A 72,089-nucleotide genomic window follows, 5' to 3' on the forward strand; every position below is an offset into this window, starting at 1 on the left:
TCTCTCTAATGGGCTGAACCAAGCACCTCCAAGTTCAGATTCAGATCTTCTCTTTGAGGCCTCAGGGCTATACCTATAAATGGATGCTTCCTTCACCATCTTCCATCATACATTTGAATATATTTCTGGCTCCTTTTCTGCAGCAGAACATATGGAACATACTTCCAGAAAGACCAGCAAACATGACAGATGTGTTTTGTCTAAAATTATATCCTGTACTATACCCCTGAGCGCCCCTCGACTGGCTGCCTGACTGGAATACGCATACTGTCGGTTACTTTTATTAAATGGATTAGACACTCCAGTGTTAATGTCCCATATGCGATGCCAGAGCAAATGCCATCTGCTGTTGAGTTCTTCCCTAGAAAGGAAAATATGGCCACTTACATTCAATGTGAGCCAAACAATTAGCATGCCAGTTTCATAGCTGAAAAACTGAGTTATCTTACAACAGCAGTAGGAATATCTTGCAACAGGGAGTGAGTGATTCTCAAAGACAGACTTTTAGGATTGGCAGAACACAGCGAGGGTTTGGCCAAACCAAACACCAAGTGGGGAAACACTGTTCAGCCAGTTCAATGTAATCCCAGACCCACTCCTGTCTACGCCCATATGTAACAAGCTTTATTTTAAAAATTAATGTGCAGACAAAACAAGGCTGCACATCCAGTTCACGGTCAATGCTCCTGCCAGGCAGAATGTAAGAATGAGTAACAGGCAACAGATTTGTGAATGGTTCCAATAAGAGAAGCAGTGGTCATTAGTGGATTGAGCATGGGACTGGAATCCTAAAGCTTCTGAGTTCTAGTCCTAGCTTTGCCATTGAATCAGTGTATGGCCCTTTGGCAAGCCAGCACTGTATCTCCATATTACCTGATCCAGCTACAGCAGCTGACTGCATAGGCCAGTGTGGGGATGAGAGAAAGAAATAGATAAATGCTAGCTGGCTGAGACTTAAACTGGAAAAGACTCAGATGTCATAGGATGGTTGAGGGAAACAGCCAAAAGAGATGATGAACATAAATCCATTACAGAAAAGTGCAAAGTACTACACTTCAGAAGGAAAAAAATCAAATACACAAATCCAAAAATGGGGAATAATTGGCTTGGCATTAGTATGGCTGAAAGTGAACTGGGGGTTATAGTGAATCACAAACTAAATCAATCAACAATGTGATGCAGTTGTGATAAGGTTAATATCATTCTGGGGTAAATTAAGAGGAGTGTTTTATGTAAAACACGGGAGGTAATTGTCCTGCTCTGATGAGGTCTCAGTTGGCATGTTGTGTCCAGTTTTGGGTGGCCTACTTTAAGAAAGATGTGGACACACTGGAGAGAGACCAGAGGAGAGCCACAAAAATGATAAAAGGCTTAGCCAACATGACCAATGAGGATAGATTAAAAAAACAAGGTATGTTTAGTCTTGAGAAAAGAAGACTGAAGAGGGATCTGATAATAGTCTTCAAATATGTTAAGGACTGTTATAAAGGGAAAGTGATCAATTATTCTCTATGTCCACTGAAGGTAGGACAAGTAATTGTCTTAATCTATGGCAATGGAAATTGAAATTAACTATTAGGAAAAGCTTTCTAACTATAAGGATAGTTTAGTACTGGAATAGATAACCAAAGGAGATTGTGGAATTCCTGTCACTGGAAGTTTTTAAGAACAGGTCAGACAAACAGCCATCAGGGATGGTCTAAACTTGGCTCTCCCTCAGCATCGGGGGGTGAAGGGGCTGCACTAGATAACCTCTTGAGTCCCTTCCAGCCTTGATTTCTATGATTCCATAATATTGCCCTCTCTGTCTGAGTGGATGCTCTTGTCATTTGTGCAACAGGTGCAGAATCTAGCAGTGTGATTGGACTCCCAGTTGCTAATAGAAAAACAGCTAGCAGCTGCAGCCAGATCAGTCTTTTTTCTTTTAGTTACAGCCAGGAAGTTACACCAAGTGCTTTCAGATGCAGCACTTGCAGCTGTTATCATCCATGCCTTTGTCACTTCCATGACAACAATGGGGGAATATCTTACCTCAATCTGCAAACTGAAGCTTGTGAAGAATTCAGCTTTTCATTTGTTACAGTGTACGTCTTTCCAGGATGATTTCTGGATCTCCACTACTTTTCTAAAAGTACAGGGTAGAATTTAGGGTGTTGGTTTTCACCTATAAAGCCTGGAATAGCCTGGAATCTACTTATGTCCCCCCGGCTGAACTGCCACTGGTGACATCAGGGGATGACCCTGAAACCTATTCCAGTGGGGAGGGAGGACAGAGCATTCTCCATGAGGCCTTCTCAGCTTTAGACATCATTCTTTCCCTCGGCCGGAAATAGCCTTACTTTGCTGCCCTTCAGGGCACACAGCTAGACATATTTGTTTTCCTGAACTGAAAGAGACTAAGAGGACTATGGGGGATCTTAAAGACTGTATGTGAATATATCTTCTTGGTTAAGATTTATGTTAATTATTGGATGAAGGTGTAGCCTTTGATAGGAAATGCAATGAAATAAGTCACAAATAATAGGTTCTTTTTACTCAGCTGGCTATCTAATACATTTTATTGAGTTTGAAACTGGTGAGATACACATAGAAACCTGAAAGCTTTTTATTGAAACACCAAGCCATCCAAAAATAAAGAATAATGAGAAATACATAGATACAAAGTACAAAGCAACCACTGAAGCTGATATACTCACAACTTCATGGAGAGTGGGGGAACAAAGATGAAGGACCAGTCAGTGGGACCATCATCAGTGAAAGTGACACATGAGCTGCCACCTGTTTATCACTCCGATGATCCCACTTGTGAATATACATAATCAGTTTTTATACCCCTTTGTTTAGACATCTACACATATTTGTCAATATTTTCCAATGTGTCAATGGGATGAGCCTCAATGGTACAAGTTACCAAAAAGAAAACCCTAAAATTCCATTAGGCTTATCCTCCTGCAGTTAACTTGTTTATTACAAAGCATTTATTACCACATCTTATAACCCTAGGTCACTTACTTATGCTAACTGTTATACTGATCTCTACCAGGCCTCACTAATCCCCAGGTTATTGCAAGCTTAATATTAATATTCTAAGGATATAACCAGAAGCAATGGGTTTAAACTGCAGCAAGGGAGGTCTAGGTTGGACATTAGGAAAAAGTTCCTAACTGTCAGGGTGGTTAAACACTGGAATAAATTGCCTAGGGAGGTTGTGGAATCTCCATCTCTGGAGATATTTAAGAGTACGTTAGATAAATGTCTATCAGGGATGGTCTAGACAGTATTTGGTCCTGCCATGCGGGCAGGGGACTGGACTGGATGACCTCTCGAGGTCCCTTCCAGTCCTAGAATCTATGAATCTATGAATCTATAAACATCAACAGCTCCCATTAACTTCATTCTCCTGTCTTCATTGACTGAATGGGAGCAGTGGGTTCTCATCATCATCATCATCATGGCAGATCCCAAAGGGGTGTGGCCTCATTGCAAACTGCACACCCACCTGACTTGTTCTCTGGCAAGGTGCTGAAGATGGTCTGATTGTATATTCAGTTTATGTCCATCACTGGCAATCTTGTCACGCCACCGAAGCTTTTGGCACCCCCCATGATTGCTGGTGGTGTAGTAGCATTCCTTGGCACACACACTTCGGAATTCATTGGTCTTTCCTGCCCTGTCATCTTAGGACTTCAGTGCCCTACCTGGTTTGAGCCAGACTCGCTAGCCTGCTGCAAACCCAGACCCAAGTCTGAATCACGTCCCGTAACAGCTGTAGGCTTACCTGAAAGCAGCTAACAGAAGTGTTCTTGTCTTTAACACTCAGATGCCCAACTCCCAATGGGGTCTAAACCCAAATAAATCCGTTTTACCCTGTATAAAGCTTACACAGGGTAAACTCATGAATTGTTCACCCTCTATAACACTGATAGAGAGATACGCACAGCTGTTTGCCCCACCCCCAGGTATTAATACATACTCTGGGTTAATTAATAAGTAAAAAGTGTTTTTTATTAAATACAGAAAGTAGGATTTAAGTGGTTCCAAGTAGTAACAAACAGAACAAAGTAAGTCACCAAGCAAAATAAAATAAAGCATGCAAATCTATGTCTAATCAAACTGAATACAGATAATCTCACCCTTAGAGATGCTTCAGTAAGTTTTTTCCTCAGACTGGACACCTTCCAGGCCTGGGCACAATTCTTTCCCCTGGTACAGTTCTTGTTCCAGCTCAGTTAGCTAGGGGATTCTTCATGATGGCTCTCCCCTTTGTTTTCTTCCATCCACTTATATATCTTTTGCATAAGGTGGGAATCCTTTGCACCTCTGGATCCTCCCCCCTTCCTCTCAATGGAAAAGCACTAGGTTAAAGATGGATTTCAATTCAGGTGACATGATCACATGTCACTGTAAGACTTCATTACACCTTGCCAGGAATAGAACCCAGGCCTCCTTTATAGAATTAACAGAAGAAACCTGATAAAACTTATATTCTGTAAATCTTCCTCCCATCCCCTCTCCCTTTCCTGATGTCACCGTTCCCTGTGTCATAATGTCTAATCTAGACGGTAAACTCCCCAGGGCAGGGACAATCTATTTGTCTGTAAAGTGCCATGCGTACCTGTGAACTGTATACATGATAATAATAAAAGAAGATAGTCATCATTTGAGCTCGAGGAAATATTAATCACAAAAAAACAACATTTTCCTAAATCTGTATCATTTAATAGAGAGAGAAATGTACAAGAGAAGCTAAATTAGATTATTTGGGAAAGGGATTAAGTCTAGACTCTCTTTGGTACTTTCCTCTGAAATGATTCTGGTTCCATGGTCAAGGACAGCTGATCAGGAGGAACTTCAACACCTCAACACATGGACAAGAAGCTCTGTAAAAAGGAGGGGGTTGAAATTGATAAGATACTAGAGAAATATATTGGCAAGGGACACAGCCTTTACTGAAGGGATGGTGTTCCACCTTAAGTCAATGTAATCAGCTGATACAGAAACCAGGCCGCGTGCAGCCTGCTTACTCTCATAAGACCAGTCCATTCCATGGAGTAGAGCAGTGAAGGGGGAGAGATCTAATCCTCCTTTCTGCCTTTAGAGTGCTCCAAAGGAGCAATCCCTGCACTCTGCAGAGCAAGGACACTGCACTTGTGACGAGCTCTTGCTTATATAGCATAAGGGGCTTCACAAACAAACCCTTCTTTTTTTAAAGGCCACTAACTGGGTTCTCTGTATATCACAAACCCTAGGAAAGAAGGAGATGTTTTAATTTTTTCTAGGATTTAGAATTTTTTGAATATAGGAAAGTTCCATGCCAATCCTCACACTAATATTCTGCAGAAAGGGATATTAGCTGATGGCTTCCTGATGAAATGTATATCTACCTTCTTTGTTTGCTGCTCTTGGCTGTTATTCTGCCATCAGTGGAGAGCCAAATGCATTAGACACAGACACTCTGTGTCTACCTTTGGTGGCTGGTTTCCATAACATCTCCAACCACTGGGTTTCTACTACAGTAAGGGAGGCCAAGTTGCACACCCTCAGACTCATCATGCCAGTTACACGAGTGAAGAACCTACAGGTATTTGGGGGTTTTGGGCTAAGCACTGCCCAGCCATTCCACTTCCCAGATAAAAGTTCCCTGTGCACATTTCATGATACATTTCAGTAAGAGATGGTTAGTGCGATGCTTACATTTCTACTTATGTATGTAGAGAAGTGCAGGTGTTTGGAATATTCCCAAAGTTCAGTGTTTTTACTCTGCAAAGAGAAGCAGTGAGTCTTACTGGCCTTCTTTTTTTCCGTTAGCTGACTTCACCTAATTCAAGGGTTTGGTCCCCGTGAGGAACATAGCAAGAGTCTGATAACTTGTTTCTAGTGCAGTTATGTGGTAAGTATGTGTATGAGCTCCCCAAGCCCAGTGTCCTTCCCTGCGGCATGGGTGAGTGAGGCATGAACCCACCTGGCCCCAACTCTGGCTCCAGGCCGCCCCACAGTGGGGCCCGCTCATGGCCTGGAGGCAGTTCCTGCAGTACAGGTATTGCTTCCCCAAACACCTCATATTAGCTTCCCCTGGACTAGCGGATTCAGGGGCTCGGGCCTTAGTGCCAGGGTGCTGGATGAGCAGAGCCTAGGGCCACTCAGAGCCTAGGGCCACTCAGAGGCCAGGCCATGCCCCTCCTATGTCACAGAAGAGCTTTCTCTACAGTTTTACTCCTGGAGGGGGAATTCTGCGCCACTGCGCATGTGCAGAATTCACACACCCCCAACACCACCAGATTTTTTTCCCCCAAAAGAAATACATTCTGCCAGGGAGGTGCTGCAGTTACATCTTTTGCCCATCCCGGGGAGGGGTGGCTGAGTGATGTGTAGGGACACATGGGTATGAGAGGAGGGGTGGCTGGGGAGTGCAGGGATACATGGGGCTGGGGGGTAGCTGAGGTGGGTTCAGGGTCACACAGGGATGAGAGGTGACTGAGGGGGTCCAAGAATACATGGGGATGGGAGGAGGGGTGGCTGGGGGGTACAGGGATACATGGGGATGGGGGGCAGCAGATGGGGGGTGCAGGAACACATGGGGAGGAGGGATGGCTGAGGGGGTGCAGAGACACATGGGGATGGGGGAGGAGGGGTGGTTGAGTGAGGGTGCAGGGACACATGGGGGAGGGAAGATGCAGGGACACATGGGGGCAGGGACAAGTGTGCCTGACTGAATGGGAGAGGCTAGGGGTCAGCCAGGGTCTGCATGAGGGAGGCTCCCCAATTGCCTAACAATCCCCCCAAAAAATGTTTCCTTACTTCTCCCACCCACACTCAACAACTGTCCAAGTTCACTCCCAGGCTTCTTCCCAGCAATTACTTCCCTCTCCCTCAGTCACTCCATTATCCCTGACTCCCACAAGCCTTTGCACTGCTTCTGAGGGGTTGGGAAATACATTTCTGAATTACAGTTTAAATAATTATTACTCAAAGTTCTGTATTAATATGTAGACAAAAAAGCTAACAGAATGTTGGGAATCATTAAGAAACGGATAGATAATAAGACAGAAGATACCATATTGCCGCTATATAAATCTATGATATGCCCACATCTTGAATACTGCCTGCAGATCTGGTTGCCCCATCTCAAAAAAGATATATCGGAATTGAAAAAAGTGCAGAAATGGGCAACAAAAATGATTAGGTATGAAACAGCTTCAGGAGAGATTAATAAGACTGGGACTTTTCAGCTTGGAAAAGAGACAACTAAGGGGGGATATGATAGAGGTCTATAAAATCATGTCTGGTGTGGAGAAAGTAAATAGGGAAGTGTTATTTACTCCTTCTCATAACACAAGAACTAAGTATTTCTGTACACAACACACAGTCAACCTGTGGAACTCTTTGCCAGAGGATGTTGTGAAGGCCAAGACTATAACAGGGTTCAAAAAAGAACTAGATAAGTTCATGAAGAATAGGTCCATCAATGGCTATTAGCCAGGATGGACAGGGATCATGTCCCTAGCCTCTGTTTGCCAGAAGCTGGAAATGGGTGACAGGGGATGGATCACTTGATGATTACCTGTTCTGTTCATTCCCTCTGAAGAACTTGGCATTGGCCACTGTCAGAAGACAGGATACTGGGCTAGATGGACCTTTGATTTGACCCAGTATGGGGTGTGTATGTGTTTTAATAAGACCAATAAAGAGAGACACTGCGCTGTGAATTTGGTTTGGGCAAGACATTTTTTCTGTATGTTTCTCTGATTCATGCTAAAACGATATCTAGATAAAAACAGTGATCTACACATTGACTTCCAAATTAATGATTAATGCTAAGATTAGAATCAAATCAATCTCAACCCTTTTATACAGTATGTCACAGTCCCTGGGCCGGCTGCCCCTCCTGAGAGTCTTTTCCAGTCTCTGGAGTGGACCCCTTTCAAGTAGCATGCCCATGCCTCCACTGCTTTTGGGGGTGGGACGCCGCAATCCAACCACTCCGATTTGGTCTCCAGGTTACACTCCCTTGTTGCCAATCAGGTTACCAATGGGCCTGGCAGTTGCAAGAGGAGATGGGGGTTGTAGTTTAGGTACTTCATGTCCCCAGTGAGGAACCATGCAGCTCAGACAGAGGCAGGTTAATCTTAAATCCACCTGAAATGAAATGTTTCCATTTGGGAATGATGACATGGTTTGTTTCAATCAAAAATATCAAAACAAAGCCTGAGAGAGACAAGGTGGGTGAGGTAATATCTTTTACTGGACCAATTTCTGTTGGTGAGAGACACAAATTTTGTGGATTGTTGTAATAGCCATAAAATCTGTAGTCCTACGACTGCAGAGGTGTTAATAGGCCACTCTACCTTGAATGGTCCCTTAGAATATGAGCTAACTATTTATGCTAAACTCTCTGTCCAACCTTAGCTGTGACGCATGAAGTACCTTTCCCAGATCTCTGTGTGGCCCAAAAGCTTGTCTCTCTCACCAACAGAAATTGGTCCAATAAAAGATATTACCTCACCCACCTTGTCTCTCTAATATCCTCAGACCGACATGAATACCACTACACTGCATAAAACAAAGTGCTGTCATTTCTAAATTGAATTTTTTCAAAACTTCTCATTTCATGTAATTTTTTAATATTTTGACATTTTATCCAAATTAAGAACAAATGTTCAAATGTTGGAATTTCCCATGGAACAGAAATCCTGATTTTTTTCATCATTTCTGGCAACCACATAATCTTAGGGCATGTAAAACATTGCAAAGACACAGATGCAGCTCTGCCACCGTAGCACTTTAATGAAGACACTCTAAGCCAGGGGTTCCCAAATTTGGTTGCGGGCCGCAAGATGCTTTGTTTACCTGAGCATCCACAGGTACGGCTGCTCGCAGCTCCCATTGGCCGCAGTTCACTGTTCCCGGCCAATGGGAGCTGCGGGAAGTGACGCGGGCCGGGCCACTGCTTCTCGCAGCTCTCATTGGCTGGGAATGGTGAACTGGGAGCTGCAAGCAGCCATACCTGTGGATGCTCAGGTAAACAAAGCATCTCATGACCCACCAGGGGCTTACCTTGAACAAGCCGAGAACCAAGTTTGGGAACCCCTGCTCTAAGCCGATGGGATAGAGCATTCCATTGGTTAGTTAACCACCTCCCTGAGAGGTGCTAGCTATGTTGGCAGGAGAAGCTCTCATTGACCTACATGGGGGGGTGAGGTCGGTATAACTACGTCACTCATGGGTGTGGATTTTTCACACCCGTGGACGACATAGTTATACCGTAAAAGCTTGGTTATCTGGCATGTTGGGGGAATATAAAATATTCTGGTTAATTGAGAGTTCTTCCAATGGAATATCAATTTTCAAAGAATTAGAATACAATAAAATTAATAAAGTATAAAATAGAGTAGTACAGTATAGAGGTATTCACCAATCCAGTAGTAGAACTGCACTGCAGAGTGGCTGGTTTCTTGAAGCACTTAGGTGTATACAGTAAAGTTTTCTATATAGTAGGTTATCTTATGACACTATATATCACTATGGGCAGTGCATGGCGTACACCCTAATCACTAAAAATACACTTAACACTAAAACTATACTGAACATAATTTAATCTTTCTTTGATGATTCAGAAGGCACATCAGGATCTTGCAGTGCCTCAGAGTCATCATTATCAATGTCAATTATCACTGAAGATGTAGAAGGTGTCGGTGATTGGGCAGAATCTATAATGACCCTATGACGCACCCTGGATGCTCCTTTTTTTAATAAATCTCTGATATCAGCTTGCTTACTTGCCTTCTGCCTCTTTTGCATAAAAGTAGAGTACAGAATGTGAAAATGCATAACCTCCTGGGCAGAATACTAGTCCCGGTTACTAGATTGAAGATTTGTATTGGAGGATATTTGAAATGCCAGCTAATAGAGCTTTCCAGTGGATAAAGTGCCGGATAACACAGCTTTTACTGTACCAATATAGGTCTGTAGTGTAGACCAGACCTTATTTATGTTACCCATCTTTCCTGCCCACACTTCTGCTTAGTATTCTTGATACCCTCCTTATGTCAAGGTCTAATTTAGAATTTGATTGCGCAAGGCCCAGAGCTCTCTCTCTCTCTCTCTCTCAGAAGTCTTCTGAAAACTCCGTGGGAGGACTCATGTATTTCCAGGTAAGTATGTGTTAAATGCTTTGCTGGATCACTGCTAGAGTACTCAGCACCATATAGGATCAAGCCATTAGCTTTTAGACTGGGACACAAAGTATCTTCTTCTTTTTTTTAAGAGAAGCACTGAGCAGTTTTGAGCACTGATAGATGTGATAACGATATGGGTTGTCTCTAAAGAAAATTTCATAGTAGTAAATTGTGATGAAGGAAGAAGAAACAGACGAGAACTGGTTAAACGTAAGAGGTTTGTGCATAGCTGGGAGATTAAGAAAATAGACTTTTAAAATCCATGGTTTTGCTAGAAAATAATTGTATGTCAAAGTTTGCTGTGTGGGCTGACATTTCAAGTGACATTAATTTAAATGTGTAATGCCAAACTAAACTGGCAATAGATCTGTTTTTATTTTTTAAAAAGACAAATGAAAAAGCCTCTGTTTTAATACCATGTGATTTTAAAAGTGGTGGTACAAAGTAAGACAAGAGAATATGTATTTGATAATTACGTGGTTTATTTATTTACTCACTAATGGCAAAATCTTGTCCCACCGAAGTCAATAGCAAAACTCTCATAACAATTAAATGGAATCCGGGTTTAGATCTAAGACAATATTTTGAGTGGACGATGAAGCAAATGTTTTCTTCATGGAGTGCTAACAGACTTTCCAGCACTCTACACAGATGCACTAAAATAGGTTAAAAGTAAGGCCCTTGGTTTTCAGGTTTTGATTTTTTGTGTGTGTGCTTTTTTAATTTCATGGGAATGTACCAGGTTTTATTTAAAAATTTGAAAAATTGGAGAAAAATCTGTAAAAGCAGAAAACAAAAGGCATTAGGCGAGGGGGAGGGGTGCCAGATATTCACAGAGGGTGTGGGAGGGAGGCACAGAGGAGTGCCTGGTACTCAGAAGGTATGGTGGGAAGCTGGTTACTCACCATGTGACAGTTGAGGAAGTCTGCTCCTTGCAGCAGTTGCATGGGCACAGCTCCTTGCCCTTCTCGCTCCCAAGGCCCCTGCACAGAGGAAATGGACAGGCCACACTGAAGGGCTGGGGTCAGGAGAGGAGCAGAAGGCTGCACCCAGGGAGTACTGTCTCCCCTGCTGGACCGAGTCCCCCTCTTGACCCCAGCCCTTCAGTACAGTCCTGTCCACCCTGCACAGGCCCTGTTCAGCAGGAGATGCACATGGGGCTCTGTGTGCTAGAGCCAGCTGCTGCAGCTGCACAGTTAGGGACTGAAACAGGCAGGGAACCTGGTCCCAGCAGCTGAGACAGAGCCCTGACGCTTCTGCTGCCAGACACAGCCCCTCCCTGAGCCCCATCCTTCAACATGGCCCCATCCACTCCCACACTGAAGGGGGCCAGTACTCACAGAAAGCAGCCTTCTGCTCCCTGCGGAGCCTGGGGCTGCAGTGGTCAGGCGGTCTCGGCTGCTGCGACCCAGCTCCCTGCTCATCTAGATCCCCCACTGTGCAGAGAAAGCAAACAGGGCTGTGTTGAAAGGCTGGGGTCAGGAGGGGAGTAGAAGGTGGCAACCCATGAGTGCTGGCACCCCTGCCGGACAGGTGTCCTCCTCACACTGCCAGCCCTTCAGGGTGGCTCCATCCACTTCCCCTGCAAAAAATTCCCGCGTCCAAAAAAAGGGCAAAATTCCCCTGAAAAAAATTGGTAAAACCCCAATACTGGCTTTTTCAAAAACCTGGTTTATTTTTCAGGAAAACTAGTAAATACCGATAACGAAGGGCCTTAGTTAAAAGACATCTCAAAACATGGTTGGCTGCAACACTGAGTTGGCAATTCATGTACAGTGCCTTGTACCTATACATTACTGCCCCATGCTTATTTTACAAATGTTAGTTTTGCCAGTGAGTCTCAACACTTTGGACAAGGTCTTTAACTCAGGTTTGGCTGAACCAGTGAAATCTACAACAGTTTCTCCCCAAATTACACAAGAAACCACAAGTGTTACAGTTGCACAGGGCTGCTGAATCCCCTAAATCCATAACAGAGTTTCTTGCTTCTTGAAATTACCCAAGAGACCTTTCCCCCCCAACATCTGAGCTGCTGAGAGGTGTTACAAAAGTCCCACATGGCATTCACAAATGTAAAGTGTGCGGAATGGGGATGCAGGTCATTGCTGTCAAGAATGGCAGAGACACATTAAGCTATTGCCAGGACATGCGATGACAAGAGGCAATAGCATTTTCATGCTACCAGGGTTCCTGCAATCGCTTCCTTGCTTAGGGCCTGATTCAAATCCCTGTGAAAGAGAAATTTTGAAGCAAAAATCTCTAGTCTTTTAAATAATTATTCTTATTATCTAATAATTATTTTTGGTCTGACTTGCTTCACTTTGCAGCCTGACATAATCAAGAAGAATTATTGGGAAGATAGGAGTCCAAGAGTTGAATTGAGTCAGAGGGCAGTATGCCAAAAAATATGATTTCCCTAAGGATAATTATGTCATTTATGTGCTAAAGAGTCAGTGTTAGTCAGCCGCTAACAATGGCAATAATCATTCTGCTAAGATTTTAATTCACCCACACTTTTCCCATTCCTTCAGTCATAGTATAGCAGGGAATCGTCAATGTTTTTTATCCCCTGGGATATTTTTGATCAAGAAACGATCTATACAGAAGTAATCCCCTCATGTCTTTGAGTCTCATAGAGAATGAAGCTTTCTGAATAATAGCAATTGCCAGTTGCCAGGTTTCATATGTGTTTTTGAGCTTAAGGCAGTGTGGGACCGTAAGTGCTTCTTGGGGGGGGTGATAGTAGGGGGTTGAGTCTTCTAAAGAAAAATAGAAGCAAGATAATTGTCTCTTCAGAACTTTTTTCCCACAGACAGATCCCGGCCACTGGGAGTTGACTGTCAAGCATCCATAATGACATTCTGCCCACCCCATCTCTAAAAAGATAAATTAGAATTGGAAAAGGTACAAAGAAGAGTGACAAAATGATTAGGAGTATGAAACAACTTCCATATGAGGAGCAACTAAAAAGGCTGGGACTGTTCATCTTAGAAAAGAGATGACTAAGGAGGATATGTCAGAGATCTACAAAATCATGGTGGTGTGGAGAAAAAGTGTTATTTACCCCTTCACATAATACAAAAACCAAGGGTAACCCAATGAAATTAATAGGCAGCAAGTTTAAAACAAAGACAAGAAAGTACTTCTTCACACAACACATAGTCAACCAGAGGAACTTGTTGCCAGGAAAAACTGTGAAGGCCAAAAGTATAAATGAGTTTAGAAAAGAATTAGATACATTCATGGAGGATAGGGCTACAATCCCATGCTCCAAGTTCCCTAGACCTTCAACTGCCAGAAGATAGGGACGGATCACTCAATGGTTGGCCTGTTCTGTTCATTCCCTCTGAAGCATCTAGCACTGTCCGAAGACAGGATACTGAGCTAGACGGATGATTGGACTGACCCAGTATGACCGTTCTTATGTTCTTATGTTCACTGTGCTGGTTCCTGTTGTACAACCACTGCTTCATATTCATTAGGTTGTCTTATCTCCAGATGCATAGATCTTGGGCTTCTCTAAACTCCAATCTCTCTTCTGCAATTTGCAGTATGCATAAATAAATGGGAGGTGGCAAGCACTGACTGATACTGCCAGGATCTTGTCTTCAGCTACTTTTCTGGTACAAGTGCCCCCAGAAGATTGGGAGCTACAGTTTTATCTCAAAGCCGAAGGAAGAGAGAGATACATGTCAGGTGTAAAAGGATTTTGAGATGATGGCAAAATTGTGATGGAAGAGTGGTACATAGGCTACTGAAAGCCATCACACAAATTAATGATTCCAGTATTTGGAGCAATGCATCTGAATAGCTATTGTTTTCTCTTCCTCCTTTGTCCATTTTGGGACCTGCAGTTGCTAAACTCAGGGCCAACTCCAGCTTTTTTGCCCCCCTAAGCGGCGAGCAAAAAAAAAAAACCTGATTGAGCTGCTGCCGAAGTGCCGCCAAAGAGGAAGAGAGGGGGTGAAGGACCCGCCGCCGAATTGCCGCTGAAGACCCGGAAGTGCTGCCCCAACAACGGACAGACTGCTGCCCCTTTCTATTGGCCGCCCCAGGCATGTACTTCCTTTGCTGGTGCCTGGCACCGGCCCTAGCTAAATTATAAGAGCAATTGACAAAAACTTGCATAAAGCCAAAGCCAAAGCCAGCTAGGAGTAATGTGAGTAGACAACAAACAAGGAATCACAGCAGGGAAACCAGTTTGTCTAGTTAAATGAGTGAATTTGTCTCCGTTTTCTGAGCTCTCCTTCCATCAACAGTGGAGTTAACAACGTTTGTGATAACTGCAGTTGAGATTTTAGTGTATGGGATTTCTCCATTCCTTTCAGTGGCTTTCACTTTTTGGCATGTGATAGAGGGATAGAACTCAGTCAGGACGGGAAGAAGGCAGGCAGAAGAGTATCATTTTAATGAAAAAGCATAACTCCCCTAAAAACAAGAATCAAACCATGATATTGGGAGGGATTAAATTTGTGACTCTTCATTCAAACTGCACTGAAGGCTTTAAAGCCATGTCTACGCTGGGAAGTTGCCCTGACTCCAAGTATTTGTGGTTAGCCATAGTAAAAAAAAAAAAAAAAAAACTGCACTGATGCAAACTCCGATGGTGGCATTTTCATCAGCACTTGGTTGACTTCAATGGGAGGAAGGTTAGGCTAATTCTGAATGCTTTTGAAAATCTCTACTATAAACAAGGAAAGCTATGATTTACACTGGTACAGCTACCTCAGGGGCTGGCTATTAAGGGCTGGAATTGGGGCGAATTCTCCATGTAGATAAGGCCTTACACACTGTGGAGATTCCTCATGCCTTCCAGACAGAATCTGCCTCAAAATTCACACCTACATAATGTAACTCTGGCCATTCTGGAATTCATTGTTACCTCTACTGCACATCCCAGTCAGTCAGGACTTCACATAGGGTTGCCAACTTTCTAATTGCACAAAACCAAACACCCTAGGGGAAAGACTGGTGCAGTATGGGGCCAGGAAAGCTCTGCCCCTCAAGCACTGCCAAGCATGCTCCCAAGGAAAGAGCAGTATAATGAGAGCTCCACGCCAGGCCAGATAAACAGAGCAGTCACTTCCTAGAGGAGCACTGCCCTGCAAAAGTAGGAGAGGAGCCTTTACTGAGGAGGTCTGACTGTGAGTCTTCCCCCTTTTAGACATCACCCAAGAGACAGGGAGAACTGTGTGCAGGAGGCATCAGAGGGTCACCTGCAGCAGCTCTGAGACTTGGAGGTTTGAAGCAAAGGACTATAATTAAACAGCAGTTGCACCCCAAACTGAGTCATTGGGTGTGGTAGGAAGGACCCAGGGGAAGGTGAGAGGGAGGTGGGCTGAATGTAGGCTATCCCATTCTACCACATTTCTAGGGCCCTGGGTTGGAATCTGGTGGAGCAGGGGGACCTGGGGGCCTCTTCCCACCCCAGATTCCCCTATGCGTAGCCCTAAAATAGGCAGGACTAAGGGATTATCAACAAGGAAGCTACCCCAGCTGAACCCCATTCACAAGGCTCAGGGTACATTGAACTAAAAAAAGAGTCTGGAGCAGCAAGCCCTGACCACTAGGCCTGTTGACCAAACAGCCAACCCTGCTACAGAGTGATATTAGGCATCTGAATTTGACTGGTAGATCATATCTGTTTGGTTCCCTGGCTACATAATTAGCCAAATCACATAACAATGTGAATATTCGAGAAGTCCCTGCTAGCACAGCTACATTTTAGGGCCTGTCAAGGGTTGCATTGCAAACTATTATTTCCCAAGTCTTAAAAAATTCCCTATTCAGTGAAATTTCTAATATAAACTCAGTGCCCAACACTGTGAGGTCCTGAGAGCCTCCAGACCTCAATGAGAGCTGGGGGAGAGGGGCAGCACCTGACAAAGGCACACTCAAAAATGGTGGTTTTAAAAGAATTGGTAAATACATACTCTGTATTTGAAGGGGGCTATTTTACCTGAGAGATCTATACCAGTTTGAGTTTAATTTCTAAATGTCCTTTCAAACACTCGCTACACTAAAAACAAACAAACAAAAACTGTCAAGTCACTGGATACCACACAAGGACAATATTTTTTCCCTGGCGTTTTAATATGTATATTTGTGGCATTCTGAAAGCTCCATACTACAGAATTATACAAAACATTTAAGTATCTTGGGTCAAACTCTCTTCTCCCTTGGACCCAGGCAACTTCGATTATTTCAGTGGTGTGGCACAAGTCTAAGTCAGAGCAGAATTTGACCCATTCTGGACTCTAGAAAAAGCCATTACATTTAGAAACTCATGGGTTGATGCAAAAGACTATAATGGCTCTGAAATAATACTTAAAGGGGTCTGCTTTCAGAGTATTGTATGGTACTTTCATGATATCTGGAAATCTAATTCTAAAAATACTCAAAAGGATACATGGGATTTCAAATTGGATGACTTCCATTAAAGTCAATGGAAATCATGCAGCTAAACTCCCATGTATCTTTTTGATGATTTTAGGCAGGGCTGGCCTCAGTTGCCAGACTGTGGGGGGGGGGGGTGCCACTAGGACCCAAAATTGAGACCTTTCAAATTTTGGCCCAAGTGAGGGGACACGGGGGTGTCATTTGAGCTCTCCGCCTCAGGTGCCAAAATGTTGCAGGCCGGCTCTGATTTTAGGATTAGATTTTCAGTAACATACTGATAATATGCTCTTCCAAAATTGTCTAGATAGTAAATTACTATATATGTGTGTCGTTCTTTTTCATGAATTTTCTTTCTCTGGTAATCCATGCTGGCTCTTTGAACATCTGTCTGCATTCACACAACTGTTAACCTACATATTATTTAAACAGCATGCCAGTTGTACACATATTGATGTATGTTTTAATAATGCATGTTCACATGGCAGTAACTGTACAGAATAAGGACAAGCAGGATTTGAACCTAAAGACCACCACAGGAATTGCCATACTTGATCTGGACAATGGCCCATCTAGTCTAATGCTTGGCCTCTGATAGTGGCCAGTACTACATGCAAGAAATCTCCTGATGTGCAACCCCACAAACAGCAAGAAACCCTATCCACAAAAATTTTAGTCAGCTATGGATTGGCTTCGGCCCTGAAGCATGAAGGTTTATATATTTTATTTTTTATCTTATCCATTGTAATCGTGCACTGGATATCAATATGGAAGTTGAAGTCACCAAAATGGCGGTGGGAGATTGAGAAAAGAGGAAGAGCCGTGTGTGAAAGTCAGAAAAGAAGATGGATGGCGCGTGGTCAGGGAGGACCATGTATAACTACATGCAGGAGAAGAGAAGTAAGAGTGTTGAGTGTCACTAGAAGGAGCAGGACAGAGGGCAGTGAGGGAGACAGGTATTGGAAGTAGCATGGGAGCAGTAACTGGATGTCCATCATGGTTGGGGGGGGGCGGGGAGGAGGAAGATTCAGGATGGAGAGTGTGTGTGGATGAATGGATAAATAATTGCTGCCTATGTGAATTACTTGCATAAAACTGCCTGCCTCAGATATTTACAAGACAACGGTCAGCCCTCAGATATCCACCCCAAACACATCGCCAACTCATCCATTTCATCCTCACCCAGAACAATTTTACATTCAGCAACAAACACTTTGTCCACACCATGGGAACAGCCATGGGTACTAGTATCACTTCCCAATATGTCAACCTCTTTCATCAGCCACCTTCAAGAAGAATTTCTGGACAAATGCACCATGAAACTAATGATATACCTGAGATACATCCATGATATTTTCATCCTCTGGACAGACGACTTAAACTCCTCCAGAGATTTCCACCACAACTTCAACAACCACCATCCATCCATTAAACTCTCTCTATAACACTCCCGCATTAGGATCAACTTCCTGGACACCATGATCAACTTCAACAATGGAACCCTATGGACAAATATATACAAGAAACCCAAAGATCAGCACATCTACCTTCATAAATCCAGTAACAACCCCAAACACACAAAGAAATCTGTTATCTACAGCCAGGCACTCAGATACCACAGAATATCCTGCAAGGAGAAAGTCCAGGATATACATCTTAACACACTCAAAACTACCTCCATCAAACAAGGACACTCCACCAGACAAGTAGACTGCATCATGGAATGGGCCACCCAAATACCCCCAGAAAACCTGCTTCAATACAGAAATAAAACCCCCTCTGACCATACACCCCTAGTTGTCACCTACCACCCTGCACTGGAACCCATACAAGGAATCATCAAATAACTACCACCCACACTTGATGGGGACCCCATCCTGAAAGCAATCTTTTCTGAACCCCCTCTTCTGGACTCAGACAACCCCCACTACTTCTCCAAGCTCATAATCAGAAACAAGCTCCCTACAGACCAGGACACACCAACTCATAGCAGCATCAGACCCTGCCAGAACAACAGATGCAGAACCTGCAAACATATATCCACTGCTACAATGATCAACACCCACACAACACACCTCTCAAGATCCATGGGTCCTATACATGCCAATTACAACATGTGGTATACCTCATCCAGAGCATTAAGTGCCCCAATAACAGCTCTGTGGGTGAAACCAGACAATCACTAAACTCTCAAACGAACTCACACAAGATACTAAAAGAAGAGAAAAACACGTTGTCACCTCTGGTGAACAATTTTCACAAAGCAACCATTCTATAGCTGACCTATCGGTCCTCATCCTCAACAGAAACCTGCACTTTCAAAAGATGAGCCTGGGATCTTCAATTCATAACTTTGCTAGACACTAAAAATCATGGTCTTAATACAGACACTGGATTTATGGATTATTAAAACAATCTGTAAATCATTATCTCCCCCTTTTTGTCCTAACAGGCCACTTCACCTTGAATGGTCCCTATGTGCTAACTACTTATACTAAACTATCTGTTTGACTTTGTATTTAGCTGTGACACTCTGAGTACCTTTCCCAGACCTGGGAAGAGCTCCGTGTAGCTCGAGAGCTTCTCCCTCTCACAAACAAAAGTTGGTCCAATAAAAGTTTTTAGCCCACCCACCTTGTCTCTCTAGTATCACGGTTACAACAACACTGCAAACATTGCACAAACATGCATTTTAGATTGTATGCAAATAATATATATTACAATGCATAATATATTGTGTGTATATATATCATTACCTATTTTTTAATTTATACAGATTTATATATATAGCCTGATCTTTTCCCCGTTTAATCCATGACAAAAGTCTAATTAGCTTTATTGGGAGCAGACTAAGGCAGTAGTCACTGGATCTATTATGATCTATGATGTCATTGCATATGCACTAAAAAGAAAGGAGAAAAACCCACCATAAAAAAGAAGAAATTATACCACAAAAGCTAAATGTCTACAATATTAGTCATTGGATGAAAAGCTTGGAAAGATTTCCACGTAAGCTTGGGAAGTTAGAATTGTGGTTAAAATTCTGTCCTTAAATCACCCATCTCACAGTATATAGTCATACCTAATGCACACTAAGCAAAAGTGGATTCGGCAGTGTTTATCGCAGAGGAATAGAAGGCTTGTTTTGCCTCTTTCACTGCAGTAGCATAATCCTGTAAGTGTTGTTTGTATTGCTGGAGAGGGTTACAGGATGTTTTGTGCAACTGCCCGTGAACATCATAAGATGTAGTATGGAAACCTCACTTGTGATATCGCTACTCCAAACTTCTGTTTGACTCACAATGCTGCAGGTCACACTATAATTATGCCTGTTCCTGTTTTTCAGAATTAATCCATTATTCAAAGTGTCAGCACCCAGATGAAGTTGAAAAAATACCTACCTGTTTTCAATATGCACACTGATCCTCTAACTTTACATTTTAAATACATTATTAGACTGGCAGTGACATGCATAAAGCAGAATAAGCTCTGAATGACTCTATCCATGATGGGGATCTTGAAGTATTGACTTTTCATACTTGGATAGAAGTTATATTTAAAGTTTTGTTGGTATTACAGGGTGTATTCATTTTCATTGTACTTATTGTGTATTGCTGCTTACAGTTTGTTTAAAAATTAGAAATCGCTCATGAATGCGCTTACTTCTGCTTTACACATCCATTTAACAAAGGTGTCACCCTGAAGTGGTAATAATCCATGCAACAAGCAGGGAACCGTTAGCCAGCATATATGTTATGCATATTATACACCACATTACTATGAATTATATTATATCACTTATAAATGTTGTGTAGTTATGCTAAGATGGATAATTGTGAATTTTACTATGCTTTTCCCAGAATGCTGCTCACTCATGCTAGGGCATATCCAGAGCTGTCCCTTGGGTAGGGCAAATCCGGGTGACCACCCCAGGCCCCGCACTTTAGGGGCCTCTGCGCTTCGATAAAATTGTGACTGTCCTGATATTTAGCCCTTTGTCCTGCGTCCCCACCGATGTACGATCAGGACGCCATTTGTCCCAATATTCAGGTGAGGAGGAGGATGGGGAGGTGAGGTGGGAAGGGGTTGGCGAGCAGGGTGAGGAGGCAAATGGGGAGGCAAGTGACAGGTGGGCAGGTGGGAGGGGGGTGAGGAGGCCGGTGGGTGGGCAGAAGGCAAGGAGGAGAGCAGCCGTCAGGCAGATGGGGGGTGCACCGGATGGACAGCGAGGAGACTAGCGGGGAGGCAAGCGGCGGGTGGGCGGCAAGGAGGCGAGCGGTGGGCAGGGTGGGATGAGGAGGTGAGCGGCAGCCACGTGGGTGGGCGTGCTGGGTGGATGGTGAGGAGATTAGCTGATTTGTCCCGGGACCCGCACCCCCCTAGAGACAGCCCTGGGTATATCCCACAACACTTTGCAACAGTTGCACTCAGCTCTTAAAATCAAAGATAAAGCCTCTCTGAGATAAACAATGACTAGAATGTCCAGGTAAAGTTGTGGGGGATGCTTTTTTGGACCACTGACATCTGAAATGTAGTATTCAAAAGAAGATAAGGAAAGGTGCAGGATGGTACAGAAAAACAAGTACAGAGTGGCAGGTGATGTATAAAGTACTCTCTAACTTGTAACAGGTCTACTATAAATATAGTTTTAGATGAGTATTTTTTAATCAGATCCATTATGTAAGATGAATCCTTTCAGACTACATCCCAAAAGGGTGGTATGTATGCCTCCTTTTGTATATTGCTTTGTCTTTTGATAGTAAACTGACTAAGATTGGCTATTTGGTTTCTTAAATAATTTTAATATTGAACCGAGAGAGTAGTCAAGCAATTGGCTATACTTAGAAAAACAGTTGATTGGAGGGGGAATGGATGGCTTCGGGCTAAGGCATTAATGATGGAGGACAACAGTGTCATGGCCTTGTATTTGGGTGGCTTGTTCTCCTAGGATGAGTTGGAAACCTAGAGAGTTCAGGAGTCTTCGGGGGCAGACAAACTTTAATTGCTCATTGCCCTGGTAGGAAGGAGGAAAGGCTCTGATCTATGCCTGGACAAGGTGGTGATCAGACCGAGGGAGTGGTACATTGATGGCATCTGCAATATCTTGTCTTAAGCTGAAGAGAGGATCCAATTTATGCCCAGCTGCATGTGTAGGCCCAGAGAAGCTCATGTAGCCATGAGAACAAGCACAAGTTTCAGCTCCCATTAAACTTATTGAGAAGTTTAGGACCTTATCACCTCTCAGAATCATTCCCTAGGGACCCATCCCGCAGTGTGCTGAGCACTTCTCACAGACTGGCAAGATACCTCAACACTGAAGTTACTAGGAGTTGTGGGCTCACAGTAAATCTCAGGAGACTTCTTAACAAAGTGATTGGTAATAGAGGAAAATTCTCAAAGGCATGGATAGCAGTTTGGTGCTTAACACCCATTGGAAGTCAATGGGCCTTAGGCATCTAACTGCCATTCACACCTTTGAAAAAATCTCATCCCCCTCCCCCCCAAGTCTTTAACAGCACCAGTGGAGGTTAAGGTAGAACACTACTGGATTTCTACTGTGATTACATGTGATTCTTCAAGATCTTCTCGTTCATGGCTTTTCTGCTGATTTATTTATTACTACATCAAAGAGTAATATTATGCCAGAGCTGCTTCTCAGAAAATACAATGCAAGAGAACATGGAATTCTGACAGCCTTTTTAAACTCTCTTTAGGCGGGAAGTCTCTCACTGGCCAGTGGACCCCTCATGACCAAGTGTGGTGTAACAGCCTCTCCAGCTCTGGTGTCCCTGCCAGTTGTCATTCTGAGCCTGGGGTTGTTTGCCCCTCTGACAACTTAGCCCTCTGGCCATGTCCCTAATAGTCTCACCTCTTCCAGGGTAATAAATAATCCAATCAAATCTAATGACCCTGTCCTAGGCCTTCAGCTCCACCCTGGGCTCAGCAGTCCTTGACCCTCTCTGTGTCAGGGGTTTTTACCTCCACTTCCTTGGGATCAGTAGGGGAACAGAGGCCCTCCCACTCCTCCAGGTTCCAGCCAAGAGACCCCGTATTAAGCAGCTAGGGTCTTATTCAGCAGACTTACTGCTGTTTGCCTGGGCCACTTCCTACTTTGGATAATGACACAAGCTCCCTGGCAACATGCAGCCCTTTGAAGGCTGGACTTCCTGCAGCTAGCTGCAGATCTTTTCCTGTCAGCTCCCTCTTTCCTCTGGAGTCTTCTCCTACATCAACATTTCTCTTTCTAGATGCAGCCTTTTATCTCAGCTCTTGTTCATCTGCCACTTAGGGTGCGTCTGTACTACAAAAAAAAATGTGGCAGCAAGTCTCAGAGCCTAGGTCAGCTGTCTCAGGCTCACAGTACAGAATTAAAAATAGCTTAGGCTGGAGTTTGGCTTCTGAAACCCAACAAGAGGGGTGGGTCTCAGAGCCCAGGCTCCAGCCTGAGTGGGAACTAATACTCTGCTATTTTTAGCCCTCTAGTGTGAGCCTGAATCAGTTGACCTGGGGCTTTGAGACTCACTGCCATGGGTGTATTGTGTGGAGAGGTGTTTGTTTTTTGCAGTGTAGACATACCTTAAGTCACATCTGGTGAAGCAACTATTCTGCCCATTAATCCCTTTATACACGCCATCACACCACCACTTAAAATTCACTATTCTATTCCCATACTGATGACAAACATAGCCATTCAAAATTGAAAGGCTGGCGTTCTTAGAACTCCTCTGTCACTTAAAGTTTGCATTAAATTTCTATATTTCCTCTTCAAAGTCCAATACATATTTATATATCATCAGAGGGCTTCAATTTGTTAGCGACAGATGTTTTTTGTGGAAGCTACATGAGGAAAGTGTATGAAAGGGGAAAGTGCTAGCAGAGACATTTCCTACACATTGCACATATTATAGAGCTTATGGAAGGAGAAACATTTACAACAAAAGTTCATGGGAGTGAAAAATGATTCTGTACTTTTACCTCAACTTCCACTGGTACCACTACCATTATTTTACTGAGCAACATGTGTAAAGAATAGAATTTTCTTTCCATTTGTCACACTAACTCAGTTTGTTCAAAAACTGCTTTCACGTCCAAGGAGTTGGGAAGTAATAAACAAATGCCCCAATTTATCAAAAATATAGCTACTAAGTAGGGCAGGTAAAAGCATGGCCTCCTAAAAATCTAATTTCTCTCTTTTTACCTGAAGAATTTGGCCCCCAAAAAATCAGAAATAAGAAATTTTAAAAAATTTAAGGCTAGCGTGTAATTAGAGATGCCTGACTAGTTCAAAGAACAGTTTGTGAATATTTTCACAAATAAACCATGTAAATTCACACGGCTGATATTTGGATGCAGGGGTATCAATAGTATTTATAAGCATTCACACAACTGCCAATATATATGTAGTAATGCGTGCAAATTCTAAAAGCTTCTTGAATGTTAGTACAAATAATGTTTCATCTGCAAACTCTTACCTGAAAGAACCTATGTTACTTACTAGTCATCTTTCAGCGTTTGTAATTTGTTATTCTCCTGCTTAAAAAGTTTCTGTCATCCAACCAGGGAACAGGAATGACAATATGTGACTTAAATGATAAATCAGACATCACAAGTATCAACTAGAAAATAGCTGAAGACTTGGTCAAAGCAGATATTTGGCAAACAGTCCATAAGCTGAAATACGTTTGTAAATACTATTTGGCGAAAAATGGTGAAAAATTACTACTTTTGTGTAAATCAGGATCAGCCTATGAATGATTCACAAAGGGAAAAACAGGGCTAAATATATTGGGAAACTTAATTGCAATTAATAATCTGATCAGTTCTATATATAAATGAGTACAATATATTACTATTATGTCTAAGAATTTTATAAAAAATTCTCAGGAAATAGTTTTACACACACAATTGTTGACAGTGTAGAAAATCCATTCTATCCTAGTAATTGCACAGTACTTTTTATCATATTTGTAAAGGTGATAACATTAGGATTTTGTACAGGTAGAATATGCTAATGTATCTTTAATGTAAAATTCTGTTATTAGATTCCAGTTAGATATTTATGTATTTTACCAATGTTTTATAGTGAATTGAGCACATGACTACTCATATCATATATTATCCTTCAGCAATCCTTTTAATTGTTATATCCATTAGTATGAGCTGTTTGGATATTCAGTGGTAACTTATTATTCAGAAAACCTAAAAACATGTTGATTCTCAATGTACTTGGTGTTGTTTCATTACCTTGTTACCCCTTTAAGAAATAATTATTTTATTTAAAAAAATACATTCTCCAACATGAGAAGCCTAGTGTTTAACAAATCTGTGGCTGCTTATAGGAGACAAAAACAACACAGCTGTTGGCTGAACTGCACACCTATACCATGAGGACCAGAAGTCAGGACCCTCTGCCTTATTTTAAACATGTTCTTAAGTCCCTTTAAAGTCAATGGGATGTAAGCATGTGTTTAAATCAATGGGACAGCTCAAAATGCATAAAATTAAGGATGCATATAAGTTATTTGGGTCTCAATGGGACTCCTCCCATGAGTAAATACTAATCAAGGTAGGTTACGCTTGCAAAATCAGGCATTAAACATACAATATACCATAAATGATTTAAAAATGATTTAAAAATATACTTCTTTAAAAATTCTTTCCTTTGTAATAATTAAAGAGATACTGTCAAGGTAGAAATTATCTGCAAAAAGCAACTGCATGTAAGCAATACAGTTTAATAAACATGAAGTACCTGAACAAGAAACTCTGAACTAGATCATTTAAAATTATTAAGGAGCTGATTTCCTAAAAATGTTGTTCACTGCATGTGTGCATGAGATGTAGTCTGCTAGAACCCAGTTTAAACTTTTTAATTTTAAATTTTTCCTTAATAATCCCAGTTTTTACATCAAATCCTTCTGATCCAGTGACATCTCTGCATACAAAAAATTCAAAGACAAAAAAGGAAGTAATCTTAGCAAAAAAATTGTAAAAGTTTAATTGTTCATAGAAGTAATATGCAGATTCAGCCAAAAAATATTCTGTACTGACTAATCTGGATATTCGATTTGTCCAAAGCAACTTGCAGAGTGACCATATACGCTGGTTTTAAAGATGCATTTTAACTCAGATGTTAAATGAAAGAGAGCAATTTCCCTTGCAGCTTCCACATCACCCAATTAAAATTGTTACATCTGGAAAACAGAATTCCCTCTAGCAAGTGTACATATTCCTCAAAGAATAATATGAAATCTCTTCATTTCTATTGGGCCTTGCTTAACAGACAGATGTTTTTTGCTACTCCTATCTAAGAAGCAGAGCCCCCAATTTAAGAGACATCTATGAATACATACAGAGAGCCAGGTGTTGACAGCAGCAAAGTCAAAAATCAATTAGACAATATGTCTTAGATGATCTCAAGCCAAAAAACAATGTCAACTAAGTCAAATTATAATCCAAAATGTTTTTGATTTAAAGTTAATCTCTTTAGGGCACTATCACCTATAATATATTTTACTACTTTCTGCTAATAATTTCTTGGCAATCTTTAACCTAATTTTATTCTACATAATTTTAAGATGTTCCTGTTTATTAAATATATAGCATTTTTAAAAAAAACAAAACACTACCACCCATGGAATATGCTCAAGTGCACCAACTTTAGGAAGAAGTCTACAACTAAGTAGCGGGTTGAGAAAAAACTACACTGATTTGGGGATATTCAAGCACCCAGGCATGTCAAACATGGCTATCTGACCTAATCAGCCTCGAGAAGAGATGTTTTAGTGCACTCTGTCTGAAATACAGGCTGTTTCTAGCCCCTCAAATGCATCTCCTTTGGGGTGTTACTGTACTCTATGAATTTGCCAATCCATGACAAAAATGGAAAATTGGGAATGGAGTATGTATAGGATTCACACAGTACTTCCATACCAAGGTGACAGACACCTTCAAAGTACCATACTTCAGATGGAATATACTATAGGAATTCTCTTCTGCTGTCTCACGTGGATAACTGGTAGCTAGTTACACTCTTTAGACTCAGAGACTAAGGGAAGAAGGGACCGTCATGATCATCTAGTCTGACCTCCTGCACATTGCAGGCCACAGAACCTCACCCACGCACTCCTGTAATAGACCCCTAACCTCTGGCTGAGTTACTGAAGTCCTCAAATCATAATTTAAAGACTTCAAGTTACAGAGAATCTGCCATTTACACTGCTGCAAGAGACCCCTGCTCCATGCCGCAGAGGAAAGCAACAAAAAAAAAAACAGGGTCTCTGCCAATCTGACCCAGGGAACCACAAGGGGGTGAGGGGGATACTTTCCCGACCCCAAATATGATGGATCTTGCCCCTGAGCATGTGGGCAAGATCCATCAGCAAGACTCCTGGGAAAGAATTCTCTATAGTAACTCTGAGCCCTCCCCATCTAGTGTCCCATCACAGGCCATTGGAGATATTTACTGCTAGCAGTCATAGATTGGCTATATGCCATTCTCGGCAGTCTCATCATACCAGGTTAACAATAAATTGGTAACCATAGAGATTCCACTATGGCCTTCCCAGTTTGAGGGGGAAAGGGGAGATTTTCCCTCATACTCGTGAGTGATTACCACATAAAACTACACAATTACCTAATACATATGGCAATAAGTTTCTACACATACTTTCCATTTTACTTTATAACATCTGGTATTCCTATAAAAAAACATCTGGATTTGCATGTAAATCGATCTATACAAATATCATGTTCAAGTAGCAGAATTATTTTTTAAATATAGTGATCTTAATAACTGAACTCTCCTTTTTGAGAATACACTTACATTTTGTTAGCCTTGTACATTCCTTAAGTATTCAAATTACCCAACAAGTTTTGTGCGTGCAAGAAATCAGGCCCAGTAACCAGTTGCCACAGGAAACTATTAGGCTATCCCTCCATAAATATTTGGGCTTACTGATTGTATAGTTAGTAACACAAACTAATAAACGTGAGACTGACTACACTTCTATGGCTTCCTTTTATGTACAAGAGTTTTTGCAGCTGTCCATTTGGCACATGGGGAAAAGCTGAGTGTGCTGCCCTTGTTTGGTTTTTGGTTGCTTTTTTTTTTTTTTTTTTTCTTTTTGGAAGATGGATATTGGCTGATCTCTCTGTGTAAAGATTTTCTATCTTTGTACATTTAGCTATCCAGGTCAAATGTTTTAAAACAATCTTTTGTTACCTTTATGCACTTACAAGATAGGAACAAAAATGCCTCTCTCATTCATTCTTCAAAAGGCAGAACAGGCTTCTTAGCCATTTATTCCCTTACCCTGATGACCATCTTACTCCCTCTGCGTGTTCTCATAGAACAAAGAAACAATCTTCCCATGAAATTCTGGGTCCCAATCTGTAATCCTTAAGCATGCCACTTTGTCAAGAATCCTAGAAAATATTTAAACAAATGTACATATTTGTAAAAGACAAACATATTGGAAAGCCTGTCCAGGATTTTCCATCTGTCTCGCTAGGTTAATAATTCAGTCTTTAAGATTATCTATTGTGGACCCTTAAAATTTCATCTAAAGATTGATTGTTTATTATATAATGCTGTCTACAGTCAGTGCTGTAGCATGGTCAGTGCTTTTGCAGCTAAAATAATTTAAAATAAAATAATAATTTTCCTAACAAATAATATTCGATTCTTTTCAGCTTGTGGACCGAGGGGCTCATTGCCATGAGTATGGTACTCCAGAAAAAGGGTGCACAATGCAGCCATTGGTAGAGCTGTCATGAACCACGGAGTCTGTGTACAGGCCCTGCTTTGGATGCTATCCAGATAATCCAATTATCCACCTTGCTGGGGCGTGTACTTGGTGGCTTCTGAGAAAAGCTTGATCAGTTTGCCCTGCATTGCTATGATATGTATCCAAACAGTGGCACACAGTATAATTCCCACCTCCATAACAATTGTGGAAATGGAAATAAGGTAGGGGCGTTCTTGTTCCAAATCAGAACAAACCCAAAATTGCATAATTCTCTGCGAAAGAAAATTCTATATGCATCCGAAGAAGTGGGCTGTAGTCCACGAAAGCTTATGCTCTAATAAATTTGTTAGTCTCTAAGGTGCCACAAGTCCTCCTGTTCTTCTTTTTGCGGATACAGACTAAAACGGCTGCTACTCTGAAACCTCTGAATAATAACTCATTTCAGATTGAAACTCGTCATGGTGACAAGTTCAAACCGTTTCATTTTTATTTTGTTTTTTATTTTATATCATGCAATCTTTCTGCCAAGTGGTGTTGGCAGCACAAGGACCAGGTTTAATATCTATAGGTTCCTCTTAATATTGCAAAATAAAACTGGCTCAAGGCCCCACCTAGAAACTTGGGAAAACCAAACACCACCCCTGGGCACTTCTATCAGGCAATACTTCCCCACTTGCAAACACTAAGTCTACATATAACAAAAGAAACTTTTTATTAGGAGGAGGGGAAACATATTAATTTGGGAAAACACCACAACCATCATTCAAAAGTATGTGAACAGTAAGTAAACATCTGCCTCACAGTACACTGGGAAGTGTCCTTTGCCTTAGTTTCCCACCTTGTGCTGTGAAAGTCCAATGGACAATGTCCCTTTAACACACCACTCCTTTTCCCTCTGCTGCACCCTATTCACGGTTTTGTGGTCAGAGGTCAGTGAAGTCCCAGAGTCCAGGGGTGCATTCTGGTGGGTTCACTTCTGACCCCTGAGAGAGGAGGTCAAGTGATGCCTCTGCATCTATCGCAGCTCTTTTTTGCCTCTATCATAGCTGTCATTAAGTATCAGAGGGGTAGCCGTGTTAGTCTGGATCTGTAAAAGCAGCAAAGAGTCCTGTGGCACCTTATAGCGTAACAGACGTATTGGAGCATGAGCTTTCATGGGTGAATACCCACTTCTTCGGATGTATTCACCCATGAAAGCTCATGCTCCAATACGTCTGTTAGTCTATAAGGTGCCACAGGACTCTTTGCTGCTTTTATAGCTGTCATTGTTACTGCCATCTCTGCCACTACTCTGTCCTGATGCTGCTGCAGCTGCCTGCCAGTGTTGCTCTCGCCTCTGCTTGCCACTGCCTTTAGCTATGATGCAGTATTCTGAGATTCTACCACCTAGTCCAGTCCTTAGTGATTTCAGCTCCTAGTGATTTCACTAAACCTAGGGAATTTCACTGTTACTACCTCCTTTGTGTTGTTTTTCACCACAACACTGTCCACACACCAGGTCTAAGACTCACCTCCACTTCTCTAGAGCAGTTTATCAGTGACTGCAGCTCAATTGATCACTGAGAAACAAAAGGACTCTCAATTGAGTCTGATCAGCTGTGGCTTTAAACACTTGAGAAAACTCAAATAGCATTTAGAATGCTTTTAACACCTATCTCCTCTGCCTTTCACTTGGGTTTGGCATTATTAACCCAGGCTTATCAAATGAGATATGAGTTAGGGTGTCCCCCTCAATCAGGACATATTAATACAATTTTGCTCCCCTTAATCATACAATAAGGATAAACAATATTTCATTACCCCTGCATCTAAGACCTTAGTGGATTTCAACCCAAAACAGCCAAAACTGATCACTTTTGCAAAGCAGATCTGACTGCTATCACTGAAGCAAAGTGGGTGTGTCTATGCAAATACAGTCTGCTTCTGGGATCTTTTCCCACTGTTCATCAATAGATGGCAGGAAAGAGCTCATTCAGACTACTGGCTTAAATTATAATATATTACAAAATTTAAAAATTGAAGTGAAAAGTTATTTGAAAACAAAAACAAAAAAAAACATTTCATTTTAAAAGTATTGAAATGGGACATTTTGACATTGTTGGAACTTTATCTGTTTTTTTTCCTCCAAAACAAAGTGTCAGTGAACTCAATACAATTTTGCAAAGCATTTCACTTTTGATGAAATTGCATTTTCCAAGTGAAAATGATTCCATCATAGATTTTCCAACTAGCAAGATTTCTGACGGTTATTATAACTGTCTAAAAGACTGCGCCTTCTGAGGTGTGGTCTTGGAGACTGAATTATTAGAAAGTTAAGGAAAGTGAAGACTACAGGATCCAAATTAAATGAAACTATAAATCAATGAAACAGTGTAATCGTGATGCTTCCCCGGAGTTCTCAGGGTTGTGAGGCACTTTGCTACCAGCATCCCTTAGCATGAGGAAGCGTTGTCTCTGCCTGCCAGGGATCAGTTCCCTGACTCTTTCAGCCATAGGCAACACAAGCACTCCCCTCTCAGCCCTCACAGGCTCTACTGTCACTCACACAGGCTAGCAATAGAGACACTCTAACCAACGAGCTATCCAAGCATCCCCTTGCAGAGTCCAGCCCCTCATCCACTGGATGTTCTCAGCATTACCAGATACTCTGTTTCCAAAGGAACAGTACACCACAGCTTACTAATTACACCTTAGAACACGGCTCCGCTTAACACACAACACTTAGCTTTGCCACTTAGAGAAAGCAAGTATAACTTTATTTAATGAAGAACAGAGACACAAATGATAGCCCTCAGAAATTTTGGAAACAAAGAGTTACATATAAAATAAAATTACAAAAAGTATTTTAGTGCCTAAACTTGACTAACACAATGCCCTCTTGTCTAATAAAGTACTGATTACCCAAAGTCTTTCTCGCAGAGTTTTTCAACTCTGAGGCAGAATTTTGGCTGAGACCCTCCTTTCACAAGACCAAGACTGTTGGCAGCTTGTCTGCCCAGAAGAAGGATGCCAGGGTGTCTTTCTGCACCTGTTCTTTTTGTTCTTCCCCTCTAAAGCAGAATTCACAACCCTGCTGTTTAGCTCTTTCTGTTAACTTTCCTTCTGAAATCTCTGCAATCTCTTCATTAGCTCAGTATGCATACTAACTTCCATGGATAGGACAACACAATGGTCAGCAAGGGAGATAAAAGTCTCCCACCCTCAGTCTAGTGGAATTTGACTATCTGGGTTACTTGCCTTAACTACAAGACTTTAAGCCAGGGGTGGGCAAACTATGGCCTGGGGGCCACATCCAGCCCTTCAGATGTTTTAATCCAGCCCTCGAGCTCCCGCTGAGGAGCAGGGTCGGGGCTTGCCCCACATGTGCCGCCTAGCTGCGCCTCTGTGTAGGACCCAGAGCGGGGACATGCCGCTGCTTCCGGGAGCTGCTTGAGGTAAGCGCCACCCAGCACCTGCACCCCTGACCCCCTCCCGCACCCCAGCCCTGATCCCCCTCCCACCCTCTGAACCCCTCAGTCCCAGCACGGAGCATCCTCCTGCACCCCCACCCCCTCATCCCCAGCCCCACCCCAGAGCCCGAACCCGTAGCCTGGAGCCCCCACCTGCACCCTGAACTCCTAATTTCTGGTCCCACCCTAGAGCCCGCGCCCCCAGCTGGAGCCCTCACCCCCTCCCGCACCCCAACCCCTAATTTCGTGAGCATTCAGGGCCACCACACAATTTCTATACCCAGATGTGGCCCTGAGGCCAAAAAGTTTGCCCACCCTTGCTTTAAGCACATAGTTTCTACTATTTATACATATCTCCTATATATTATCTGCACATATATTTCACAAAGATTATAATGACCAGTTTGACAGGCTTTCAGAGAAGCTTTCCATGACACTCTTTGGTGAACTATAATGTAAATAATAGACCCAGGGGATCCCTGTAACTCTTATGCACTGCTATACCCTCTACCAGTTGGCACGAAGAGGTCTTTGGGTCACTGTAACACATTAAAAATGAAGACATTCTGAGATATAAGTAAAACATTCCCTACCTTTAACACCTATTATGAAGCGTGGTATAAGTGGGAGTACATGATAACATATAGTGTATAAAGTATCATTTTTTTAAGAACAATGTTTGGAAGATAGCTGCATGTTGACTGAACATCTGAATAGGCCCAAAATCATAAGGTTCTGCCAAGTGCAACTTATGAATCCCAAACCACATGAAAATCTACTAACAAAAAATGGTTGGATATGAAAATTTCAGCATTTGGGGTAATTTGGCCCATTTTTGGCCAAGATGTGCTGCTGCCTAGATAGCCAATTCCACAAACAGAAGCAACATGGAGACATGTATATTTTGGAGGCTTGGCAGAATTTTGGTGGATTGGAGTGTATGTGAGGAGGCTGATCTGAGCAAGCCACATGTCTGTATGCAACAACAAAACAAAAAAATCAGAGATTCAATGTCATTCTGAGGACAGAATCTGGCACTAAATTCTGCAAATTTGCGAGTATCAAGATTAGCCTAAACATTTTTGAGGGGGTCGGGATGATTGAGGGGGACATCAGCTGTGCATTGGTTTTAGTAAAATTATCACAATAATCCAATCCAAAGGAACTATACAAGTGACAGAGGGAAAAATTAAACTGTCAATCTGACAATTTATGGAAGCCAGTACAAAATAAACCGTGTGTGTCCATCTGCTACTGTCTTACTTATTCTTTTATCACAGATTCCACCATAGCCCTTCCCTGACTTTCTCTGGAAGCCCAAATGTACAGTCCTTGTAAAGTTAGCTTAAGAGAGCTGTTTTTTTTTTTTTGCAGATGTTTCAGCTCTCTGCTAACATTCTACAGCTGTTGCAAATAGAGCATTAAGGAAGAAATGATAAATGTGGACTCTCTGGCTACAAGGGTTTTGAGGGAATGCAAGTCAAAGAGATCACATCTGAAAATCAATTCACAATGTCTGACTAATAGCAAATCCAAAAGTTCCAGTCTGCATATTGAAGGCATATATACATACATATATTTACACATTGTATGTAAAGAATCAGAACACATAGAAACTGCCTCTTCAGTAAGAAGCTTCTGTTTTGGCAATTTGCTTTAGCAACAGAAAACCTGTCAAATGCAGCAGGCTAACTGTTCCAAATGACTTATGTTCCCTTCTGTCAACAAAGAACAGGTTGACTTCATTATTTTCAAATTAATTTCACATCACATTGCTAAATTTGGGGGGTTTTAATCAAATCTTCATTGCAGTCATAAAAACTGTTTATTATAAAAATATATGATCCTAGTAATATGGCATTTTAGATGAGATATTGTGTGTCCTGAAATTAAAATATTTAACCACATGCACATAAACTAGTCAGATGACAAATATTCTCTAGTTAATTTATTATATGGGCAAATGTTTTTTCCTAATGCGATTGTTTTGCTCTTTAGTCTTTCCAAACAAGGATTTTACAAGTTTTTGCTTCAATGGAAGGTCATTTTTCCTGGAGCTGGTCAGAAATGTTTCATTAAAAAGAGTTTTTCATGAAATTGTATCCATTTCAATGAAATTTCATTCTTAAAAAATTGGGAGGGAAAGGTTTTTAAAAATGTTAAAACATCCTGTTTTGACATTCTCAGAACTAAAACATTTGGATTTCTGTTTCAAAATAACTTTTTATTTCACAATTTACTTTATATATATTTTTTAAAAAGAGTTAGAACAGTTTCAACAAATTCAAAATGTTTCATTTAGAAACATTTTGACTGACCTGAAATGAAATTGGTTTTGGAATTTTATTTTTTGAAAATTATTGAAATTTTGTTTTTTTGTCCTCATTCAGGACAAAAAAATCAAAATCTCAATATTTTTCACAAGATGGAAATGGAAAAGGTACAGAGAAGGACAACAAAAATGATTAAGGGTATGGAAGAACTTTCACATGAGGAGAGATAAAAAAGACTGGGACTGTTCAGCTTAGAAAAGAGATGACAAAGGGGGATATTAGAGGTATATAAAATCATGCCTAGTGTGAAGAAAGTGAATCAGGAAGTGTTATTTACACCTTCACATAACACGAGAGCCAGGGGTCACATGAAATTAGTAAGCAGCAGGTTTAAAACAAACATTCTTCATACAATGCAACCTGGGGAATTCATTGCCAGGGGATGTTGTAAAAGCCAAAAGTATAACTGGGTTCAAAACAGAATTAGATAAGTTCATTGAGGATAGGTCCATCAACGGCTATTAGCCAAGATGGTCAGGGTCACAACCCCATGCTTGGGTGTACCTAAACCTCCAACTGTCAGAAGCTAGGACTGGATGACAGGGGACAGATCACCCAATGTTCATTCCCTCTGAAGCATCTGGCACCAGCCACTGTTGGAAGACGGGAAAGTGAGCTAGATGGACCATTGGTCTGACTCAGTACGGCCATTCTTAGGTTCCTATACTGAATCAGAATGCCAGATCCAAATACATCAGAACTTTGGTGTGTAGTGCTCAATTTCTCAGCTCTTATGTTACCAGAGGATTGTATTTCAGAGCTGTGACATCACAGATATGATAATATCCAGCGACTGCAGCCTGAGGTAAGCCATCTTGGAACAATGATCTATACCAGGTGCCAGGTAGTCTGAACCATTTTTACTGAACTGTTTTCTAAATAGTGCTGAACACCTGGAGCCTAGTCTGCACTACAGCTCCAACTGGTTTTCAAATGGATTTAACTGAACTAGTTTTAAAACCAGTTTCATATTGGGGGTAGAGGAAGAAACTCAAAGAGACCCATGTGGTTCCAATAAAGCAAGCACATTATTAAATATAACCCTGAAGTGACACATATAGCCAGCACTATTTACAGAGGTTGAGACCTCTACAATTAACTCTTTCAGAGCCTTGCAACACACCAGTTAGAATTTTGGGGGAAATTTCCCCAGTGTAGACCAAGCTAAAAAGGTTTGGAACAGGCTCTGTGGTTTCATTTCTCTCCTCCTTTCCTCTCAGTAGCAATAGCACAAAGGAAGTTTGCATTCATCACAGACATGTGACATGACAACTATTACAACTCTTACAAATATGAGTGAAGGGAAGGAGGTTATAAGTCCCGTATTTTGGAGCTATGATATTTTTAGGTATAGAAAAGCCAATTATACTGGTTGTAACTAAGGCCTGATCTACACTATGAGTTTAGATCAATAGAACGACATCACTCAGAGCTGTGAAAAATCCACGCCCCTCAGTGATGCAGTTAAATCAACCTAACCCCCAGCGTAGTCAGCGCTAGGTCAACAGGAGAATTCTCCCATCAACCTCTTGGGGAGATGGAGTATCTAGGCCAATGGAAGTACCTAGGCCCTTCTGCCAACGTCTTCACTGAAGCGCTACAGCAGTGCAGCTGCAGTGGTGCCGTTATAGCATTAATGTGTTGACAAGGCCTCCGACAACTGGCTTGATTCTTGAAGGGATAAGGAAAAACAGTCCCAATAACTTTTTTTTAAAACTCTCTAAAACATTCCTAAAATGGCTTTTCTGTAACATTGTACCATATACAGAATACATGTTAAAGTAGTATAAAGGATTTATCGACACTTATTTGGGATGATTTGCAATACCAACTCTAATGCAGCCATCTGAATTTAAGCCATGAAAACATTTAATCCTCCCAGCACCAAGATGTGTTTCATGGTACATTTTGTAACATTTACATGTGTTATATATTGGCATAAATATTTTACATGTAGAAGACATTCTATATATAACAAATAGGATTTGTTTTGTGACTAAGTCACAAAGATTTAGCTTTAATTCCTGGCACTGCCACAGACCTCTTATGTAACCTTGGGCAGCTCACTTAGTCTCTCAGGGTCTTAGACTACACCTACACTTTGAGCTGGAGGTGTCATTCCTAGCTTGGGTAAATGCATACACACTAGCTCTGATCAAGCTAGCATGATAAAATAGAAGTGTAGCTGCAGTAGCACAGGCAGTGGGATGAGCTAGCCACCTTGAGAGCAATCTCACCCAGAACTCTATGTATGTAGGCAGCTAGCCCGTCCCGACGCCCGTGCCACTGCTATTTTTAGCACACTTGTTCAATCAAAGCTAGCACATGTATGTCTACCCAAGTTGGAATTTATGACCCCAGCTCAAAGTATAGATGTAACTTTAGTTCCCCCTCTGTAAAGCCAAGATAACAACACTTCTTTTCTCCCATGCTTTGTCTGTCTTCTCTTTAAACTCTCCGGGGCAGGGACTATTTCTTACTATGTGTACATGCAGTGCCCTAATCTCAGTTGGGGGCCTGTAGATATTACTGTAACACAAATACATAGAATAAGTGAATATGGGCACTATCCTCTCAGCAAGCACCTGTAGTTCAGGTAGAGATCGTGCACTCAATACACTTCAATGCGAGTTTTGAACTCGCTTTAAAATATGTCCTGTTTTTATGAGGGTTGCGGAGCAATGAACTGTCTGGTAAGAAGGCTACTTACATACTGAATGTTTAATACATTAACAGTTTGGCAGGACTAATTTTGTGGCTCTTTCTTTGATGGAGTGTCTGGCTGCTAGAAATACCGGGCAAACAATACAAGGAAACATCAAACCATCCAAAAGGAGGCGATTTCCAGACATGCATTTTGAACAGAGTCTAACATTTAGGGCTGTATGATCAGATTTTTTTCTCTCTTCTCTTCCACCCTTTGTATATTAATAGTTACACTTGATCTCTCTTCCATTTAACCAAATTTTTGAGACTCCAAGTGAGATAGTATCCCAAAGTGCTTGGAGCTAAAGACTAGGAGTGAGGACATCTGAGTTCTATTTTCAGTGCTGCTCCTGGCTTGCTGTGTCACTGAAATTTACTGGATAAAGCACTAAGGATGGGTTTCCAGAGAATAAAACCGCATTGCCAAGGGAATAGATATGACCTATTAGGCATTGTTCACCTCTAATTTCTAGAACTCTATGATTTGTTAGAAAACTGATGTTGCGTATTCAGATTTCATAAGTCACGATGTCAAATAACTAACTCAGTTGAAATTTTATAAGTCAGACAATCAAGCAATACTGAATACAGAATTATACCGAATACAGAAAAGGAAACATACATGCCAAATTAGAGACTGGAGAAGTGAGGCAGAATACATGAGTTCACTTCTGACTAATTCCCTAACACTCACTACCTATATACTGTTCAGAACAAAGGAATATCCTCTCATATGCTCGATCTTATTTTGAATCAATAAGCCAACTATATCGGTAACTAATTTACCATTACTAGGACCATCTGTGACCACAATTAGCTCTTAATGGTTAGAAATTTATCCATTCATTAATGTTTTGCTCATGCATTGATTATAGAACACACCTGCTATATCACATGTTCTTTTTCCATTTAGTTACTAATTTTTAGTTTAGTAACTAATTTTTTCAATTACAGAATATTTATGACACTCTCTTATCAAATATACCATTATGTCCATTATAACATACATTCATAATAACAGGCATCTGTTTATATACTATGTGTGTTCACAAAAAAGAGACCAAGAAAATGAACTATTGTCTGTGGACTTCTTTTCATGGTATCTGGTTTACAGAATTGATCAGCTAAAGATGTCTGTTCAACCATCCACTATTTTATCAATTACAAAATATATTTATAACCAAGTCATTATGAAAGGAATAATCTGTTAGAGTAATTCCGGATAAGATAAAAACATCTTTTGATAGATTATTATCTCATTAATTACAGAAAACATTGATCCCATTTCAGTTATAAGTGATCCCTTTCTGGACATCTGGACATTTCCCAAAGGGTCAAAATTTTTAAGTAAAAAAGGACACACAATCCATTATTTAACAACATGCTAAGGTCCAGCTAAAATTCAGCTCACGGATAACACACTAGGGTCAGCTAAAGTTCAGAGTAAAATAGAGTGGATAAAAGAGTACAGGCCAGCTACAACAAAGACATGCATGTATCCAAAACAAAATCCTATTTAACATTAGAGTTTAGCCACCACCTTTGGCTATCACAGAAAAAATTCTGGGATGTCTGGCCAAGAGAGTTTAATGTAAAAAGAATAATAAAATATATTATTTCCTAACACTGAGTTGAAAATTATTAATCAGGGAGAACTCATATGTAAAATGTAAATTTCATGCAATCACTCTATTTGGTGTGTGTGCACTATAATGTATGGCGTAAAGGATGCAAAATAAAATTAGATATTGGCACAAACCAAAGCCCAAAGTCTCAACACCCCCACATCTGGGGGTGTTCAAAGTCCAAATGCCGATCCAAATATGGCAAGTGACTTTAGATGGCTTTAGAATGGGCCAATCTAGGATCCTAGATCCCAAGATCCCTAGGCTTTGGGCTGTTAGAAAATTAGATCTGAATTTTGATGTTTGAATCCATCTTTACAACAATAATAAAAATAACCACAAAACTTTGCTAATTGTATGACCTGTGCGGTGTAAAGGCAAATCATTAGGGCCAACATTTTCAAAAGTGTCTGTTGACTTTGAGTGCCTCAATGTCTAGGTGTCCTAAGTTGGACATGCAAAAATAGAGCTACTCAAAATCAGTGGCCATTTTTAAAAAGTTCTCTCCATATCTTGGTTTCCTCATCCAAAGTCCCAAGTAAGGATTATAATACCCATTATGATGGAGATCCTCAGATGTATATAAGGGCACAACATTATTACTTATAATTGTTGGTACCAGGTTCTCAGCCTCCAAACACCAAAAACTGATCTTTTTAAAGTTAAAATGCTTAGAAATGGGACAAACCAGTAAGCCAAAGGGAATAGTTGTCTGCCTGTAGGCAGAAGATGTCCACTTTCTTAACATCATGGCCAAGGTGTATAATTTCATCCCCTTGTGTAAATCTGGCTCCAGAAGTCTACAAGGCTTTATGGGTGAACTCTTGCAACTGTGAGTAGCATTTTTAAAACCCATTTTGTCCTTTTGAAAATCAGCAAAATATAAATTCAGGGACAAAGAAATATACACTGATAGTAAAGAAGCACATGTGTCTGCATGCTATGATGAACAAGCATGTCCTTTAAGAGGTTTTGAAACTGGATGGATTCATGCTTAACTTTGCAGTTAATTATGCAGCCATTACTCCAGCCAGTCACTAATAAAGGATGTGACATTTCTGTAAACTACTAAGCATGTTTTTTTCATAATGAAGCGGATGTTATTTAACATAAGATCCTGTAAATTATGATGCACACTAAGAAAATACCCTTATACTCACATTTCCAAAAATATGCTATGGTATATTATTACATTACAGTTGTCTAATATTATTTATGTGACAGTACTGATTAATTTAAAAACAGAGATGGTCGTGAGTCTCAGAATTGGCATCTGGATCACAAAATCATACAAATTCATACTGTTTGGCCTTTTGCTGCAGCACATTATGGGAATGTGGAATTCATGTCCAGATCCAGTTCTTCTATTTTTCCAAAGTTTCAGGTGTTCAGGATTAGGCACAAAGGTCACATCCAAGTACATTCAGATGCCATGATGAAGACATTCTAAAAATGGACTAAAGACTAGATTAGACTAGAAACTAATCTAGAGTCTAGACCAACTAGAGACTACAGTAGAGACTAGAATACACTAGAGAAAAGACTAAACTAGAGATTAGATTAAAGACTAGATCAGGCACTAAAATAGAGAATAACCTAAACTCGACTGGAGACAAGACTGGTAACTAGACCAGAGATTGGACTAAAGTAGAGACTGTTCTATACACTATAGACCCAACTAGTGAACAGAGATTCAACTACACACTAGACTTGACATTGGACCAGAAATCAAAGTAAAGACTAGAGAATAGACTAAAGACTAGAAAAGAGACTTGACTAGACAGTAGACTAGAGACTAGAGGTTAAACTAGACTTGAGATTCGACTAGAGATTCAAGACATAACTAAAAATTACATTCAGCTAGAGACTAGGTTAGTCACAACATCAGATTATACTATACTCAACTAGAGACTAGAATAGAGACTAGAGATTAGACAGTAGACTAGACTAGAATCCAGAGTAGAGACTAGAATACACTGGAGGTGATACTTTTCTACAAACTAGAGTAGAGACTAGAAACCACATTAGACTTGTCTAGAGACTTGATTGGACTAAAAACTCATCTAGAGACTTGTCAACAAGATACCACTAGATTCAACTTGACTAGAGACTAGATCCAACAGACTAAAACAGAGACTGGATTAGAGATAAAACACTAGATTACATACTAAATTAGAGACTAGGCTAGACTCAAAACAAGACTAGAGTAGAGATTAGACTCCACTAAAGACTAGATACAATTAGATACTAGACTAGAGAAAAGAGACTAGAGTAAATGAGAGACTAGACTAGAGACTTGACTGGAGATCAAGAGTGCACTCAAGAGGAGATACTAGATACTGGACTAGATTCGACTAGAGACAAGAGTAGAGATACTAGAGACAGTAGAGACTAGAGTCAACTAGACACTAAAGACTAGAGACTAGATTCAACTAGAGATTAGACTAGACCTAACTAGAGATTAAACTAGAGATTGAAGACTAGACTGGGGATTAGAGACTAGAGGCCAGACACTAGATTAAAGAATAGACACTAGACTAGATGCAAGACTAGAGACTAGACTAGAATAGTACTCAGAGACTAGAAGACTAGAGACTGGAAACTAGAATAGAGATTAGACTAGATTAGACCGGCATTGGCAGGGAGATGGACTAGATTACCTAATAGGTCTTTTCCGTCTCTAGTTTCTATAATCCTAAATCTTTTAGTAAAAATATAAATTTTTAACGAAGTCTCATACCTTCCACAAAGGGGCTTCTGTCAAAAAGCAGATTGACAGATCAAGTGATTTTGCTCAAATGTTAAAATAATTTGACCTGTCCCTGCAAAACCATGTGATTAGTCCTTACCCACATGAACAGTCCATTGTAAATTGGTGAGACTACTTAGATGGGTACTGACTACTGACATGAGTAAGGCTTTGCAGAACAAACCTTGGTCTCTCGTGGGGAGGGAGATGTCAGCTATAGTCCAGCTGTAGGATACCTCTTCTGTAGCATGGGTGAGAAAAGTAGCTTGCACCTTTCCTCCTTTTTCCCCGATATGACAGGTTCTGAGGAAACCATCTGAAGAAAGCAGAAGATATCCAGTGCTATCTGAGCCTCAGTGCCCCAAAATGGCTGAGACAGACTGGATTCCTGGACCTTCTCTGACTGTCTGGAGGTCTCAGCCTCTGACTACCACAGAGAAAGGGACCTCCATACCAAGGACCTGTCCTTCATCTAAACCTCGGTTCTCTTCCACTAAGGGTTTTCCCGACACAGGAATTATCATCTGGCTAGTTAGACCAGCTTTACAGTCCCTTTCCATCACCAGAGGGACTCAAAGGGGAAACATCAGGGGGCCAAATTTTGTGAACTATAGTGGAGGGATTTAAATTATATAGCACTTAATAAATCAACCAGCTGATGAGTACAGGATTTCATATAATAAAACATGGCAATAAGCTTTAATTTGGACCACAACAGCGAATGTGATTAGCAGCACAAAATATTGAAGTCATAACACGGGGTTATTTTTATCACTTAAGTGTTTAGTGTAATTAATTATGGTTTCAATGGCAAAATTCACTAATTTAAGCATGTGAACTACAAATATAAAAAAGAAAGAGAAACCCTTCTAGGCAATGCTTAATGAAATGCTAATGTGAAAACACTACCAAAATCTGATGTTCAAACATTACCGTAATGAGTGCCATAGAAATGACTATTAAGTGATTTAATTTAAATGATACCAAAGACAAAACCTGAGGTTCAACATACAGAACACAACCAGAAAGTATCATTTCTTTCTCATGTTTCGCCAGCAAGATCTTTGAGAGAATGAAAAGAGATTTTGAGAAGTGCTCAGTAATCAATAATCTACACAAATTTAATACTCCACAGAACTGTAGTTTTTCCACACAGAAATGGAGGTGGGGGGGCGGGGCAAGAGGAAGAGAAGCAGTAAACTCCTTATATGTAAAGGTTAGTGAATCTGTTCATCTCCCTTCACCTTGGGGTTGGGATCTGGGAATGCAGCACTCTTCTGGTCCAATAGCACAATGCAATGAAATGTGTCCGAACATCCTGAGTCATGCATCTATTCTATTCCATTCTGTGTGGGTTCTCATGGTTCTCTCATCATCATAGTGTAAGCGGAGAAATAGTCCCACTGTCATGGGGAATTTTGCTGGCTTCTATACTACACCAGTGGAATCAGACTGCGAAAGGATCTGAGTCCCCACCCGAACTCCCTTTACCAGATGCCTGCCTGACCTCAAGGACTATATATCACATAAACTGTCAATCAATCAGAATGTACATAATGAACAACATGTTCTTACTTCATGTCAGTAGGCTGGCTCTTCACATTTTCGCTAAATCTGATGCTTTTGCCAAGTATGGCTTGCACATCAGGTTTCTCATATTATGGCAAAAACATCTGTTGTACATTTGCAGTGACTCCAAAGAAGAAAAATACCCTTCCTGGAGGAAGACTGAATAAGTTAAAAAAAAAGTATTATGCCTATTGTGGGCATCACTTTTCACTCCTAGAATGAGGGAGAAGGAAGAGCACCAAGAATTCATTGGGTACAGAGTGACAACAGCAGCCGGAATCACTTGAAGAGCAAGGAGTCTGGCACTACAAGACACCAGCTCCATGGTTCAAAGGCACACTTGAAGTGTCATGCTCTAGCTGCTAGGAAAGCATGCCCTGAGAATAAAGATACATTGGCAGAGAAATGCTAGCAGATGTCCCTAGCTGAGGATTTCCCCAATATGGAGGAGTCTCTAGTTGGAGCAGAACCAGTATAGCCTGCTCCCATACCAACACTATGTATTCCCAAGCCAGTGTAGAGATCCTGTCGAGATCCTGAGTTGGTAAGGGTTTATGGCTGGAGTGCTCTGGCAATCTCCAGCTTGCGTAATGGCTTCTGGGGATCATAGACAGCTGGTGTACTTTAGGGCAGGGGTCAGCAACGTGTCTGTACACGGACACAAGTGTCCGTGGTAAAAATGTTGAGGTCCATGTTAATTTTTCATGAAACGTTGAATGATTGAATGACATAACCCCCACCCAATGTCCGTCACTAAGTACGGTGATTTTGTCAAGTGTCCATCGCACAACATGGTGGTGCTGACCCCTGCCAGGCCCACCAATGGTGGGGGAGGGAGGGGACAAAGAGGGCAATTGCCCAGGGGCCTGGGCGATTTAAAAGGGCCCGGGGACCCCCAGCCGCTGCTGCTGGCAGCACAACAGAGCTAAGGCAGGCTTCCTGCCCACCGTCGCTCTGCGCAGCTACCGGAAGCGGCTGACATCCCTGCGGCCCCTGGGGAGGGGGTCTCCGTACACTGCCCCTGCCCCGAGCATTGATCCACAGCTCCCATTGGCTGGAAACTGTGGCCAATGGGAGCTGGGGGAGGAGGGTGCCTGTGAGCAGCGGCGCGTGGAGACCCCCTGGGCTCCCCGCCTAAGAGTCGCTCCCAGAGGAGTGTGCCAGTCACTTTCGGGAGCTGCTCGAGGTAAGTGCCAACCCCCTGACCTCCTCCTGCACCCCAACCCCCTACCCCAGCCTAGACCCTGCACCCAAACTCTCTCCCAGAGCCCGCACCCCCTCCCGCACCCAACTCCCTGCCAGAGCCCACACGCCCTCCCGTGCCCAAACTCCCTGCCAGAGCCCGCACCCCCTCCCGTGCCCAAACTCCCTCCCAGAGCCCGCACCCCCCGCGCGCCCAAACTCCCTCCCAGAGCCCGCACCCCCTCTCGCACCCAAACTGCAACCAGCTCTTTGCAGGCCTTCCTTTAGCTGTCATTATTTGGTGGACACAAAAACCACAAAACACTAAACCTATTTTCCCCTTTCATTACCCTTTCCTATCTGTATCTCCCTTGGGTATAGGATCAGTATGAAATACACACTGGCAGTTGTGCCTTGAGCACTACATGAGGTGAGAGTAGATGCTTCCCAAAGATCATATTTCACATCTTTGTAAAAACACCTGCACAAAAGACAACTGGGGGCACAGGAAACATAGGGTGAGTGTGGTATCGAGCACGAGCAGGAGACAGACCTGGTATTGGCTGTAAGGGCATGGGCTGCCTCAGCGGTTGTCCAGGCTTAGGTGCCTAATTCCATGAGATGCTTTGTGGCTACATATCCAGAGCAGAGGGAGGTGCCTATTACTGGTCTGTCAGCCTGGTGCACCATGTCAGCTGCTTTAGGGCTTATGCCCCACCCCTGACTCACCCCTCTCCTCAGCATTTCACTCCTAGCTACCTTACGTGGCTCCCCACTTAACTGGCCAGTTTCTGAAAACCCCTTCTTAGGTACCTAAATCTCCCCATGCATTTTATGCAGAAGCTGAGCACCTAGCTTGGATATGCTACCTAGCAATTAGTCATTGTCACAATGAGCAGAGCAACACTTAAGCAATTTTAAAGATCTGGGCCAAAGATCACACAGCAGATCTACAACGGAGCTGGTAACAGAAGCCAGGTCTCCTGATTTCAATCCAGTGCCCTATCCACTCGTGCATATGACCTCCCAACATAGTTCAACTGCAAATTTAGATGAGGCCAACCTGTGTTTGCAATTTTTCAACTAGCCATTGTTAAACTGTGGACAGAGCAGGCGGGCTCAGTGGCATGGGAGCAATGAACTCAGTAGCAGTCCGTGCTACTGCAGAAGATTCTATATACACTGTCCCAAGTATTCGCTTCTAGATGCTGCAGGCACACAGAGATTGGGGGACATGAACCTGGCTGTGCCCTATATGGCTATGGCACTATGTGTATTCTGCAGTCTCTGGCCTAGCACTGAAGATTGGGGCTGGTTGGAAATTTTTTGTTCAAATTGTTTTTTGACAGAAAATGGAGTTTGACTAAATGAATTTTTTTTATTTTTATTTTTTATTTTCTTTTTTTGCAAAAAAAGTATCTGCTTGTGGAAAGCAGACACTTTTTGCAACAAAAAAAATTAGTCAAATAACTCCATTTTCCATTAAAAATAAAAAACCTGTTTCAAATGCCCCCAAAATGGAACATTTAAATTTGGATGTGCTGCCACGGAGCTCCAGGGGAGTTGTAAGTCAGTTGCTTCATCTGCCAGGTGATGAAGCAGATTTTCCTGGATGGTCCAAATTTCCTGGTTGGACTACATCTCCCATGATACATCATAGCCAGGGACTTTTGTGGTACATTGCCTCCCTTCTTCCAGAGAGTAGACTATGGTGCATAATGGCATATATGGTCTGATCCAGCCTAAAGAGGAGAATGGAAATCTGAGGTACTCAAAAGACAACTCCCATGAGGCACCACAGCCACATTTCCAAAGGGAAATATTTTAGTTTTCAGTTGAACTGTTTTGATATTCAATTTTTTGCTGAAAAATCAATTTTTTTCTCAGAAAAAAACCCCCAGCTCTACTCTAGAGATTATTTAACTGACGTTTTGCCTGACTTCTGCACAAGGGTGCTGGGGAAAGGGAAACTCACACTGCATTTGTTTTCCTGCCTTCCCCTTTACAGTACATAGGACAAATTTACCCAGTATTTGGAGCCCTGCCAGTACTCATTAAATGCACCGTACATGCTTTATTTTAAGCCTTAACAAGGAAGTAAGCTGCAGACAGCCTAAAGCCATGAATGCCTGAAATCAAATGTAAATGTTGTAGTCAGGCTTTCATTTAAAATGGCATTTTTCACCTTCTGCTTACACCACAGGATTGTTAGTTTGCCTGCCCTTGTATTGTTTACAAGTTCACAAAGCATTTCTGAAATAAGAAGTGAAAAATTAGGGGTTTTCTTTCTCTTTAATAAGTCAAAAAGGTGTCTGCATTTTTTTTTTACAGGCAATAACCCATATTTCAACCAAGTCATATGCACAAAATCACTTTCCTGAAAATACTTCAAAATACCCTGTGTAAACATGTTGCATATAATTAATGTGCCAACTTTTTAAACATGTCAGAACCACTACCAGCACAGATATGTATAATTTATAGAGAAATCTGAAGATAATTGAGTTGCTAACTTCAGGAATTAATATAATATATATATATATAATGTGTTTCAGCAACTACCCACTTCATTGAAAGATAATTAGGAGCAATTAGACTGATACAAGATATACATTTGTTAGCTCTTCAATTTCTGTCTGGGTCTAAATAACTGTGATGATAAAAACAAGACTACTTTTAAGTAAAGATATTTATTGACATACTGTCACCATTCCCTCCAGTGGTAGCTGGATCAGAACATGCCAAATAAACAAATTAAAAATTCCAGGGATTTGTGGATAAAAATGTATCTGATGTAACTTCAGGCTAATTATCCCTAACTAGTAATTAGCCACCAGGTGATCTGAGCCACATAAAAGAGAGGTTGATGCAACTATTGGTCTTTTATGGCTCTAGAGAGAATAAAAAGAACAGTTCTCTCATTGTACCTTAAAATCTGAAGGACTACTCTGACATTTTATGTTCTATTTTCATTTATCCTAGGATCTTTATATGGTTGAACAAGTAAAACAAAGTGATTGTGATTTTTATGGGAATATTTGCTTTATTGGTTGATATTCTCAAGGTTGACTAATTGGGTGAACAATCCTCTTTGAGACCATTTTGAATGTGTGGATTTTATTTGCCTTTTCACCTAACTTTTTACAGAGAAATATATTTGTCTACTTTCTTTCAAGTTACTAATCTGGATTATATGCTATCTAAATATTTGACCATATAAAATGATGAACTGCCCCATTCTCTGAGACTTAAAAGAGCTACAGCTTGCTGAAATGGGAAAGAAGCTTGCAGAAAAACACACTGTGAGTTATCAAATCATAAAGGGAAACCTCACTGTGGACACTGCCTATGCTCATGCTTTCATATGTGTCAGCTGGCAGAGCGCAAGAGAAAAGTAGTGTGTGTGTGTGTGTGTGTGTGTGTGTGTGTGTGTGTGTGTGTGTGTGTGTGTGTGTGTGTGTGTGTGTGCGTAATAGCAAACAAGCCAATGGCGGAACTAATGAAAGGCTCAACCAGCTAGGAAACTATAGTTCCATACATCAGCTGAAGGAATAGCAGATTGAACAAAACCTTTTGCCAGAGGGAACCAATAAAAACATACATATTGCAATAGAATTGTGAGGTTGGAGAAACAAGGTTTTGTATGTGTAGGAAATATGACAAGGGTCGGCAACCTTTCAGAAGTGGTGTGCAAAGTCTTCATTTATTCACTCTAATTTAAGGTTTGCGTGCCAGTAATACATTTTACCATTTTCAGAAGGTCTCTTTCTCTAATTCTATAATATATAACTAAACTATTGTTGTATGTAAAGTAAATAAGGTTTTTAAAATGTTTAAGAAGCTTCATTTAAAATTAAATTAAAATGCAGAGTCACCCGGACTGGTGGCCAGGACCCAGGCAGTGTGAGTGCCACTGAAAATCAGCTTGCGTGCCGCAAGTTGCCTACCCCATTTTATGAGATAAACCAAAATGACACATTCTGACTAAAATGAGCCTCTGATTTCATTAAATAGCTAAAACATTGTCCCCATTCAGAGCAGCCTAGTAATAAAATGACATTCTTAGAAAGCTACTCTGAACTCTGCATCACAAACTTGAGAAACAATGTGATAAAATTAGAACCTGGGAAGAAACTAATGAATCTTATGCAAATGAAAAGCCAAGTACTGGAAAACAACAGGTAAAGACTGCAAACCTACTAGCCAGGGAAGCGAATGCAGTTTGAAGTCTAGAGGAGAGAGCCCCAGTTTTCCCACAGCTAGGGAGAAGGAGAGACTGAAATATCTAAACCAGGGATCGGCAACCTTTGGCATGTGGACCGTCAGGGAAATCCAGTGGCGGGCAGAATGGTTTGTTCACCTGCAGCGTACGCAGGTTCAGCCGATCACAGCTCCCACTGGCCGCGGTTCGCCATTCCAGGCCAATAGGGGCTGCGGGAAGCAGCGGCCAGCACATCCCTCAGCCCACGCCACTTCCCGCAGCCCCCATTGGCCTGGAACAGCGAACCGCGGCCAATGGGAGCTGCGATCAGCCGAACCTGCGGACGCTGCAGGTAAACAAACCGTCACAGCCTGCCACCGGATTTCCCTGATGGGCCGCATGCCAAAGGTTGCCAATCCCTGATCTAAACAGTCTCTCTTCTGCAGCAACTGGTAGGCAGGACAGAGGGGAGAAAAATACTTTTCTTTCAGAAACAGTTCTCTTGTTCACCAAAACCCCCTGAGAAATATCATGCCAGAGAGAAGCCTTAACAAAGCTTCTGGGGACAAAGGACATGAAATGTACAAAAGTATTGAAACCAACATGAAATGAGAAATGCAGCTGAGAAAATCATCCAGCCAAGAAATAATCTCATCCATGTGTTGTTATTCCAAGACTCTTCTTTCCCTTCAGTATTTCATGCTTTCCCTTCCCTCTCACTTTGCCTGGAACTCTGCCTATCACTGCCTTCCCAGCAGTGCCTGTGTACATCGCTCCCTCAACTCCACCTCAGATGAAATTCTCTTCCACACCTTCATCTTCTCTCACCTTTAATATGGAATTTCCCATCTACGCAGCATCCCCAGGTCTCAGCTCTCCAGAACATGTAGAATGTTGCTGCCTGGCTCACCACACAGACCTTGCAAGAAATCTGCCCATTTAGTCTCCTCCACCGGCTCCCAATCCCTGTTTATTCCGGGGTCCAGTTTAGAACTCCCCTTTTTGTTTTCAAAACTCTCCATGGAGTTTGCTCCAGTTTATGGCATGGATCTGACCTCTAATTCTCCTTTTACAACTTGGCTCAGATCACTTCCCTGACTCACACGATAACTTCAAAGCATGGCAAAGGGCCTTTATAGTCCATACCTGAGTCACAGAGGAAACTAACCTGCAAATGAAGGCATGGGTATGTCCAAAAATTTCAGGCACGTTGACATGAAGAGTGCAGAATATTGTTACATAGGGCTCATAAGCTGCAGACTGTTTTCATAAGCACATGAAAACAAATCCCTCAAATTCCAACTTAATTTGAAGCTAAGTAATACACTCAAAACATGGCACCCACTGCCATGGCAACAGCTGAACTACTGGTATACAACAGACTCTGAAGCGACACCAAAGCCACTATCAAAATTGAAAAAGGAAGCTGCCAGGTTATTCAGTCAAATGCTGAAAAAGATAGAGAGTTTGGTATCCAAGTCCTATAACTGCTATTGAAGAAGTAGAGTTCAAGGATGGTCTTTTGTTGTTGTTGTTGTATTTAATTTTTACTGGAAGAAGACAAGACATGGCTGTGTAACCTTCAGTATTAGGGATTTATTTTCATTTTCTTTCTAAAGAAATGTCTTTAAGTGACTAGTATCCCAGCTGGGGTCATTTTTTGACTTTGATATACATTGCTAGAGACTTGGAACTTCCAGGTAATGGGTTAATATTTGATATTAAGAAGAAAATAAAAGATGTTCCTCCAACGCGAATTAGTTGCCCACAGAAAAATGTTACTCATTTCCTAGGTGGGGTCATAGATTTCTGCTCAGTGGTGTTGAAAATAGGTAGTTATGGTGTAATCCTTTTTTAGACATGCAGTGTGTACTATTACTTTTCCATCATGGAAGTCTGAAAACAATATGTTCTTTGAAACAAGCCACTGTGATCTAGCTCAGTTTAGGAAATCTATTTTGCATGTGCTCTGTGTCAAAACCGATCTAATTCCAGCTTGACAAGTTTGTTTAGACAACGAACCACGTGCATGTATGTCTGAGTCTATGAACTCACATTCAGCACCAACAGTATTCATTAATTGCACCTATTGGAGTGAAATGTACCAGTATGTACAGGCTTAGCATAAAATATCTTCCATAGAATCATAGATGAACCATTACAGTATGCTCAGGAATGACTGGGATACTGTTCTAAAGAGCAAGGAAATAAATATATCTCCATTTGAAAAGAACCCCCCCGCTCTCTGCTTCTCCTTTTTCCAGAATCCCCCAAAGAGAGAGAAATAACTAATTTTCAAGCATAGCAGTATAGAATTGTTTTAAAAGATTGCACCTGTCACACCACATGCATGATGAAGGAAGAAGTATACTTTATAGGTAGCCCCTCAAAGGACAGGGACATCATTAATGCACAAATGAGTGAGATAGGTACTAGTGGTTGATTGTTAGTTCTTGTAGCACATGAAATAATATTTGATCACTCCGTGCAGTAGAGAGAAGTGACTTTGAAGGATCTCAAGCACTACGGGATTTCTAAAGACATCAGCTAATATTATCTGTTTCTTGGACCAAGCCCACAAAGAAAGAAGAAGTAGGGACAAGAAAAAAAGGCAGATAAGAGAACAACTAAAAAGAGGAGTTGTTGGGTTGGTTTGTTTTTGTTTTGTTTTTTTTATTGTGTATAAATATTTGGTGTGTATAATTACTGAAGAGCTCTTTAACATAGTATAGGAAGGGATGACAAGACTAAAGCCAGACAAATTCAACACCAGTTTTTGACAATGAGGTTGATTAACCATTGGAACAAATTACCAAGGGAAAAGGCAGATTCTCCATCTCCAATGTCTTCAAATCAAAACTAAAGAAACGCTTTAGCCAAATCACAAATTATTGGCCTCAATACTGGAGTAACTGGATAAAATTCTATGGCTTATTCAGGAGATCAGACTAGATGACCTAATGGTCCCTTCTGGCCTTAAAATCTATGAAGCTAGAAATTGTTTTAATCACTTTTTAATTTTAGCTGTGTGAGAATCAGAAATTAATGTAAAACCTAAACAAAGAGATAAGAAGCTCTTAATTGAAGAAGTTGTCAGCTAATCTGACCAGGGGTTCCAAATGTTTTGAAATCAAGGATTGTCTTTGGCGGTACCTCTCTTTGGATAATTTAGCAAAAGTCTGATGACATTTAGCACAATATTATTGTAAATTTCCCAAGAAACAGATTACTTTTATCTAATAATTAGTTTGTCTAAGATGATTATTTCTCAGTGGAATAAGGGGTTGCTCAAATCATATTGATAACATTATTTTTATTTGGCTCAGAATAACCTGCACAAATGCACACCTGATAATCCAGGATTTTGTTAAGTTAATTGTGTCTTCTGTTTGCAATAGATTTCCAGAGAGGCTTGAGAGTCCAGTCAACTGTTGGCCCCGCAGGCTTTAGGGGATGGGATTTGGTGCTGAAGCTTTTGGACTTTCCTGGGAGATTTCTGGAGAAGGCAGCAGGCTGAGTTGGTGTGCTTCCTCACCCACAGCAGGGCTTGCCTTAGGCAGGGTGATCCTGGATACAGCAGTTTTTCCCTTGATCCACATAGGGATCCAGCAGGCAGTACGTGGCTCTTCTCCTTGTCCCAATAGGGTGGAGGATCTAAGCAGCAGGTAGTTTTTTGGACAGCAGGTTTTTCTTCCCCACAAGAGAACCCGGGCAACATGTTATTCTTCCTCCAAAGGGGGTCTTATATCCACTACTGAAGTGCTTAAATCACGCAGATACAGGCACGCTCTTTGTTTATCTCTGTTTCAATAAGTGCATATTGTACATGGATTGTATATGGATGTAAATACATTAAGCCAAATTCATCCCTGGTGTAACCTTTTGTCATCAGTGGAATTACACCAGGGATGAATCTGGCACATTAACACCTACAATATAAATTCCTTATAGCAAGAACAGAGTCCTCCTGTGTGTTTTGTACAAGGCTGAACATAATATTGGGTCTTAACCTGTAAAAATAATCCCTTTATTACTTACAATAGAAGCATCTGTTAGTATCAGAGACTGAGTCATGGGCAGTCTGAACTCCTGGTTGGAGCAGGAGTCTGGCCTATCAGTTAGAACTGACCTCAGATGTGGCTCCAGAAGACAAAACCTAAGCCAAAGGGTAAGCCAGAATTGCAGTCAGAAGACATAGCCAACAATCAAAACCGGGAGTCAGAAACTGAAGCCAAAGGGTTAACTGGAGTCACAGTCAGGAGGTGTAGCCAAGGGAGTCCAAAGCCAGATCAGAGCTGGAATCTGGGGTACATACAGGTACAGGCAGGATCAGGAACATGCTAAGCAGCCACTGCTCTGCTGTTGCTGCTGGGCTTATAAACCAGGCTGTTGGCCTGGCAGCCAGTCAGGCACTATGATTAATCAGGCAGCTCCAAGGCAATGGAGTTGGGCCTATTAATTGCTTAGCAGGGAAGCAGGCCAGTAGCTGGTCCCAGCTGACCTAACCCTTGACAATACCATCCTTTAGGGGCACCTTCCAGGATCCCTAAAGTTGGGTTTCTCAGGGTATGGATGGTGAAAGTAGACAAGAAGTCTAGGATGTAGACATGTTCCACAGATTCACATATCTTTCCCAATCTATTAAATATTGGCATTTTCCCTGAACTTGGAAAGAGTCCAGAATTTGTCAGGCCACTCATTCCTCTTCTCCCCCAACAGTTATTGGTATGGGAAGGGAGAAGCGGTGCGATGCAGGAAGATATCCTTGAAATACAGTTTTAAAATGGGAGACAACATGAAACTGGGTGTGGACTTTAGGAGATTCTGGTAACTTCAACCTGAATGCAATTGGGTTAATATGCTCTGGGTTAGGGTGACCAGGTGTATGGTTTTCAACTGGAACACCCGGTCGAAAAGGGACCCTGGTGGCTCCGGTCAGCATTGCCGTCGTTAAAAGTCCGGTCGGCGGTGCTGCGGAGCCAAGGCAGGCTAGTCCATATCTGTCCTGAGGCACCACGCTGCACCCTGGAAGCAGCCAGCAGGTCCGGGTCCTAAGCATGGGGGGGGACATGGGGCTCTGCGCGCTGCCCCCGCCTCAAGAATCAGCTCCGCACTCCCATTGGCCAGTTCCCGGCCAATGGGAGATGTGGGGGCAGTGTCTGCAGGTGAGAGCAGTGCGCGCCACGGAGCCTCCTCCCCCCCCCCCCCCCCCATTCCGCCTAGGAACTGGACCTGCTGGTCGCTTCCAGGGCACAGCATGGTGCCCCAGAACAGGCAGGCAACTTGCCTTGGCTCCACAGCACCGGCGACTGGTAGCATCCAGAGCAAGGACTTGAATGCAGACTTTCCCCAGGAGTGCCCTCACTACAGGCCAATGGGGTAGCATGGGTCTTTCTCAGTCTCTCCTGATGGAACTGTTCCACTTTGTATAAACAATTAAATATTTATTGGAGCAGGGACTTATACCTGGGTCTCAACCATCCTAGCTGAGTGCTATAACCCTGGGCTATTGGGTCAATCTCTCAGCCTCACCCAAGGAATATTTGTTTATTTGTACAAATTGGAACATCTCCAACAAGAGTGATTGAGAGAGAGAGAGAGAGAGACTGACTCTATAGTCCATTGTTTCAGACATCCATATGGGATGTGGGACAACTGGGTTTAAGTCCCTACTCCAAATCAGACAGTGCAGGGACTTAAACCCAGGTCTCCCATATCCCATGTGAAAAATCCCCAACCAGCTAGACAGTGTATATTCAAGCATAATATAAAACTGACCAAGCTCATGTTAAAAATAGTCTACTCAGAAATTATAAGAGCCTGAGATATTTTTCCTGTGTAGGGTACATTGCTGTGTACAGACAAATTTTGCAACAGTCTGCAGTAAATCAGAATGGTTCCATCAATCTCTGTTATAGAATGATGCAGATTAACAAATAAGAAAACTATTAAGCTCTCACACAAAAAAAGCATGTCACAAATGTGTCATCTGCTCAGAGCACATGCCTTGTTTACTTCATGTCAATCAGTGCTTTGCCCTGCAAGTCTCTGGTTTTAATTGGAGCGGTTTTAGCATAAGCAGCCAAAGCTGCAAAGCTGAATAAATAAACTGAGGATGAAACATTTAACCAATCTAGCTCGTGATTTGAGTGGTAACATTGCTGCCAACTGGTACATTTATGAATAGCCAATATGGGGGGCAAGCAGGGAGGTAAGCACCCTTCATTATAGAATACTGTGCAGTTCTTCCTAAGGCCCTCGTGTTATACCCACAACAGTCAATGTCAGAACTCTCATTGACTTTCATGGTGCAGGATCAGATCCTGAAATACTCTGTTCCAAAACATCTTTGATATGACTTAAGTAGAACAATAACGTACCTTACCTACTGTAACTGTGAGTGAAAGTGAAAATATAGCCAATTTGGGTCTTTGCAGTGATATATATTTAGAGAAACAAAGACAAAGCCTGGGATCTAAGGGCCAGATTTGTAAAGGTATCTAGGCACACAACTCCCATTGATTCTGATGGAAGTTAGGTGCCTAAATACCTTTAGAAATCTGACTCTAACTCCCTTAGGCTTGTTTAGTCTTTAGTTGTATAGTCTATTAAAAAGAAACTTTATACCACTTTAGGTAGGGTTCGACCAGGGCTGGCTCCAGGCACCAGCTTAACAAGCAGGTGCTTGGGGCGGCCAAGGGAGAGGGGCGGCACCTGCGGCAATTCAGGGGTGGCAGGTCCCTCTCTCCCTCTAGGAGCGAAGGACCTGCCGCTGAACTGCCGCCGCCGATCGCGGCTTTTTTTTTTTGCTTCGGGCGGCAGAAATGCTGGAGCCGGCCCTGGGTTCGACACATTACGTTCACTTCACGTTCTATGATTTTTATAAACCTCCAAAAGCAACATAATGATACAGCTCTGCTTTAAATAACCACCTTTCATTCATGGACCTTACCCAGTTCTACAAAAGCCCCACTAGTTGTTTTCTTAATGTTATTTTTTTTACCCTTCCTTTCTTTATCCGCTGCCAGCTACAACTGCACGCCAGCTCATGCATTAGTAGGAAATGATATGCAGAAACAACATAGGACATTGTATATCAATCTGCTTTGGAAAAAATGTTGGCCAATCAAAGGAAGCCCAATGCATACACCAGGCTATGTGCACTCAGGCTGACCCTTGGGGAAATAAAAGGGTTTTCCATTTAGTAAGATGAGTATGTTGCTCACTGTCAGGGTTGGGTTTTTTTAATTTTGTTTTATTTTTAAAAATCAAGTCTAATATATCCAGGAGAGTTGAGCTAGAAACATACAGAAAGTCTGTGGCTTGAGCCTGGTTATTGATAGACTAGGTCTGTCAATGCATTTTAAACTCTAAGGGAGTTCTTTTGTATGTATTTCTAAAAAAACAGATCTGAGACATATTCTGCCTATTAGAAATGGTTTTTGCAAAGAATTCTACTTGGTTTCTCTAGGAATAAATCAATGGTGAAAGCATGACCGAGAGCAGTGACTATCTCTGTGATCTTTATAGCTATATGGGCTAGTTCCAAGACTTCTCCACCTGGGTCCCGAAACTCAGCCATTTCCAGCTGTGAATTATCTGGCAGATGTGCTCATTTGTTTATTGTTTGTTCACATATTTCACACATTTGTACAGCACCTCCCCCTCAAGTATCGGAGAGCACATAAGGATGGTAATTTGCTGCTGTATGTAAATAAGCTTTCTAAAAGAATGATACACTTAAAAGAACAATAGAAAATAAATACTGCTACCACTGCAGTATTTAGTAGAGTATATCCAGAAAGCCCCATCTGTCCAAAATGTCCGAGGGATTTATTTTTAAATGACTATGGCTCTGTTATATGTAAAAACTCAGAGAGCTCTTCCTGCTGAGTCTGCCACTTTTCCTTCATGTACAAATGAAGGTTGGTTCCTTTTTTCTCCACTCTCTGGCTTTTCTGATACACATATTACCCACTTTCTCCAGTCCATGCAAAACAGCCATAAGACCATCTTTCTTGTCCATCTCATCTATATTCCCCCACCCCTTTGAATCCCTCCTTTGACTTTCCTTCATCCACTACATCAAGTTCTTCTTCTCCTTGCTTCATGGATGTACACAATTCTGCTCCTCCCTATTTATCTGGCGCTGTCTCTGATCCTGTTGTCCCCATTCCCACTCTTAAAGGTCTTGAGAACATGACCTATGAAGGAAGGCTGAAAGAATTGGGTTTGTTTAGTTTGGAAAAGAGAAGACTGAGAGGGGACATGATAGCAGTTTTCAGGTATCTAAAAGGGTGTCATAAGGAGGAGGGAGAAAACTTGTTCACCTTAGCCTCTAAGGATAGAACAAGAAGCAATGCGCTTAAACTGCAGCAAGGGAGGTCTAGGTTGGACATTAGGAAAAAGTTCCTAACGGTCAGGGTGGTTAAACACTGGAATAAATTGCCTAGGGAGGTTGTGGAATCTCCATCTCTGGAGATATTTAAGAGTAGGTTAGATAAATGTCTATCAGGGATGGTCTAGACAGTATTTGGTCCTGCCATGTGGGCAGGGGACTGGACTCGATGACCTCTCGAGGTCCCTTCCAGTCCTAGAATCTATGAATCTATGAATCTATGAAATGACTCCAGTACCGCATTTGCCCGTCTCCTAAAAATGTCTTTGTACTTTCTTTCATGCCACTGCCTGAGCACACAATACCCTCACTGCATTGGTCTGCAAGGCTGCTACCCTCTCCAATTTCAAATCTTCTCTACTTAATACCCACTTCCGCTATGATGCCTGCCAGAAGCTGCCAACTGATAACGCCCAGGAAGAGGGACAGTTAAGAACCGAGTATCATTTATTAAACAAAACAATAAAAACCATGGAACTAGCTAGAAGATTGCCAGTGCAACCTTTGATTATATATTGTGTCTCTTTACCTACATTTATTTGGCTTTTTCAATTGTAAGCTCTTCAGGGCAGCAACTGTTTCTGTACACAGCCATGCATATTTGGGCATGCTCATATTCTATGGTGATGGGCCTTCATATAAGAATCTAGCTAGATAAATAATATACAACTAACCTCAAATGTTCTTAACTGCAAATGTTTGATTAGCAAACTCATTTTATATAGAAATAGTGCAAGGAACTGCAATGATATTTTTTCAAATATAAATTAAAATAGGAGTTGCAAAGAAAGGTGCCAGTTCACAATTTTGGGCTTGTATTTCATAAGGGACTCGTGCTCCCATTAGTAGCATAGTACCTTAGGGCCAAATTCAGCCCAGGTGTAAGCTGGCACAGCTCCCTTTGAAGTCAGCATATACTGAACACTACAGCAGTTAGCTAGATAGGGTCAGCCAAAATGAACGCCTATTTTAGATATTCCAGAGCGTAAAAGTTTAGAATTCCTGACTTATCCACAGAGAATAGTATGACATTAGCTATGAGTTATTAATAAGAGAACCAAGGCAGTAAACCATGTAAATAACAGACTTCTGTTCTGTGTACAGTACCTTCTCAAAAACCTTCCAGTGTCAAAGAAAAGACAACATTAGCAGAGATCTGTAAGAAAGGAATCCATATATTTAGCCTTTTAAAATACTTGATGTTGTTAAGACAATATGTGTTATGAACAAATGCTTATTTTCCCTCTCATGTGGAAATGCTTTTATAAGCAGCATTTAAACACTCATGCTATCCTGAGTACTTTGCATGTACAAATGTTACGTTGGTTAATTCTCTTCCCAGCTCCTTCTGACTACAATATAGAATAGACACATGGATGAGCAGACAGATAGATGTGCCTGGCTTTCTTTTAATCAGAACAATAGCCAGTATTAAAGCCACTCTATGCTGTAAATATTCATGTAGCACATGAAATATTTCATGGAACAATGCAGAACTTGATTGATGGTGTTTGTAGCAAAAGAAAAGTAACGATACCAAATGTGTTTTGACCGCCTGGGATAAATAAACCTATTTAAAGAGATTAGTGTAACTAAATTTTGAAATATTAGGATATTAAATAGGTCAGTTGAAAAAGCTATTAAAACATTATGTAGCTTAAACCAAATTTAAACTAAAGACATGCATAACTCCAGTGCTTAATTTGTAATGAAAGAAGTGCTGGGAATCAAGCAAGTAGATGCTGGGGCTCAAGCAATATTTTTACTTCATAACTTACGCAGAGGTGCTGGGGCTCTGCCCTGGCAAGCCCTGGCACAAATTAAGCACTGCATAACTCTGAGATGTTCCTTCACAGATGTTAGAGGGAAGTCAGTTGCTTTATTTTTTATAAACAGAGTTCACATTTCTTTTGCTTAGTTTTGAATTTGGGGTTCAAATAGCTCCAAAATCTTAAAGGGAAACAGTAAAAATCCAAAGCCAGGATCCATTTCCTTCCCTCAGCCCTCCTCCCCCACCTTCCCCCAGCCCCACACACATTAATATTTGCTTTCTATTAGGCATAGAGAGTTTGTTTTCTTTTTCAGTATAAATGAGTTATGTAAATAGTGATGAGATATTGGCATTAGGGTTTTATCAAGTTAATGTAAGAGATTCCGTTGTACATTCTCGCAACTCTAAGCAATGATGATTTGTCAAAATCAAAATGTTCTGCCAGAATATGTCAATCTCAACAAAATTTCATTTTGAAAAAAACTAAAATGATGTATTTCAATAAGGTTGAATTGAAACTTTTGAATTGAAACTTTTGACCTTATAAGAGGTCTGAAATATTCCTAGGTATGGGGGCATCTCTAATTGCTTTTATTTAATCTTTCATTGGGTGTAGTCCCTGGGCATCCATTTCATATCCCAAATATATCACTTCCTACTCCAGGAAGGAACACTTATCCCTTTTTAGGTGCAGCCCCGCTTTTCTTAACCTTATTAACACTTCTGCTAACTTTTGTTAAAGTTCTGTTTCTGAGATACCTGTGATTAGTATATTATTGAATTATACTGCCACATGGATTTCCTTGGATTACCTGTTCCGTTCATTCCCTCTGGGGCACCTGGCATTGGCCACTGTCAGAAGACAGGATACTGGGCTAGATGGACCTTTGTTCTGACCCAGTATCGCCATTCTTATGTTCTGATGATCACTCCTTCCATGGTTCTTTGGAAAACAGCAGGAGCTAAGGACACACCAATAGGTAACCGATTATATTTAAACAGTTGTTTGTGAGTATTTACAGTGAGATACTGCTTGAAATCTTCCAGAATGATCTGTTGATAGGAATGGCTCATGTCTAACTTTTTGAACAGTTGTCCTTCTGCTAAAACTGCAAACAGGTCCTCAATTTTTGGAATTGGGTACCATTCTAATTGTGAATCAACTTATAATCACCACATATACATATCAGAGGGGTAGCCATGTTAGTCTGAATCTGTAAAAAGCAACAGAGGGTCCTGTGGCACCTTTAAGACTAACAGAAGTATTGGGAGCATAAGCTTTCGTGGGTAAGAACCTCACTTCTTCAGATGCAAGTAATGGAAACTTACCTGCCTCTGGAGATTTCCATTACTTGCATCTGAAGAAGTGAGGTTCTTACCCACGAAAGCTTATGCTCCCAATACTTCTGTTAGTCTTAAAGGTGCCACAGGACCCTCTGATGCTTTTCACACATACGTACAGAGCCATTTGGCTTCAACACTGTCACTATTGGTGCAGCCCATTCAGAAAAGTTTACACTAGTTGCCTGTAGTCTTTTTAACTAATTTCAACTTTTTGTTTTGTGGCACAGGGTACGGATCCTGGTCTGAAATAATGGCCCTTTACGGTTTATGTAACATTTGGATTTATGTAGATTTTAGCAGCAGTGCATTTAAAGTGCCCAATTCATCTTTAAATACTTCCTTATGTGTATTTAAGTTTCCAGAATTAGATCATCATTTGATTTCCAGCGAGGCACTTTTCCTTCCAGTCCAGTGAAAGGTCAGCCAACCATCCTCTACTAAGCAAGTTAGAGCCAGTGCCTGTGATCACTGGCAACAATAGATATCTTACTTGGCTCTCGTGTGGAGAGCCATTTCTGCAGTGGAGGTGGTTCATTATCTTTCCACAAGGTCTCATACATTTCTGGCTCATAATTGTTACATTACATCCTGTTTTGAGCTCAAATTGTACTTTTGTCATTTACAGGCAGCCCATTATGAATGGGACCTACTTTAGTAATATTTATTTCAGTTATATTGTAGATAGTATAAGCTACTTCCTCATATTCTTTCTCACTATTTTCCTCCTCAAGTACCTGAGAAGAACCATGACTATGATGCTGCTTTTTATCATGCTTTTGTGAGTCTGTTTTCCCAGTTTTCTTTCAACATATTCTTAGAATCTGCCCTGTCAACCTGAAAATGTGATATTTGTCATTTTTAAATCTGCCACCCACTGGGACCATGTTTGCTTCTGCAATGGGTAACATACTCTGCTAGTTGATTGGATCTGTTTCCCTGGTTGCCTTGAAATTTTGTGCATCATATCTTGTGTTTCCTGTGTGCAATTTCCATCTCCTCGGGCTCTTGTGGCCTGTGTTTGTAAATCCTGTACATTTTTATTTGCAGATTCCATAGCATGGGCCAATTTCAGAGCCGTTTCAAATGTTAACTCTGGTTCAGACAACAATCTCCTTTGCATTTTGTCATCGTTAATGCCACAAACTAATCTGTTAGCATTTTTGTCAGGGTCACACCATAATTAAAATCTTGAAAGAGTTTTCTTGGTTCTGCCACAAATTCCCCTACCATCTCCCCTACTTTCCTTGATTGAGAGTGAAACTTAAATTGTTCTACTATTTCACTTGGTGTTGGGTTAATTTTTTTGTTTTTAACAAATTTACATGCTTATCAAAAGATGTATCTCCAGGTTTTTCAGGGTTAACAGGTTTCTCATTAACCTGTAAGTCTTGGCCCCTACACTACTGAATATGATAGCTTTCTCCTTACCTTCATCTGTAATATCAATGGTTTCAGAGTAGCAGCCATGTTAGTCTGTATCCGCAAAAAGAACAGGAGTACTTGTGGCACCTTAGAGACTAACAAATTTATTAGAGCATAAGCTTTCGTGGACTACAGCCCACTTCTTCGGATGCATATAGAGTGGAATAAATATTGAGGAGATATATATATACACACATACAGAGAGCATGAACAGGTGGGAGTTGTCTTACCAACTCTGAGAGGCCAATTAAGTAAGAGAAAAAAAACTTTTGAAGTGATAATCAAGCTAGCCCAGTACAGACAGTTTGATAAGAAGTGTGAGAATACTTACAAGGGGAGATAGATTCAATGTTTGTAATGGCTCAGCCATTCCCAGTCCTTATTCAATCCTGAGTTGATTGTGTCTAGTTTGCATATCAATTCCAGCTCAGCAGTCTCTCGTTGGAGTCTGTTTTTGAAGTTTTTCTGTTGTAAGATAGCCACCTGCAGGTCTGGCATTGAATGGCCAGACAGGTTAAAGTGTTCTCCCACTGGTTTTTGAGTATTATGATTCCTGATGTCAGATTTGTGTCCATTAATTCTTTTGAGTAGAGACTGTCCGGTTTGGCCAATGTACATGGCAGAGGGGCATTGCTGGCACATGATGACATATATCACATTGGTAGATGTGCAGGTGAACGAGCCCCTGATGGTATGGCTGATGTGATTAGGTCCTATGATGATGTCACTTGAATAGATATGTGGACAGAGTTGGCATCGGGCTTTGTTACAAGGATAGGTTCCTGGGTCAGTGGTTTTGTTCAGTGATGTGTGGTTGCTGGTGAGTATTTGCTTTAGGTTGGGGGGTTGTCTGTAAGCGAGGACAGGTCTGTCTCCCAAGATCTGTGAGAGTAAAGGATCATCTTTCAGGACAGGTTGTAGATCTCCGACGATGCGCTGGAGAGGTTTTAGTTGGGGGCTGAAGGTGACAGCTAGTAGTGTTCTGTTATTTTCTTTGTTGGGCCTGTCTTGTAGGAGGTGATTTCTGGGTACTCGTCTGGCTCTGTCAATCTGTTTTTTCACTTCAGCAGGTGGGTATTGTAGTTTTAAGAATGCTTGATAGAGATCTTGTAGGTGCTTGTCTCTATCTGAAGGATTGGAGCAAATGCGGTTATATCTTAGAGCTTGGCTGTAGACAATGGATCGTGTGGTGTGTCCTGGATGGAAGCTGGAGGCATGTAGGTAAGTGTAGCGGTCAGTAGGTTTCCGGTAGAGGGTGGTATTTATGTGACCATTGCTTATTAGCACAGTAGTGTCCAGGAAATGGACCGCTTGTGTGGATTGATCTAGGCTGAGGTTGATGGTGGGATGGAAATGATTGAAATCATGGTGAAATTCCTCAAGGGCTTCTTTTCCATGGGTCCAGATGATGAAGATGTCATCAATGTAGCGCAAGTAGAGTAGGGGCGTTAGGGGACGAGAGCTAAGGAAGCGTTGTTCTAAGTCAGCCATAAAAATGTTGGCATACTGTGGGGCCATGCAGGTACCCATAGCAGTGCCGCTGACTTGAAGGTATATATTGTCCCCAAATGTGAATAGCTGTGAAAAAATAAGATAATATTTCATAGTGTTCTTTGCAAGTTTGTTGCAGATTAAATGGGGAAATTGTGCCAAACATTGCAACTGTTTTCCCTGTGTTTGTAAGTATTTGTAGTAGGTTTGTCGATTAATTGCAGTTAACTCACATGATTAACTCAAAAAAATTAATCGCAATTTAAAAAATTAATCGTGATTAATCACAGTTTTAATTGGACTGTTAAACAACAGACTACCAATTGAAATTTATTAAATATTTTGGATGTTTTTTCTACATTTTCAGATATATTTTGTATTCTGTGTTGTAATTGAAATCAAAGCATATATTTTGATTACAAATATTTGCACTGTAAAAATGATAAACAGAAGAAATAGTATTTTAATTCATCTCATACAAGTACTGTAGTGCAATCTCTTTGTCCTGAAAGTGCAACTTACAAATGTCGATTTTTTTGTTACATAACTGCACTCAGAAACAAAACAATGTAAAACTTTAGAGGCTACAAGTCCACTCAGTCCTACTTCTTGTTCAGCCAATCACTCAAACAAACAAGTTTGTTTACATTTACAGGAGATAATGCTGTCCTCTTCTTATTTACAATGTCACCAGAAAGTGAGAACAGGCATTTGTATGGCACTTTTGTGGCCAGCATTGCAAGGTATTTACATGCCAGATATGCTAAACATTCATATGCCCCTTCACACTTCGGCCCCATTCCAGTGCTGATGACACTCGTTAAAAAAATAATGTGTTAATTAAATTTGTGACTGAACTCCTTGAGGTCGAACTGTACTCCCCTGCTCTGTTTTATCTACATTCTGCCATATATTTCATGTTACGGCAGTCTTGGATGATGACCCAGTACATGTTGTTGTTCGTTTTAAGAACACATTCACTGAAGATTTGACAAAACACAAAGAAGGTACCAATGTGAGATTTGTAAAGGTAACTACAGCACTCGACCCAAGATTTAAGAATCTGAAGTGCCTTCCAAAAACTGAGAGGGACAAGGTAGGCAGCATGCTTTCAGAAGTCTTGAAAAAGCAATACTCCGATGCAGAAACTACAGAACCTGAACCACCAAAAAAGAAAATCAACTTTCTGCTGGTGGCATCTGACTCAGGTAATGAAAATGAACATGCATTGGTCTGCACTGCTTTGGATGCTTTTCGAGCAGAACCCGTCATCAACATGGACACGTCCCCTGGAATGGTGGTTGAATCATGCGTATCTGGCACTTAAATATCTTGCAATGCCAGCTACAACAGTGCCATGAGAACACCTGTTCTCACTTTCAGGTGACATTGTAAATAAAAAGCGGGCAGCATTATCTCTTGCAAATGTAAAGTTTGTCTGAGCAATTGACTGAACAAGCAGTAGGACTGAGTGGACTTGCAAGCTCTAAAACTTTACATTGTTTTATTTTTGAATTTTTGAATAGTATTTTTGTACATAATTCTATATTTGTAAGTTCAACTTTCATGATGAAGAGATTGCAATACAGTACTTGTATTAGGTGAATTGAAAAATACTATTTATTTTGTCTTTTTACAGTGCAAACACTTATAATAAAAATAAATATAAAGTGAGCACTGTACACTTTGTATTCTGTATTGTAATTTAAATCAATATATTTGAAAATGTAGAAAACATCAAAAAATACTTAAATAAATGGTATTCTATTCTTGTTTAACAGTGCGATTAATCGCAATTAATTTTTTTAATTCTGTAATTAATTGTGATTAATTTTTTTAATCGCTTGACAGCCCTAATTTGTAAGCCTTACTTACAGATGACTTCCCAGCAGCAGCAGTGGAAGCACCCTAAAAGTGGGGGGGCCATCAGTGCCCAAACCGTGGCCCCCCTTCCTGCACTGCTCCTTCTCCCCAAGGCCCTGCCCCTATGCTACCCATTCCCCCGAACCTCCACCCTCACACCGCCCCTTCCCCCAAGGCTCTGCCCTGGTACCGCCCCTTCCCCTAAGGTCCCGCTCCTGCGCTTACTCTTCCCACCAAAACCCCACCCTCTGCTCGCTCCTCTCTGCCCTCTCCCCCCATCACTCACCCTTAGGGCTGGTAAAAAGTGATGAAGCCATGGCCCCCCTGGTCCTCCTTGTTCCGGCTCCCCTTCCCAGACCTATTTCTTTCTCTCTCATTTTTGTTCTTGTAAGTTCAGCTCTACTTCATTGCCATATGTTGCATTGTAAACCACACAAACGGCAGCTTATTTAGCTATTAACAGTGTTTATTCAGGCAACACACATATGTGTCTGCCATAGTTCTACAGGCCTCCCACTTCCTGCACTTGCCAATAATGGGCAAAACCAAAACTAAACATTTGTTTCATTCTCTGCCCACTCCCCCCAGTGTCTGGTTTATTATACACATTATAACAACACGAAATTTAAGAAATTAACATTTCATTCCAATTTCAAACTAAAACAAATTTTGAAATCATGGAACTTCCCATAAAATGAAAATGTCAATTCCCATGAAATGGAAACTCCAGTTCCCACACAGCTCTAGCTATCATCTAAAAAGCCCCGAATGCTGGGGACTTGGCTATCTCTAAGATTCCTATGGGTATGTCTACACTGAAAAGTAAGCCAAAGGTTAGTGGGACTTGAGTCAGCTGACCCTGAGTTAAAGAACCCAGGGCTTGAGTGTCTACATTGATTGTTATAACCCTATTTTAAGAATTTTCTAACCCAGGCTCAAACCTGGGGCTCTGGCAGCCACACCACAGCACTCAGACCTGAGTCAGACCAACCATATCCCACACTCCCTAGCACCCTTTTGAAATGTAGTCACTCTTGCTCTTTGTCCATGGTGCACTGTGGGAAAGCTTTGCTGCGCACCCTGCACATTTCAGGAAGTTTGAACAGGCTGCCAATACAGCCTGCTGAGCAGTCATTTTATTGTGTGCGCTTCCAGCTACTGTGGCCAGCAACACAGAGGAGGCGCCTTTTGAAGAACTTCTCTTGCTTGTGCTTTCAATCCTATGTCAGGAAATGGGAAAAGCTTCCATAAGATGCTGGTGAACATTTCAGCAGGGCTTTTCTGACCCACTGAAGGCACCTGACACAGCTTATGATGTAGCAAGAGGAGAAGGTAGAAGAGGAGGAGGAGTACCGAAACATGGCAGACTCACACTGGCTGATGCTGCTCAGTATACTTGGTGTAGCTGCTGATGCCCCTATGTAGCCCAGTGCTTCTGGCACAAAGCCACAAGCACAGACTGGTGGGATCACATCATCATGCAGACTTGGGATGATCAGCAGTGGGTCCAGAACTTTTGCATGAAGAAAGCTATTTTTCTGGAGCTTTGTGAGCAGCTTTCCCCCACTATCCAGCATAAAAATACATGCATGAGGGCACCCTTGCCAGTCCAGAAGCGGGTTGCTATAGCTGTCTGGAAACTAGCTATCCCTGACTGCTACAGGTACATTGCGAACCAGTTTGGTGTTGGAAAGTCAACTGTGGTAAAGTGGTGGCAGAGGTTTCTGAGGCAATCGGGTGTATGGTTTACCCCAAGGTGGAGGGCATAAAAGATATTCCTGAAGTAACTGCTGTCTTTGAGACAATGGGGGTTTCCAAACTGTAGTGGGGTCAGTGATGGGACTCATAGTTTGCCTTCCTCAAAGAGCACATGAGTACATAAATTGCAAAGGATACCACTCCATTGTTACACAGGAACTTCTGGACCATAGCGAACACTTTATGAATTTCAATGTGGGTTGCACTAGGAAAGTTCATGATGCCAGGGCTTTTCACCAATCAGGAATCTACATTCATGGACAGGCTGGGACACTATGCCCATCACATGACATTGTCCTAAATGGGGTTACTGTCCCAACCATTATTCTGGGGGACCCTGCATACCCGCTTTTGCCTTGGCTCATGAAACCATACCCTGATTTTAGAGGCCCTGGCAAAAGAGGGTTTAATTACACTAGGAGCAGGTGTAGAATGGCTGTTGAATGAGCTTTTGGCAGATTGAAATCCCATTGGAGATGTCTATAGACATGTTTGGATGCCAGTGTAATCAATGCTGCCTTCATTAGTGTGGTTTGATGTGCTCTTCACAACGTTTGTGGAGCCAGACGTGAGCCATTTCTCCCTGAATTGACTTATGACAGCAAGGTGCCGCTGAATCAGTACCGTCTGCCAGACAGTGCACCTACCATAACTCGAGCCGGATGCTCCCTGGAAACAGATGTTAGGATTGCTTTGTGCTCCCACATTATGGACTTGCATGGCCCACTGGAAGAGGGGGAATAGTATCTCTATGAGTGTGCTTCTGGAGGGTGTAGTATGTAGTATTGATTGTGGGGAGGGGTGGAGTGCTTGGGGAGGGGTGGGGAATTTTAGTGCCATGCGATATACTTATGAATGACATGATCACTTATGAAAGGGGTGGGGTTATTCATAGTATGGACTGATGTAAGGAAGTGATTGAAGTATGAATTGTTATACATAACTGTACTGTGGGCTAGTCTTTGCATATTAATTCCTAACTATCCCTGATCATGTGTTTACCTTTGTTATTTTAAATACATGTTTTATGATGTGATATGAATACACTTTCCTGATTAAATAAATCCTTATTTATAAAAGTATATTAGAAAAGTACAACATTCACCCATTCCCAGGCAGGCCAGCTGCTATTACCACACCAAAACACCAGTAACAATAGAACCTTACAGGAGAAAACAAATAAAAACAAAGTGCAGCATCCACAGTATGGGATCAATATGGAGGGCTGGATGGGTGAGGTTTCCCTGCCCAGATGCTCCTGGGACTCAATTTTATGGACCACCCAGACCTGGAGCCTTCTGAACTGAAGCAAAGGGTAGCATGCAGGTGACTCAGACCTTGGTGTGGGTGATGCAGCAGGAGCTGCTATTCTTGCAGTCACTAGTGATACAAGCCACTCAAACAGCTCTTTCTGCTGAGCTCTGTCCTCCTCCCTTAAGAACTACAAAGCAAGTGCCTGCTCCCATGCTGAAACGCCATCCTCAAGCGGTGCAGCCCACCTGAGACTTGCCTCTCACCATGCCTTTCCTCTAGCCACAAGTCCCTCTGACTTTGGTACTGGACCTGTTTGTTGGCCCTGTCCTGAACTTCAACCATAAGTTCATCATGGAAATATGTCCTCTTGGAACAGTCCGGAAGGTACATTACCACAGGCTTCTGCTGCAGTGTGGGTGAGCTGTGGAAGTACTGCAGTCAGTAGACGTTGTGAGGCCTGGAACAGGATAAGGCACAGAGGGCTATTGTCTCAAATAGCTCACTGCACGAATACAGAAAAAAAATCCTCGTGGAATGTCAAGGATATAAAATGATACTTTTACAAACTGAACTTCCAACTATTGTGAGAAGGATGCTTCAGACCACAGAAGCTCCCTGGACACAGCTTGTTTAATCGTGGCAAAAGAACTGCAGGCACAATGGTAAGTTAAAAATGCAAAGCTGCTTTTTTGATTTTAGAAAATTGCAAAACTACTTGGGTTTGGGTGGTGGCGGGGGATAGGGCTACTATCAGCGTCTGTGCTACAAAAAGTTGTTTCTGTGATTTCAGGCCTTCCACATTTTGGAGGACATAACAGTTCTTGCGATGCCCAACAGACAAAGGGAGATGTTACTCCAAGCTGGGAAACCTGCAGTGTATGTCACAGAAGTATTCACACATACAAGACTGAACAGCACATCTATGAGTGGTGTGAGTTGGTCAGCTATTGAGATGGCCCTGGAAAACATGCCCTTCCCTGAAATGTGATTACCTATCTGGAGTTCCTGCTTCAGGTAAAGTTTGCAGCTATGAGCACCTAGGATTGGGTCAGAATTCATGAGGGAATCAACAGGATGCTGTATTAGCTTCCACATGGCTTACCCTGTTATGACTGCACACAAATACTCAGAAATCAATAGCCTCCCTCTTCCGCACCCCAGCACATTTCTGGACAAAATTTCAAGCCACAGTCATATTTGGGACAAATGATTTTGTCACCTATGGACTGCCTGGACTACCTGTAGCTGAAATAGACTAGATTTGTGAATGAAACACATTTCCCCAATGCACAGTTCACAGTTTCCAGGTGGCTCGATAGAATGGTTACAGAGTTGCATACTAACAGGCAGGGCAATGTAGGGTTATTATTTTTAAGAAACAGGAATGGCCCTAGCAAAAATCTGTGCCCTTCTAGTAGAACTACACTTTAAAGGTGTTCTTTACTGTTTGCATGTCCCCGACTCCTTTTTGATCCCCATGTGGTAGTGGGGGGAGCAGGTTGCTGGTATACAATCCACCATTAGCCGATATACGCTGCTAGCTGGGGCTTCTCATAACTTTTGCTTTGGTTCATGGAGAGGAAATCCTTCCCATTACTGTATTAATGAACATTAAAATTAAGCTTAAAGGTGGCTTCTGTCCTGTCTGTGTCTGCTGCAGGACCCACAGAGGGCTGTTCCTCAGGGGTGCACCAGCTCCTCTGTGTATGATCCCAGAATGTGCTGCTGCTGCTACTGTTCCAAAGCCTGCTCTCGAACCATTTTCAGCAATAGAGTGACCTCATTGTTCACACTCAGTGTCTGCTGCTGGCACCCATCAATCGCTATGCTAGATTCTGGTGCCAGCAGGGCACCATCCCAGCTGACAAGGTCATCACACACCTTGGTTGGCTCCATGCTGAACTCAGTGCCCAGCACCTGGTCAAACTCCTCATAAAACGAGCACAATATCAGCAAGTTGTCCGAAGCGTGGTTCTGGTCCTTGATTCTATGGTACTCGCTCTTGTGCCACTTAATGTGTTCCCTGCACTGGTCAGTCTTCCAATAAATTTGCAAAGCTGCCAACTTCTTCCCCATTTTCTTGTATGCGTAGTCGTTCTGGTACTCTTAGAATCATAGAATATCAGGGTTGGAAGGAACCTCAGGAGGTCATCTAGTCCAACCCCCTGCTCAAAGCAGGACCAATCCCCAACTAAATCATCCCAGCCAGGGCTTTGTCAAGCCTGACCTTAAAAACCTCTAAGGATGGAGATTCCACCACCTTCCTAGGTAACCCATTCCAGTGCTTCACCACCCTCCTAGTGAAATAGTGTTTCCTAATATCCAACCTAAACCTCCCGCACTGCAACTTGAGACCATTACTCCTTGTTCTGTCATCTGCTACCACTGAAAACAGTCTAGATCCATCCTCTGGAACCCGCTTTCAGGTAGTTGAAAGCAGCTATCAAATCCCCCCTCATTCTTCTCTTCTGCAGACTAAATAAGCCCAGTTCCCTCATCCTCTCCTCATAAGTCACGTGCTGCAGACCCCTAATCATTTTTGTTGCCCTTCGCTGGACTTTTTCCAATTTGTCCACATTCTTCTTGTAGTGTGGGGCCCAAAACTGGACACAGTACTCCAGATGAGGCCTCACCAATGCCGAATAGAGGGGAATGATCACGTCCCTCGATCTGCTGGCAATGCCCCTACGTATACAGCCCAAAATACCATTAGCCCTCTTGGCAACAAGGGCACACTGTCGACTCATATCCAGCTTCTCATCCACTGTAACCCTTAGGTCCTTTTCTGCAGCACTGCTGCCTAGCCATTCAGTCCCTAGTCTGTGCAGAGGATTCTTCCATCCTAAGTGCAGGACTCTGCACTTGTCCTTGTTGAACCTCATCAGAATTATTTTGGCCCAATCCTCTAATTTGTCTAGGTCCCTCTGTATTCTATCCCTACCCTCCTCCCAGTTTAGTGTCATCTGCAAACTTGCTGAGGGTGCAATCCATGCCATCCTCCAGATCATTAATGAAGATATTGAAAAAAAACGGCCCCAGGACTAACCCTTGGGGCATGCCACTTGGTACCGGCTGCCAACTAGACATGGAGCCATTGATCACTACCCGTTGAGCCCGATGATCTAGCCAGCTTTCTGTCCACCTTATAATCCATTCATCCAGCCCATACGTCTTTAACTTGCCGGCAAGAATACTATGGGAGACTGTATCAAAAGCTTTGCTAAAGTCAAGGAATAAAGTCAAGTCAAAGAATAAAGTCCACAGTTTTGCTGGCCTTGCAGAAGAGATTTACTAAAAATCAGGCTGTGCTCCTGTGACCATGAAGGATCACACTTCACAAAAGGTTTCAGAGTGGTAGCCGTGTTAGTCTGTATCAGCAAAAACAACAAGGAGTCCTTGTGGCACCTGAGAGACTAACAAATTTATTTGGGCATAAGCTTTCGTGGGCTATAACCCACTTCATCAGATGCATGGAGTGGAAAATACAGTAGACAGGTATAAATACACAGCACATGAAAAGATGGGAGTTGCCTTACCAAGTGGGGGTCAGTGCTAATGGGGCCAATTCAATCATGGTGGATGTGGCCCATTCTCAACAGTTGACAAGAAGGTGTAAATATCAACAGAGGGAAAATTATTTTTTGTAGTGACTCAGCCACTCCCTGTCTTTATTCAGGCCTAATTTGATGGTGTCAAGTTTGCAAATTAATTCCAGTTCTGCAGTTTCTCGTTGAAGTCTGTTTTTGAAGTTTTTTTGTTGAAGAATGGCCACTTTTAAGTCTGTTATTGAGTGACCAGGGAGATTGAAATGCTCTCTTACTGGTTTTTGAATGTTACTATTCTTGCTGTCTGATTTGTGTCCATTTATTCGTTTGTGTAGAGACTGTCCAGTTTGTCCAATGTACATGGCAGAGGGGCATTGGTAGAAACTGCAGAACTGGAAGAGCCAGAGATCCAGCCAGAGCCACAATGTCTAAATAGCTATTTATAGCACCATAGCATGAGCCCCAGAATCCTGAGTCTGTCAACCCAAGCTCTGAGATTCACTACTGTGGTGTGCCACTCACTGTGTAGATGGGTGGGGATAGTAAAGGCAAGAACTGTGCCAATTGACAGAGCCGTCCCTTGGGTACAGTGAATTGGGGTGACCACACCAGGCCCCACGCTTTGATAAAATTGTGAGGAGGTGGGTGGGGTGAGGAGGAGAATGGGGAGGCGAGTGGCAGACAGGCGCGGTTGTGAGGAGGAGCCCTCCTACCAGAACCTCCCCCGCCCCCATCACCTCCTGCCCGCTGGCAGGCCTTGCCAATCAGTGCCTCTCCCTCCCTCTCAGCACCTACTGCCTGCCGCGATCAGATGTTTGGTGGCATCAGGAGGTTCTGGGGAGGAGGGAAGAGGAGCAAGGGTGCAGCGTGCTTGGGGGAGGGGGCAGAACTAGGCAGGGAAGAGGTGGGGTGGGGACAGGGCAGGGGTGGAAAGAGGCAGGATGGGGCAGAGTGGGGGTGGGAAGAAGTGGGGCAGGGGTAGGGCTTTGGGGGAAGGGGTGGAGTGGGGGCAGGGCCTGGGTGGAATCGGGGCAGGGGGGAGTACCCCCTGGCAGATTAAAAACTCGGTGCCTATGTCCCGAGCTCTGCACCCCCTAGGGATGACCCT

The sequence above is a fragment of the Chrysemys picta genome, chromosome 1 (genome assembly GCF_011386835.1).
Source record: "Chrysemys picta bellii isolate R12L10 chromosome 1, ASM1138683v2, whole genome shotgun sequence".
NCBI classification, from domain to species: domain Eukaryota; kingdom Metazoa; phylum Chordata; order Testudines; family Emydidae; genus Chrysemys; species Chrysemys picta.